The 72,089-nt window shown below is 40.5% G+C and overlaps 1 long non-coding RNA gene across 4 annotated transcripts; it reads left to right on the forward strand.

Annotated features, from left to right (window-relative positions):
• The first annotated feature begins 6,055 nt into the window (after nucleotides 1-6,055).
• LOC111930142 (uncharacterized) lies at nucleotides 6,056-57,015 on the forward strand. 4 transcript variants are annotated; one of them, XR_015285902.1, is made up of 9 exons: nucleotides 6,056-6,177; nucleotides 7,824-8,390; nucleotides 39,239-39,317; nucleotides 41,134-41,230; nucleotides 45,859-45,998; nucleotides 49,572-49,667; nucleotides 50,460-50,588; nucleotides 53,074-53,236; nucleotides 54,114-57,015. It is a non-coding gene; the product is annotated as an uncharacterized LOC111930142 (long non-coding RNA). The 4 variants fall into 4 exon arrangements; XR_002865050.2 differs by lacking the exons at nucleotides 6,056-6,177; nucleotides 7,824-8,390; nucleotides 39,239-39,317; nucleotides 41,134-41,230; nucleotides 45,859-45,998 and adding exons at nucleotides 48,487-48,700; nucleotides 48,913-48,986; nucleotides 49,160-49,270; XR_015285903.1 differs by lacking the exons at nucleotides 6,056-6,177; nucleotides 7,824-8,390; nucleotides 39,239-39,317; nucleotides 41,134-41,230; nucleotides 45,859-45,998 and adding exons at nucleotides 48,421-48,700; nucleotides 49,160-49,270.
• The last annotated feature ends 15,074 nt before the right edge of the window (nucleotides 57,016-72,089 follow it).

Here is a 72,089-nt window from a genome sequence, read left to right on the forward strand (position 1 = left end):
TCCCTTGCCTGCCTTCAGGAAAACAGGGAATGGGATGGCAGAAAGACACAGGGGTGACGGGGAGACGGCAGCAGCCCCGAGCAATCTTGGCTTTTCTCACACTTTTTCCTGCCCTTAAGAACAGAGGAAAGGGGAAGGTACAGGGAGGTATATACCAAAAAAAAAAAAACTTCACAGAAGACAAAAACAAGTCCACCGGAAGAGCCATACCGTCCATAATAGTCCATAATCATCCATAATGTAAATACAATCGTCTATAATGTTAATATCGTTCATAATAGGTCTCATTGGGTGATGTAAGGTGTTTGTCCCGGTGTCTGGTCTCGGCTCCCCAACCTCCGTAAGCCCTTTTCTTCCCCATGCCTCTGAGGCGCTCCCAACCCAGTCTCCCTGCCAAGTACTCTCGAGTCCTCCTTTCTTAGGTGGGGGTCTTGCTGGCTCTCAAGCCATCAGCCGAAGACTTACGAGGTGTCCATGGAGCCAAGTCCTGCTGTTCTGGTGCTTCACTGTATGCCATGCATTCACTCACCATATGTTGCAGTCAGCAACCTCAGGATCTTGTCCGGGAAGCTGCAGGATTCTGGGGACCAGCATGGAACACCAACCGAGACGCGCTCCCGTTCATGAAACCATTTATTCAGCATGGAAACAAACTCAGGTCCAGAACAGAGAGCCCCGAATAGAGGCACAGCAGGGGCTTTTGAGAGACAGAACTCCCGAGGGTCTCCATCTTTGAGGGTGGAGTTCAGGGTCAGGGACCAGTAGAAATACACCAAGGGAGAACCCCCCAGGGACTCAAACCCAATCAGAACACCTGGGCTGCCCTTCACAAGGGGTTTGGGGTGGGACAATGTAACCCTTTGTTGTCCCTGAGGCCACTGCCACAGATTATTGTCATCTTTCCAAACCGCCTCTTTAGTTCTAATGCACAGTTCCTATGTAAAGAGTCTCTCCTAAAGCTCTATTTTGGTCAATCTTTTCAGATACACTTGATATAAGCACCTACTTTTCATGGTATTCTGTTACAACTCCAGAACCAATAATAGTATCCTTTTTCTCCACTGCATCACTAATAATTTAAAGAAACCAAATCAAACAATGCTGGAACACTTAGTATAATTGAAGAAAGGAATCAAGTAACAGCTAAGGTTTGCTATACAAGAATTTATATTGCCTCTTATTATTTGAAGGTTCTCTGTGGCTCCTATCTGGTTACCTCTTCAGCAGTGAACCTATTTCATGCAGTAGTTTTGTCTTCCTTTAATGCAACATAAGCATAACAACAGATACTTCACGTTACATGGTAGCAATTTATTTAAGTCCATCTGCTTTTTTAATATCCGATACTGAAAATGCTTTGGCTTTATATAAAGCTGTACTATGATTTATAATTACAGAATTCTGCTGGCCTAGTGAAGAGCACTTAAACTGCACACCAAGATTTTCCAGGTGGAATAACATGAAAACAGTGGAATTTGTCTGCATTACTCTTAAAATGACTCTCATGGAATGTGAGTATAAATATTGTTTGATTTCCCATAGTGCCTCAAATGGGAAACAGGATGACGACCTAATGGAAAACCACTCAGACTATTCACTGAGTCCTCACAGAGGTATAGCAAAGGTCTTTTTTTTCTATCTTTAGCACACATTTATAGGGTCCTACAGGGTTCGTGTGACTTAACAAGTTACTATTGGTTAATAGATATTGTTTAACATTCTTTTCCTTATATACAATGCCATTGTTTTTCTTCATTCTTGCTGTTCCAGGAGAGTTTCAAGGACACTGCCCTTCGAATTGTTGCCTGGATTGAAAGCTGGGTTGTGCAGACAGGCTTTAGTAAAATATCATGCCTTTGTTCTGTTAAAATGTTTTCCTACAAGGACCCTGTGATGCTGGTATTTGTCTAAATTAAATTAGTGTTCTTGAAACTTTGCTGAACTATGGTGCAAAAGTAATGGAATCAAAACCTTTCCCAGTTCCAGCAGAGCAAAACACACTTCTTTGTCAGCTCTTTCACCTGGTTTTTCAGCTTGCATCTCCCTGCTCCTTGTACTGGGAGACAACATAAAATAGTGACAGGATACTGAGCGAAGAGACTGAGGCACAGAATATGCGTATTCTTCATGGAAAACTGAAATGTACCCTGAACGGCTTTGGAATAATAGTTAAGCCACACAAATGATTTGCTTATCTGAGATTTTTCACATAGTGAAAGATTTTTCACACAGGTGCTGCAGTGTATGGAGAATTATGGTATAACCCAGAGACCAATGCGCATGCACACAAACACACAAAGATAAACTGAATCCATTACATCCTTGCTGACATTAAAAACGCAGGGTTTTTTTTAGGAGATACGTGTTGGATGGCTGTGGACTCATCAGGACTCATGAAGTGAGAGAAAAACAGGACTTGGAGTCCCTCATTTACATAATGGTGGTGAGATGTGATTTTTGGGTGGGGGTCTGGGGCAGAGCAGGGGGTTGTTGAGCAGGGTATCTTTGCTCTCTCCAGGGTGCTGAATCTCATGGGTACCACTGAACATACTTTGGAAAGGGATACATCCTCAGGTATGGTTTCAGTACACAAGCTGTTGTGTTTTGTTGGTTTCATTTTGGGATGGTTGTGGATGTTGGTTATCAGTGGGGCTTATTTTAAAAGTGCTGCCCATTTTCCTCTGTCTGTGTGGTCAAAAGTGGCTGAATAGCTTTTTAACCAACCAGTCAAAAGCAGAACTAGAGATTTTAAGAATAAAATTTATGCCCAGGTGCTTACAATGTTGATGAATCTTCCAGAAATGAAAGGGACAGGTTTTGTAGGAACAGGCAGACAACCTGATCTGAAAGTTGCTACTAGTTCCCCCTCTAATAATCATGTGAATTAATTGATTTTTTTTTTCAAATTTCCATCAGGAAGATAGAGTTTATTAGACTCAGCATATCAACAATAATTTTGATCTTAAAGTACGATTCAGTATAAGTTTTATATATTTATGATAATTCTAATATCTATACATTCATTATATGCATCATACTATGAGATTTACACTTTCTTTACATCATAGCTGTTAAGAAGTTCAAGCATTTCTTGAAGAACTTAAGAACTTGCATCTTCTGTTCATTTTTTCAATAAAATATTTTAGTTTTAGTTTGAACAGAGAGAAAAAAAACCTTCGTAAGTGCAGGAGTGAAGTTAGTTTCTTATAGGCATTTTTACCATCATGAAGTGGAAATAAGAGATTTATGGAATTCTTAGACACTACTCTGGGTCAAGCAGTGAGCCTTGTAGACTATCTATTTTAATACAAAAATGATGAAGCACTACCAGCACTCATAAAAGGCAATTTATCACATCCTATCTTTCCTTGTGTGGTAAATAGCTACAAATACATTTCATTTGGCAAACTTTTGGAGAGAATGGAAGCCCAGTGTCTCAATCTGGACATGCACCATCTTTCCAATACCACAATGTACAAGTCATGATAATCTTAGTTTATACGCAGCATATTCTTGTGAAGGAGAATAATGGTGTTCATGGTGCACATCAAATTGACTACCAGGTGCTCCACAGACATCTGAACTGTGTAACAGATTGGCAAGACAAATATTGTCCCATTTTTCAGCCTACAGTTAAAAAACTGTAGTTTTTCAAGTATGGTTAAGTGAACTCAGAGCTGAAGCCCCATTTCATGATTCTTAATTACCTTTGTTTACAGTCTCTTGTAAGAGCCCACCAGGCTGGAAGTGGAGTCAGAGAGCAAGGGCTGGAATTTTGCCCCCATAAAGGAGTTCTGGTCATCACCAGCTGGAGCCACACAACTCACTGGATTGTGCCCCAATGCAATCACAGTTAAGATTCCACAGCTGACCCAGAGAGCTGTGTGGCACTCAGCAGTGTCCAACTCCTGGGTATCAGTGCTGGCAGTGCTGCAGCTCACAGATCCAGAGCAGATCTTCAAGAGCACTGATGCAGGGAGCTTATGTCTGGAGAATGGAATCTGGGAGGAACAGAGAGACACGGGAATGTTTTGCAAGTATCATCTATTATTTACCCTTCAAGATATTTTTTAGCTTTAAGGGTTCCATATTATCTGTCTTTTGCATGACTCATTAACACTTCCTTCTAAAACAGCCCCTGGAGGAGACAGAGATAGGTGGTGCCAGTGGTGCTGTGTTTAAGTTTTTCTGTAAGAAGTGCCTCCTCCTCAAGAAGGGGCTCAAAAATGCATCTCAGAGACAGACATTTCTCTGTGCCTTCCCACCCTGGCCTTTTGGTTATAAATTCCCAAGTCTAGTGCTAAATGCAGTGCTGTCAGGGTGAGGAAGATGTGCTCTCTGAGCACAGGGTTGGCACCAGGCCCACCAAAATTAAAGACATGAAGCGAGCTCAGCCACAGAAGTCATGCTTCTGTATACACACAGTTGCAGGATGCTGTGTGCATCTGTAGTTAACAGTGAGCACTTCAGCATTTAGACATTCCTCAGGTCATGCATTTGATGTAAGTCATAAATTAGTGAGGTGACCAATTGCCTTTTGGGATTTTGACTCAAAAATGTGATATACTGCTTTTGGGGGTGTGTGAAGGAATGAGTTTAAGTCTTCCACATCTCAGCATTTTAAAATTTTATCACTAAATCATCTTTTCCTCAATCAAGAAATAGGTGCTCTGGTTTCTCTTTCTGCTGTTGTTTCAAACCCACTGCTATTATGTTGAGTTTTTGCTTTTGCAGTAAAGCTGGGTATGACTATTCCCTCAAAGGAAACTTATTTTTAACTTTAAAATATCCACAAAAATTACTTCTTGATTGTTTGTTTGGTTGGGGTTTTTTAATGCTTTTTTCCCTCCATAGTTTGGCTATTTTGTAGAGCTTGAGTAATTACATTCAGGAGAGGTTAGAGGTGAGGACACACAACAATTTTTTCATTTAGCAAATTACTGTCTGGAAAAGTTAATAAAGCAGAGTATAGAAGTATTAATTGATGCAGCAAGCATTTCAGGAAGAAGCAAAAACCTGGATAAGGATTTTTGTGGCTCCAGTCAGGTATCCATTCTCAATGGCCTGCCAATAGTGTGTGGAATAATGTATTCAATTCTGTGCACAGGGTAAACTGAGCAACACAGCATCCAAGGAAAATGTTCTGGATGGGTTGGCTTTTAGATCAGACTACATGTATCATGTATCAGGGAAAAAGAAAGGAACTAAAATGGTTTGGGTTTGGGTTTTTGTTTTGTTTTGGAGTTTTTGCAGTGGTATGGAAATATAACTGGGAAACTAAGAAATAACTTTCTGGAATAATCTTTCCAAGGAAAGAGATGCCTTTGCCCATGAACAGTTATGATAAAAAGTGAAGACTATGTCCAATGGCAGCATTTTCCCTCTGACAATAACCATAGGATGAAAGGGGTACCTTTGTTCCATTCCCAAACTCCTGGCTCTGGAAAAGTGGGAAGCTTAAGTTTGGAATGCTGGTGTTGCAGTCCGCTTTCTGTTACAAGAGGGAGGAAATGAGAGAAAGAGCAGTATTCACTTTCTTCTTCCTGATTAGAGAGGTCAACAATAAAATGGGGAGTTTGATGCTGAAATGGTTATGTTTGGGATTCTCTTCCTCCCAAATTAATAAAAAAATGACCTGGACCTCAGAAAGGCAACAACATTAAAGAACCCTGATTTTCCATTACTTGATGGAACAATGAAGCACTGCTTTTGGCTTTGTCAAAACTGGTGGAAAACCCCCTGAGCGACTGAAGGTGCTGTTTAGACTTCCCCAGTATGAAAGGAGGATGCAGAGCCTCCATCTTGCCACAGGCATCACCTAATTCAGTGTTTAAAGATGTGCAGTAAGGAAAGGCTGCTTTTAACGCATTGCAATGAAGTGTCTGCAGATAAGAAAAAGACTGTGAGGGAAGTTAAGCTGTTGCTTGTGATTGCTGGTTTTGACAGCAGGAAGAGACAGGCATAACTTCTCTCTGAAATCATCCAAACTGTTTCTGATTCTTGCAGTGCCTTTTGCAAGGGCAGCCATATAAGGTAGCCCAAAGGGAGGGACCCTGCCTTGCTCAGGGTGGGACTTGGGGGGTTGTGGGCAGAGCCGGGCAGCAGCTCCTCTCCTGCATCTCTCCAGGGACTCTACGGTGTGCAGCAGCCGCCAGGAGAGGGATACGCCTGGAGAAAGTAGGTGCCGTTTGCCAGCTGTTTTCGGATTTTTCTGTGCTGTGTCTGTGGGATGCCGTGTGTGGATGGAGCAGCACAGGAAAGGTGTTCTAGGGAGCTGTGCTTGCAGCTCTGCATAGCCAGCTTTGTCCAGGCAGCCTCAGCACCCCAAAGTGAAAGAATGCTCTTAGAGGTGCTTCTCAGGGATCTGCTGCAGGCTGGCTTGGATGAAGGACTTTGTGCTTTAATGTTTGCACCCTCCGGCTGTTCATTAAGAGAACTGCGGAGGGAGGGGATGTATTTCTCTCTTTGCTCTAGGACTGATGTGGAAATGTGAACTGATGCTCACCTTTCCATGATGAGTGTTAAGAAATGAGTTCAGTGTGAAAAGTCATGTTAAAATGTATATATATAAATATTTTGTGAAATAACTTGGAGGACTCTGTTCAATGTACTGCAACAGAAGTTCATTCACTACACGAGGAGCTTTAAGCAACAGTAAAAATAAGCTTAATTTTAGAAAGCAGGGGATGAAGGCTGAAATGGTCTCTAAAATATTCTGCTGAGGCTAAAGTTACTGAATGTGGTATGTAAGAAATAAGGCAGTAGAAAAAAAGACATCCACTCTTAGTCTTACAAAACTCTTAATATTGCTGCTAAGAAATTGCTGCTCTATATTAGTAACAATTTAATTCTGCTCCATGAAATATGTATTGATCTAGAACAATCCTATTGTCTTTTCTGTTTCGTCTAGGTACTTGTTTGAGAGTAGCAAAATTAGCTGCAAACATAGAAGGGCTTGTAGAAAATTGAGGTTCAGGCCAGGAATTTTTGATCTTTTCCCTTGTAGCAATATTAACCTCCCAGTATCAGTTATCATTAATAGCATCCTCCTTTTTATACCTGAGAAAAATTGTTCCACAGTACTGTGGACTGCAAGATTGGGTCCCGTGAGGTAACTGAAGTAATTTATTTAAGTCTTAAAATCTTCCTGTAATGTTCTAGATAAGTTCTCCTGAAGTGTAGGTGTTGAAGTTCAAAGCCTCATTCAGGTGTGTTTTGGGAAACACTTCATCTCTAATCAGGGCATGTTAAGTCCAATCTTAAGGCAGGAATCAGACAGCACACCAATGTGATGTGGAACTGAGACTTTTATTTCTTGCTCTTGCATTACTTATATAGTTTTTGCCAAGCATCTAAAAATAAAATACAAACTTATAGCTCTAGTTCATAACACTGTTTTCGTTCTTCTCTAAACATGTTACTATCCTTATCTTAAAGCAAATTACTAGATGCTTGTAGACCTTTGTGTGATCCTTCTTCTTGCTCAACGAGCAGGAATACTTATCACCTTGTTTTCTTTGGCAGTCTACTGTTGGGGTCAGCATGCTCTGTAAAGAGGCTGTAAGCTAAGCACACCTGCAAAAGCCTCAACAAGGGCACTTCAAGAACTGCTCAGTTTAAAGTAATCTGGTAGGATTAGCTCTCAAGTCTCTGCTGCTGCACAAGTGTTGCACCATTTAAATAGTTCTAGGCTTCCTTCTTAACAATGTGATTTTGAAACTTAATTTTCTTTCCTTCCTCCAGAAGTCTCAACCTCTTTCTTTTCCCAGACTCCTGTTCCTTCTGGTGTCACTGTCTCATAGTTTTTTCTGATATAATTTCAGAGGCTGTGAGTGACAACAGGTGACAAGGCTGGCAGCTCACACTTGTGTCACAGAGAAGCTCCATGATAGTAGCACGAAGTCATCTTATCAGCTGCTGGAGAACCCTGTGCAGGGAAGACATCTAATCCCTCCTTCATTATTTTAATATTGATCTGAGGCAGCAATACCTGTGTGTTGTTGTGGGATGTCCTATGGTGGTGGAGAAACTGCTGCGTACCCAGTGTGTGACCACCATGGGGAGGATCAAGGCTCCACTCTCCAGCTGAGCACTCTGAGTGAAAACAGCAAATCTGCAGCATTGTTGGAAGTCAGGGAGAACCTCAGCACCATGCAGTATTCTCCTTTGGCACTGAATCCAGACCCCCCTGTGGATAAAGGATCCAGGATTCCCCAGAGCTCTGGGGAAGGCACAAAGCCTGCAGCCTGCTCAGACAGTGGAGCTGGCAGGGCCCGAACCACGAAGTGCTTCCAGAGCCAGTATCTGACCAAAACCAGCACACAGGGACAGGTCTGCAACTTCCTAGAGAGGCCCAGTGGGTCGAAGTGTTTTATCTATCATTTTGCTGTGTAAGTACCTACATTTTCGCATGATCTTTGGTGTAAGAAAAATCTGAAACTGACCATTGAATCAGCCTGGAATCAGTACCTGAGCTCCTGGGCTCAAAACCTGTTCCATAAGTTATCTCCTGAAGGCAATGGAAAGCCAGTTCCTCAAAGAATCCGCCACTATATCCACTATAGTTCCCAAAGAAGGCTTTTCGTTTTCCAAATGATCTTTGTTTTCAAGGATGTACATGTATATTTGGTATTTCTGAGGGCAAGTCCTCTATGCTCCTGGCATTTCTGATTGCTGATTGATCTGCTTTACAGTGTTCCAGCTTCAGACACTGCAATTTTTACCAGATGTCCAGCTGTGATCAGACGCAATTTGCTCGTGTAAAGAGCCAAAACAAGTAATTTGTTAGATTAACATACAACGTTGCTAATTTTAATTGATTTGTAGTCATTAATGTGAAATGAGTACAAACTTAGTAAAATGTTTTTCATTACATGCAAGGAGGCGATTAAGGCTTCCATTTACCCTGGTAAAGCAGTGGTTAATGTATTAATACAGCTGTTACTGTTTCCTTTGAGCTGCTTATGGTATCTGTCAAGCTTAGCAAGACCTCAATTACTGTTCTGAATGCTGCATAACAGAAAAATAATTTGTCATCTTAGCTGTAGAAAAGGTCCAGTTTTGCTCTCACTGAGACCAGAGCAAGTTTTACTGGCCAGCTGAGCCAAAAGTCCTTACTTTTATTATAAAATTAACATATTTCCTAAAGAAATTAGGAGTGTTGAAATTACTCTATTTGTTTGAGATAAACTATGACCTGACTGCATTTTAGGAATAAACCCATTATCAGTGGCTGAAGTAAGGAACTGCCCAGAGAAATACATGGTAATTCTAGGAATGAACCCTAATGCTTCTATTTGGCATAAAATAGATAGTCTCATTAATATTTGCTTCCTTCCCCCCTGACATCATATACTTATTATTGAAAGGATTTTTTGATTCATGAAATTTCTCCAAGCAAAAAGATAGGGCCTCTTTCAAGGACTATGCTTATAGCATGCTTTATTCCTAAGGACTAAACAGATGTGATTTGTGTAGATTTAAATATATGAATAGTCATGATTTAAGCGTATTGCAGACTAATCTTGCTAAAATGCATTTGTTTCATCATCTGTGTTGCTTTTATCCCCAACAAAGGACCTTTATGCACACTTTTTTATTCTGAAATGAGCATTAAGATAAAATTAAAAATCTGTACACTCCTTCAGTATTATAAAATTTGAGGAAATATTGGTAATACCAACAGCAACAGTTTTTTTAAGGATTCCTAACTTACATGAAAGAATACATAAATTGAGTGCTCTTAAAAGTTATTTGCCTTTGAGGCTGCTAGAAAGGAAACATTTGAACAGCTTGCAGCTCTTGGCAAGCGTTTTGTCTCAAGAATATTTTTGCTAATAATTATCCCAGTAACTACATGATGTATTCATTTAAATAACAAGTTTCTGTTTTGGAAAGAACATGCCTTAAAAGATTATATATCATTACAGTGAAACATTGTTAAAAAAATATGCTACTAATCTAAAATACACTTAATTTTATAATTAGAACAACCTGTAATTTATTTCTAAAAAGCTTTCCATGTTTTATCTGTGGGTTTGGAGGTAACTTAAGTGCAGCTGATCTGATGCTGATGATTATGATTATTTTCCTAATAAATCCAAACTTTCAAGGAAATGGCTGGTATTTGTGTAGCCTGGAGGAGCTGGATGTTCTCTGTCCCTTCTGTCCTTCCCCTGCCACAAAGATCACACAACTCATGTACAAACTTGGGGGAGCTTTCTGTCCAAGAGAGACTGGAGTCTCTTCTCCAGTCCTGACTCCTCCTGGAGTCAGTTCTGCTAGAAAGAACCTGACTTTCCAAAACCATACAAGGTGAGGGAATAGCAGGTACTCCAGGAGGTGACCTTGTCTCTTTCTAAAATTACCAAGATAATAACCAATAACACTTGTAGAAAGTTTCTTTTAAGGGAATAAGTTCAAGGTTCTTACGGAACTTTATAACTGTGTTTGAAAAGAGAATTATTTTTGCCTAATTAAATCTAGAATTTGTATTATTTTAGTGGAGTTATTGGAGTTTTAGTGGAGGTTGAAATTAGGGTTTCAAAACAAAGTGAGTGAAGGGGTGAGGGAGTTTACTTGAGAATCAATGCTGGTCTTGGAAACCTTCTCACTTGGATAGTTTTCCAGTTTAGGACTGTGAAATATTTTACTTCTAAAATGCCAAACAGAACAGAGAATCTCACTTAGCAAGAGCTGAGGGCTCGAGAAGCAGCTTCTCCATGAACTGACAACCTAACCAAGCAATTCCTGTGGCTATGTAAGAGCCTTGGGCTGTTGGAGATCATCTATGTTAGAGCCCAGCTATTTGCTGTGTGGTCCTCAGTCCAGAAAAAGCAGCATGTGCCTGGCTTGGGTTAATTTCTAAACTCAGCTATGCGCTTGCTTAAATCACATCCAAATGTCAGGTATTAGGGTATAACTCTCATGTTTTGCCTCTTGAAAGAAAGATACAACCTGTATTGCTGATGAGTTACTTATGGCAGTGATGTTACTCAGCAAACATACGCATTTAAATAATTTAATTGCAGGTGGAGTCTCACTTATGTGATTGATATATTTCTGAAGCCTGCATCCATATAGTGATTACTGGAATGGCTCCACTGTAGGCTGGAATGCTGTGTCCACCTGGCTGGCTATCATTTGTCACTATTATGTGAGCCACAGAGGCCACCTGGTGTCAGCCCGAGGTGATGTTGCAGCGTGGGTTGCAGGCAGGAAACCCCTGAGTGTGTCCTGGATCCATAGTATTTTCCCCCTTAGTTACACCCTGCTCACTGCAGTCCAACCCTCTTTTCCTATCTTTTCCATTTCTCATGCAGGGACTGCTAGTCTTTGTCTTTTCAGCTGCTGTTGCCTGGTTGGATGAATTTTTCAGCTAAAAAAGCAAGCAGCTTAGGGGGGACCTGAGTTCCCTTGGACTGAGAAATGAGGGAGCATGACAACTGGCTAACAGTGAATATGGTGAAAGAAGGAGAGAGGAGAACTTGGGATCGAGACACTGAAGTCCAGGTTGGTTTGTGGTGGAAGCTGAGACGGGTGCCAGTGATGCTGAAATGGAGAAAAGCAATGTAAAGAGAGCAGTGTATTTCAAGAACAAAGAGAATCTGATTTAAGCAGGAGGCATAAAGGAAAGAAGAAAAACAGGTTGTGGAGATCAGAAAGCTGGATACACAGCACAAAGGAGACACCTGAAAATGGTCAAGAAGCTCAGAGAGCCACTTGGAGGAAGAGGGTAGGACATGACAGCTGGGAACTAGAGAAAAGCAGGAGCGTGGAATACATGATGGGACAAGGAACCTTTCACCCATAGGCAACTAATTTGAATCTTGTCCAAGTCAGTAGTGAAGAAGAAGCAGTGATGGCTGTGGGGAGATACAAAAGGAGCTGTTGGTCCCAGTCTAGCTCTTAGCAAACGGATGTCACATCACCCCTGGAATCAGCGGAGCTGGAATGGCTGCTCTCAGACACTGGAGAGACCACAGGCTGGCTGGGAATGGAGGCAAGTCCAAGGCAAGAGGGAGGCCCAGGATAGGGACTCTTAATTATGTTCTTAGGCCTGTCATTTTCTTGCTGTGTAACACTGCAAAAGCTTAAGCGAGAACTTGAGCTGTTGCAGGTCACTTTGTGTTGGTTTGGCTACTTGATAAATGAGTTGCTCTTGTTCAAAAGTTAGACCAGTATTTGTATCCCATAATCTCCTATGGGATGATGTGAGCTGATCCACCAGCTAGCTCACTGCTAACAAGCCAGCACCAGTTCTGCTCCCCTTGTCCACCTCCAGCACTCAGCTTGCTCCTGCCAGCTGTAGGTGTCCTTGGATAGTTAAACTTGGAGTTACACTTGGATAACCAGTTCAATTTTTGACACCAGCAGAAACCTACCCCAGTGGAAAGTCTTCAGGTGGGTTAGTACTGCACATTAAGCACCTTGAAACACTGTCCCACTGTTGTTTTCTCAGTGGATCAAAATCACTTGTTAAATTTCATGTGAAATTATGCACAGTAATTGCAAAGTAACATTGCAAATCATCTGGCAAGTACTGCAGACCACCTGGTTTGACTGCAAAACATTTCATAAATGCAGAGTTTGGGTAGACATAAACTGCCTTGAGATTTCTGGGGAAACAACTCCTCCAAATGGTGATTCAGAGAGGGTAATGGTTGTGGTTCTGAATTATTCCTATGGGACGCTGCTTGTCTCTGGGAATTGTGTGGTACAGATAAGGAAAATGTCTTCCCTAGAGTATGGTTTCCCAAGAACTGGCATACTGGTTTACCAGTGCCAAAAGGTTTTGGGTCCCCTCTGTCACCTTCCCTTCTTCTCTTCTGGACACACATTTCTGCTGCACAATTCGTGTTGCTTCTGGCACTTGCTGGAGTCCTCCTATGTTTCATCAGCTCCCTGTAATGGCAGGAATCTAGATCAACAGGAAATGAGAAACTTTTGGGACCTTAAGGAGTTGCAGCATGTCAGCAAATGGTCTAATGGGGCTGCAATTAGTGCTAAGACAGTTGGCCAAGACTGGAATGGAATGAGGCAAAGTTTTCTTTTTTTTCTTTTTTTTTTTTTTTTTTTCCCACCAGAGATCTGCAATGTGGTCTCAGTTTCATATGAAAATATGCCCTAGATTTACTTTGTTACCCCTCTGCTTCTCCAGACTGACTCCCACAGCTCCCTCAAAGAGAAGCACATGTGCATGCACGTGCACACGTACCTGTTCCTGGCAGCTTGCTCAAAATAAATCAACTGAACAATTACTGCTGAATAATTAAAAGTGCATGATCCTTGCAAAAATATGAACAACATCAATAACATCACAGACTTAAAACTTTGGGAGGAAAGTACAAAAGATCAAAAATACGTTTATAAAAGGGGGGGGAGCTAGCCAGCAGAGGATTTTTTCCTTTAGAAAAGATTCTGTGCACCAATGTCTGTGTCACTGTGAGTAATACATAAACATGTGAATTCAAATTATTTGGACAAATTAAAAGTTGCAGTTTTTTCCTATTATTGTTCCTCCCCAAACTTTGCTTTCTCAGGTTTTTTGATTTTCTTCAACTCCGTGTAAGAAATGCTAATCGTGTTCCATTAATGAAATTGCAGAAAATCAGAGCCACCATTCTGGCTGATATTCCATTTTTATTTGGTGTACAACTGTTGCTGATGTAGAGAGCTGTAAAAGGCAAAAAATGTAAGGATCTAGTGGTTCTTTTTAATGGGGCACTTGCCTGCATATATTTTGATTCTTTGAGTGTAGCAGCTCTTCAGTGAACTGAAGTAAGTTAGCACAGTGTTCTCCAGCTCCTATTTTTATCTGGAAATGGAGCGTATAACCCATTATTTATAACTGTTTATCTCAAAGGGACTGTCAAATTCCTATTTCTGTCCTTTCCACAATTATCTCTAGAATGCAAGCAGATATTTTGCTTTTTCCAATGATGCGATTGTAACATGACCACCACAAGCAACAACTAAAGTTCAGAGTAATTATGTGCACATGTCTGCTTTTGAGATTCCGGCTTTGACCTTGATGTCACAGCTTAGTTCTGGACATGGTGTGCTTTGATAATAGTAAAGATTATTATTATTATTATTATTATTATTATTATTATTATTATTATTATTATTATTATTATTATTATTATTGTTGTTGTTGTTGTTGTTGTTGTTGTTGTTGCTGTTGCTGTTGCTGTTGTTGTTGTTGTTGTTGTTGTTGTTGTTGTTGTTGTTGTTGTTGTTGTTGTTTCTTGCCAGCATAACATTATTTGGAATTTTATGTAGAAATGTCACTGACAAAGTTTTCAGTTTAGAACTACAGTGGCTACTTTTCATCTGTGTACTACTGAGAGGTACTAAGTAGATGTCTCTGATGACAAATTTCAGGTACCAAAAAATGAGCAGTATTGAAGGGAAGAAACTCAAGAGCTCTTTGTTCATTGAAGTGGGATGTTCCTCTTGCTGCTTACGGTTGGACGTTCACCTGGATGAGATGGTGGGATGGCTGAAGTTGCTAATGAAGGCACACTGATATTAAAGAAAATTGTCATTAGGGTTCTGTAAAGTTCCAGGACTTGGCTGTTCTAAAATATATATAAATGGGGGTAGTTATTAAATTTTAATCTCTCTTCCTAAGAAAATGAGGTTTCTGCAACCACATTCTCTGAGCATGTCTGTGTGAAAGGGCCTTACCAGTTGGTGATTTCCAGCTAACATGGACAGGGGATGTGACATGTCAGAGATACTGTGCTTCTTCTCATTTGGTTAAAAAAGACATTTGTTGAGAGAAATTAATATCCCCAAGATGAAAAAATTTCACTTGGAGGTCCTTTAGATTGTTTAGCACCAAGGAGTCTTTTCAGGAGAGAGATGTTAGGAAAGCTTCTAAGGAAGAACTTGGACCTGGGAGTACTTTGTGTTAGGCACAGTCACCTAACCACAGGGCACAAAGCCACAGCATGAGTAAGTTTTATTTTCATTTGTTGAATTTTTGATAATTTTTTCCATTATTTCTGTAAGAAATTCAATACATCTTATTCTAGAAGCTCAATTTTGTAATAATCTGAGCAATTAATATACATTAACATCTGTCTCCACAGGCTAATATTGTTTCAATTTGAAAACAAATACTGTAGCCTGACATTGCTATAGTGCTATTGAGGGAATCTGGTTATGATTTTTTGGAAAAAACTCCTCTGTTCTTACAGAAACCAGCAAAATAAAAAGATATTCCCTAGTGTTAATGTTACAATTGCTCATTGACTTGTGGACTCCACATGGTAGTAAATTCAAGAAGAAAAGTGTTTCATGCATCTCTCTGATGATCAAGTTGGCATTAACTTAGTGGATGTATTCGCACAGCGTCATTATATGCATTTGTTCTTTCCTTTTTCTGTTACTGAGCCCAAGAAACATTATTTAATGAGGGAACTCATAGTACTCACATTAAATAATGTTTCTTTGCATTTTGAATGGTGGTTGGAATTTTCTGTTCCCTTGGAGGCATGTCCTAAATCACATGCCAAAACCTACTGACTTTTGTGTTACAGTCAAGGTTGGTGATAAAAGTATCAGAATCCTCAACATTGAAGTCATGATGATGGACAGTTTTTTTCACTGTTTAAAGAACTGATTATGTCTCTTCTAGAAATTCTTAGCTATAGAATCAGAATGGAAGATTGCAAGATATACCGAGATAAAAACAAGAGAAACACAGAAGCACAGATGTGAGTTGAAGATACAGGCACTCAATGGAATGAAAGAGCTTAAATCCCAGGAAAGGCAGGGCATTGAATAAAAGGTTTCAGTAAGATCAGTGCTGCAGGGGATTTTAAGGGATACATGAATGAAAATTGTCAGTTCTGAAGTACTGACAGATAAACTCCTAGAAAAAGCAAAATTCAGATCTTAGTGCTCTTTAAAGAATAGCAATTAAGTTGGGCTGTCAAATGTTTGGAAATGTGAAGTGCTCCTTACTAACGGGAGCTGTGAATGTTTTATAAATAACATACAACAGCTTGGGTCACTAGATCCAAAAAGTTGGTTTCAAGTGGGAGATTTTTTTGTAGGCTGTGTGGCTCATGCTGTGGTTTGAACAGCATTGGTTTTAGCTGTTGATCCAGTTCTGTTTGTGATGAATTCTGTATATGAAAGTGAGTCTATTTGTAACTGAAATTTTAAATTAAAATACAATTGGTGTTGTAGAAATATTGACTTGTTATTTCTGATAGGACCCAGGAGGACAACTTCATGTTATGTGCGATGGGGCTATTGGGCATTTCTGTGTGCAGCCCAGAAGAGACAGCTGAAAAAAGATATCCTCAGTATATCCATGGGATAGGTGGAATTTTTCTTTGGTTGAGGGCATCAAAGTTCTGAAAATATTTAATTCTGGGGTAGAAAAAAGAAAATCAGATATGGCCAAATTCTCTTCTAGGCATGCTCCCTGTTAGCAGAGTCCAAAGCTAGGCAGGTTTCCATTAAAACCTGTCTGGTCTCCTTCCCCACTTCTGCTGAAACCAACACATTCCAGGACTATTTCTAATTTTAACAGATTGGTGTTTTCAGCAGAAAAATTGTCCCTTTACCAAAATTTTCAACCAACTCTAATTTGTGTATGATCACATATAGATAAGCACAAGACCTTTCAAAGACACATCACACCTCAGGAGCCTGGAAATAGTTTTATGAGAGAACTGAGGGACATCAAAACTTGCCAACAAAGGCACATGGACAAACCTTCTCTTCCTGACTTAGAAACTCCTTTGGAAAACAAAATTATGTAAGGACCAGGAGTGAGGTTTTATTCAGACCAGCAGGAATGTTTTACAGAAGCACATGGCTAGTCAACATCAGACAGTAGAGTCCCATATAGAAGAAAGTGCTTCATTCACTCAGGAATGAGAACATGAACTTTTAGAGTATGAAAAAGAAAAATGCTTTCCTTAGTTTTCCTGCTACAAAATGACCACTTAAAATAGCAAGCAGCCCATGCTGCTGGAGTCCCTCAAAGAACTTTCTGCTAAACTCATTTATTGTCCCTAACAACAGGCTGACTTAAGGCTTTTGGTCTCCTTTAGACAACTTTCTAGTCTGTCATCCAGAAAAAAGCTGAAGCTCCAATGGGTGTAGTTGCATATAGATTTACTTGTACATATTAGCCTCAATTCAGTCCATTTTTATTTTAAGTCCGGCTGAAGCAACTGCATTTCTTCCCCCATTTTGATCATAGGCCAGAACATTTTGGCTTCTTACCTTACAGTCATGGAACAGTTTGGGTTGGAAGGGACCTTACAGATCATTGAGTTCCACCCCCTGCCATGGGCAGGGACACCTTCCAATAAACTAGGCTGCTCCAATTTTCTGGAGAAACTAGCAGATAGAATAAAGGATTATCTAAGGAATCTGAAAGACAGGGTTTCCATGTACTTTCAACAGGAGACATGCAGAAGCCATTTGTAGTTATCTACCTAGAGGGCTTTCACAGAGTGAAGAGAGGCACAGAAGCTCAGTTTTGAGGAAGGAACAGGACACAGCTGGCTGTGCTAAAATCATCAGCAGCCCTCGGCTCAGGCCTCTCAATACTACAGAGCATAGGTTCCACTAGCTTTTCCATAAAGAAAAAAATGTAGTTTTGCTTTCATTATAGAGCTCATATTTTTCTAAAAGTGTTTTTTCCTCTAAATGAAACTGCAGAGTCAACAAAGTTTGGTAAAGCCCAGAAGGCCACAAAGCTACTGTTTTGTACTTGGTTGACAAGGAGTATGTTTCTGTCGGTGAATTTACAAGTTTGTTCCTTCCCCACCCACCCCTTTTTTGTTGTCCAAGAGATAGCATTCCCACAAGCATCTCATATATCAGCACTTCAAGTACACTTAACTGCAAGAGAGAAACGCAAAGCCCCATATGCACAGTTTTTGCTAGAAATGGAATTATTTGCTGCAAAACTTAAAGGGAGGAATTATGACTACTTTTCCTTTAAGAACTTCCATTAGGCTTGTCTTCTATGGAAATTAAGTTTCTTACAGCATGATCTTGAAAAGTTTCACTCTGGAGAATATGCTTGAGATCATTTTGCTCTCAGTGTCAACCTCCTAGTTCCCAGTGTTCATAGGCTACAGTGAAGTGTGCTCATGCTAAATAAATCTATTAAACAGAACTTGTCCCTGGCTACAGCAGCAAGAGAAACATGTTTCTGGTCCCACCAGCTTCTCTCCAAAACGAAGTAATGTTTAAGAGGACCAGGACATAAAGAAGCATGAATTTGCCTTTAACAGGACTGCCTCTTTAATCTGGTTAACACATGGGATGAATTTAAGGATGATAGTCTAAAAGCATTGATGAGAAAATAATTGTATTTTTGTGTATACCTGAGGCTTGAGGAACTGAGGAGAAGTCAAGAAATACTAAAATTTAGCTTAGATTAACAACATGGTTCTTGAGAAAGCATGACACTTCTTCTGTGTGAATGGTGTTACATGAGAATCTGAAACCAAAGGGGACGTTCTCAGACACTCCTCTTTCCTCTGATAAGAAAAATATTTTTTTTCTGCTCAAAGAGAGAACGAGAAAGAGTCTGCAAATAGGTGATTTGGAATAAATTTCCATTTTCAGAAAAAAAAAAATGTTGAAGAGAAAGAATGCCAGGTGTTTTGAGAGGAAATACTTCACTATATTTAGTAGCTCTATGGAAGAAAAAGAAAAAAGTATTTGAAGAAGTAACAGCTCAAATTGTTGTTCAACACCCTCAAGAATCACAGAAAGAATGAAAGAGAACAAAGTACTAGGAAGGGGAACCTCAGTTCCTTTAGGATAGGAAAGAGAAGACCAACACTACTAGTTGGTACTAACAGGTAATTATATTTCTGCCATATTAATTTTCTCCCTTTAGGAACTGTTTTCTATGGATATAAATAACTCCTTGCAAGCAAGTAAACAATCGCGCCCTGTTTTCTCACCCTTACAGCACAGAGAAGTGTCCTTTGCAGGAGAGAGTATTGGTTACAGGGGCAACATTTAAGCATAACAGTAAAGGTAAGAAGACTTTCGGAAGCTGTGAAAATAAGCCTCAGAAAAGAAAAAGCAGAGAACTTAGAGCTAGCTGAAGCTTCAAGGCCTGAAAGTAAAGATACAATAGTACAATATGCAAGGACATGAAACAATAGTTGAGTTTTTAGGCTTGGCCAAGATAGACCCTAAGACTGCAGAAAAATATGCTTACCATGATAGCAGAAAGTTTTAAGCTTAATAATAGAGTATTGTCTATTGTTAATAGAAAGCAAACATTGTTTGAAGAAGGTGTTCATGTGTTTCTAGTGATTGGATAGAACAATTTTCTGTGAGCTTTAGCACTATGCTATTGGCTGAAAAAGTCATAAAATGTTCTGTAACAAAGAGATCTTGTGCTGCTTGTGGCAGATGTAGGTTTGTGCTATCTCCTGCATCTGTAGCTGAGACTGGTGCCTGAAATAAAAGCTTGTGACACGTCATCCGGCAGTCCCGTCCCATTTGTGAAAAAACCTCCAACAGTGGGGAAAGGGGAATTGCTATATGACAAGCTTTAAATAGCTTCACCCCAAATCAGCAATATGAAACACACATCCATCCACTTACCTCACCTGTAGGTATCCCAAAAATATAAACAGAAATATTTAGGGAGACCTAAATCTCCCAGGATTATGGATGCTAACTGTGAAGCAGGGAGCACAGTGCCTGTGGAATAGCAGGTCGCATAACTTTCTCAGTCTCGCCTGAGAAAGTGGCCTGGGAAATCATAAGGAAGAATTAAAACAATCCTCAGAGATAGAAGACAGCCTTGTAGGTGCTGTTTGTCAGTTCTTTGTTTTCTTGCAAGAGAAGGTTGAGGGGTGGTGTACCCCACTGACCAATGATGGTGATGTGTTAGTTCACTAACCAATAAAGTTTTACTTTTCTGTACTTTCACGTATTGTTCTATAAAAAAGATCGGAGGTAATAAATTGGGGAGAAACTCTCCTGTTCGACTCCCAAGAGAGTCTGTGTCGTTCTTCTCGCCATTCCCAATAGAGCGACACAGGATCTGTTTTGTACTTGCAGATGAGACTGGTAGACTTTGCCTTTAGCGGTCCCTCAGTGAGAGGGCCTGCAGTGAGACCTTGAGACAAACCCAGAGGTATTCAGTGAGGAACTTCGCTGAAGGCTTGCATGTGGCATCCAGCTGTTTACAGGGAATTTGGTGCTCAACCAAGTTTTTTTTCCTCCAGTGTGTTTAGAAAGGTCATTGGTTAGAGCTATGTTTGGCATTCCAGAGGCTGTTAGGAGCAGTCCATGAGGAGCTTTTCTGATTACCTGAGAGGCAAGAGAGCTGTAGCTTTTTGGATTCTGCAGATCAGCTGGCAATTAATTGAGCTGTTTATCTTTAAGGGTGGACTTGTCAAAGCTAACCTGCATTGTGGTGTGTGGCCCAGTGACAGTGACAGTAACAGATACTGCTCCATTGTGCTAGAGAAAAGGTGCAAAAGGATTGTTGGTTTCTCTGGGAGTGGATTTACTTGGGGTGCAGGGAGGGTGCAAACTTGATGTTTGTTTCCACTACTTGAGTGCAGCACTTTTGCCATGACTCAGATACCACCTACTCACCAAACCGCACTTGTGGCTTCTTTCCAACAGCCTATGGTGAGCACTCAGCATAAACTGTTACAAGTGCACACAGGGACATCAGCAGCTGTGGCTAAACCTTGGCTGTGGGGCTGCTGTGTAAACCAGGGCTTCTAAATGGCACCTCAAGGCTCTCGGCTCCATTCCTGTCCTGCCTCCCCTTCCAGACATACAAATCCAAGGGGAAAACAGTCCCAGCTTCTTTCACCCTGAGGGTGCATCCATCCATGAGCTGCTGCCTGGCATGGGTGATCATGTACTGTGAGATCACTGCCTGGATGAGAACCATTTTGGGCTTGTATTTGGTTTTGTATCTACCTTGACAAACTTTTGTTATTTTTACCTCCTCAAGTCTATGTGACTCAGGCTGAGAATACCAGAAACTTTCCCTCATCTGTCTCATTCATATTCAGTTTCTCAGCAATTCCAGTAAAGGATAGGCAAATCTACTTCCATGTTGGTTGTGCAGAGTAGTAATTATATTCTTCCACCCCCCGTCACTTCAGCAGCTTTCTGTGTCCCCATGGAAGTGACAACCTGCCCCCAGCAGGGTTTTAGTGTGTCTCACATCTGTTTGGGATTACATAGGAAAAGGAAGACTTGTTTGAAATGTAAAGCACCACTAGAGCAGGAGGTTTCCAGCATTTCTGGGAGTTGATATCGGAAAAGGAGCACTTGGTATTGGGAAGGTCTTGGTTCTAAGCACCTTGTGCACCATCTTCTATAACTCAAAACTGGATGGTAAAGACTGTCAGAGAGCCTGGGGGAAGCCAGCAGAAGATTATCACCTTAAGTGCATTTCTGAGCAGTAGAACTGAGAGTATTGGTTGTTTTGTAGTACTGAACAGATAGCTTTTTACTGTACTTGTACACAGTAGAGAAGCATGTTTGTTTCTGTGTTCTGGATCTTCTGAGTAATAGGTAATGCTGTATGTGCTAGCTGAACAATTTTCTTTTTACTTCCCTTTATTCATGGAGAGAATAAAATGGAGATAATCCTGTTTAAAATCTGTCAAGATTACATAGCTCTTGTACTAGAGATCTCCTCAGCTGTTCCCTGGTGATGTGTTGCTCCAAGACAAGGCAGCCTATAGGCACTCTCTTTAATCCGGCCAGATCAAACCCTGAGGGCCTGGGACATGCTGAGATCTGTGTCCACAGGGCCTTGATGCACAATTGTCTGGGAAACTATTAGCACTTTTAATGTCTTTTAACACTTCTTTTTATCTCCATATAAATTGCCTGGCTGGACAATAAGTATGGTCTTTTCATCACAAAAAAGGGGAAAATCACTGAGATTGGTTTAGGATTTACAACCAAGGGCATGTAAGGGCTGTATCTTTCAGCCATGGCGAACTCAAAAAGAGAATTTTTTTGTTTAATGAAACACATCTTTCTCTAGTGATAAACTCCTTGCAGCAATGCTGCCACCACAATTTGCTGCTGTGCTGTGCAGAACAGGATCTGCAGTATCTGTCTCTAATTCTATACAAATTGCAGTCCTCTTTTCTACACCTATTGTTTCTGTGCCTCTTTGCTGGGATTAGAGATTACTGGGACAATGTCTTCACTGTAAATTCATGGTTTACTGGTTGACTAGGTGAATGAGCTTGCTTTCTTTTTGTTTTGGGGGTTTGTCCCCCATTGGACCCTAATATTTAGGGTCTTTTTTTTTGGTTGGTTGATTGGGAGTTTTGTGTTGTTTGTTTTGTTTTGTTCTTTTGTGGCTGTTGTTGTTCTTGATGCCCTCGTTCACTCATTAATCTGGGCTGGTCTTTGACTTTGTCCACACTGCAATTGAATCTGTACACAGTCCATGTGAGCTGCCCTTACTATTCATTAGGAAGGAGTGACACTCGCTGGCCAGAGGATATACTGCCATAATTTAAGTGAATTTAAAGGGTCCTTTGAACAGTTCTAGTGTGTGTGATTTGGCAATGGAAAAAAAATAAAAATTAGTCTCAATACATAAAACCTGGAGAGAAGCAACAATTAGCTCAAAGTTACAAGACCCACAGGCTGTGTTTGGGGGTCCCTTAGTAGAAAAGAGAGACCAATTGTTCTCCTTTTTACATCCTTATGCACCTACAGCTTGTCTCTCTATAATTTTTTATTCAATTTTTCTTGTAAACATCTTTTTAATTGCTTTTTCTGAAGCCTAAAAGGAGATATGGTTGAAGATGTAGTGATAATATCTATGTAACAGTACTGGTTTTTCTCTCTGCTTCTCTTAGAGTGGAAAAGAGGTAAAGTACACTATCATCCCCAAGGTCTTGGTAGAAAGTATTTAGAATGTGAATTCTCTGTGTATTTTTATGTGTTACTAGTGAGTGCAGTAAAAGAAAACATAGTTTTTTTGAGGGGATATAATTGAAATGGCAGGGATCTGGAAGAAATTAAGAGTCTGTACTCAGAGGAAGTGACTGTTTCTTTGTACATCTCTGCTGGAGATGTTTGATATGCTGGTTTCAGGGACAAGCCAAGTTGAAATGTTCCCTTGACCATTGACTGAAGAATAGTCTGAACTGCAGGAGAATTCTGTGGGCCTTTAACATTGTCCTGATGTATGGATAAGTCTGTTCACCTTTTTGTGTCTTTCTTCATGTACCCATCACTGGGATTGCTGATTGGAAGTAAAAGTTGTCTGGATAAAGAAACTCCCTGGTGGAGCACAACATCCAACAGAGTGAGGTACTCAGTACAGATCTCAAATGTATAAGAAAAAGAGGTTCTTAGGACCCTACTTACCTTACTTTTACACCTGAAGAAAAGGCTAAAGTTCTGCAGTTTTCCAAGCCTAGACCCTTCTGCACCCTTCTTCTATTGCTAGTTGGAGACTAGCAATACCCTTATGCTTTGAACCCCTTATCAACCTGTTCTTTTCCATTTGCCAAAGGCTGGTTTGTGCTTCATTATCTGTCCTTGAGGCTTTGCTCTGATTTCATTTCGGAGCATCACTCTCCAGGAATGCTGGTTTCTGTTCCCTCTGCTGGTTTATCTTTTGGGCAGTCCACCAGCTCACTGAAGCAATAAATCCATTTTGCTATGCCTTGGACAGATCTTGGTACCCCCTATAACACAGCACTGTTTTTAGAGATAAACATCTGGGGATGGGAGTAAAACTGGAGAATAATACAACTTGTACATGTTGAAGCAAAATGAGTAGCAGGGCTGAGTGAAGTGTTGTGGGAACCCATAAACCATGAGAGCGTGACTAAGATCTATCCCAAGCTAAAGATACTCTTACCCTTGACTAAGATGCGTTATCTGGGTCCCTTTGCCCTTATACTGTGGAACAGGATAGGTAAATATTGAAGAAATTCAAACTTGATTCAGAGACAGTTGTACATGTAGAGCTCTAAATGCTACTTACAATTATCTGTTTATTAGTTGTGGCCCTGATTTACTCAAATCTCCACTTGTGGTTAAATAGTGTCAGCATCCTTCCAGAGCCAGATGAAAGGAAGCATCATTAGATCCTGGAGTTATTTTGAGATCTTGATTAAAATTAATCCTGTAACAAATGTTGCTTGGCCTTTAAGCCACAATTCAGTGCAAAGTGCAGTGTTTAGCCAATCATGTGTGGTCCTCTCCTGCTCCCTGAGATGTGGTGATTGCAGGTCAGCACAGGCACAGCACATGGGAACAGTGATCCTGGCTCGGCTGATTGTTTCTGTGCAGATGGAATGTGCATGTGCAGACACATTGTTGAACAAAGAGTAATGAGATGGAGACAGATGTGTGGCTCTCAGAGTGACCACATAGCCACTGCCAGTCGTATTTTTGGGTGATGTTATCATCTAAAAAATGAATCGTGCACAGTCAATGAAACAATTTCTTGGCCTCCTTGTGTCACAGCCTTACCCTGGAGGATGACTCTCTGGAGTTTTTCCTCTTGTTGTTTCCTTAGTTTCATTCCTAGAAATGGCCAGTACAGAGGGTCACTATTCTTCTAGCTACTGTAGAGTCACTTGCATAGAACACATTTGTCTTTCTTTGGTCTGAAATAAATTCAGTTCAATTATAAAAGATTGGTTTTAGATCAAATTAAATCAGATCTTTTTCATAGAGCTGGGAGACTTGTTACCAGGAGTTAAATGGTTGGACTCCAGCTTAGAGCACATCTTCCCACCTTTGCCTGAAGGAATTTCCAACTGGGTCTCCCATTTGAGCCAGGAAGGTGTTCACCCCACAGAAGTGTAGGGATTGCTGCTCTCTTTACTCCTAGGAGGATCATTACTCAGATCTACTTCATACCACAGCTAACTATTCATGAAACCAGAGTTTAATGTCTCCAAAATATGGAAACCTGTGTACTGTACTGTGTCTGTACATTCTGCCTGCTCTCTTCAAACTGGGAACAAAGGACATTGCCAGTGTGGTGAGAATCAAAACTGGGACAAAGCAACTACTGGATCAAGTTAAAAATTAAATTGGTTTGTTTCACTCCTGAGTGAAGGTCCCTGTAATTCTTTGTATAGCCCTCAGCAGCAAATAAATACTGGCATGTGATGCCTGTGGTATTTTCCCACTTGTGAGAAAACTGCTTCTCTTTATATTCAGGTATATTAACACTTGGGAAGGATCAATTTCAAAAATGTCCTCTTGAAAGTTGCTAAGGCCTGAAAAGAGGGATAGTATTTGGTACTAGCAGACATGGAAATGTTTTTGTATTTTCTTAGGGAGGGTGTGATAGTGTGCCAAGTACAATTCTGGATAATATGAGTCACTGGAGTAGAGATGAGACACTGGTAATAGATGTAGCTATGGATGTGTCCTAAGATACCAAAGCTTTGTGTTTCAAAGATGTCATTATGTTAATTATATTACATTCTTATGATATCTGGATGGTCTTACAGGAATTTCTTGTCAGATGTGAGACTGATTCAGACAAGCTCTGTGAATATAAAGGAGAGAATATCATAGTGTTTGTAGCTAGAATAGAAAAAGGGGTTGAAGAAGCAGTTGCTGGAACTAAGAGCAAAAAAAGCCCCAAAATGTTTACTCTCTTCCTCCCATTCCCTAAGCATATATTCTCAAGTCTCTTACAATTCAAGTGAATTCTGGAGGGAAGGAATGTGCCTTTTAGGCCTGTGTTTCAGTGTGAAGGTCAAGATGTTGTCTTTGAGATGACTGAAAATATTGCATAGCCGCTGGTTCAGGTACAGGCTGATGCTGGGTTTCCCCTCTGCCACAATTGTTTTATTTGATGGTTTTTCTTGGGCTCAAAGGAAAAGTCTGTTTTTTGCACTTACAACGTCTAAATCTCCATCGGATTCTCACTGTGGTAAAATCTGTCTGCTTCCATGATAACAGAACTGGTGAAATTGCTTTTCTTGAACTTGAAATGTGTTGTTTGAAGGACATTTTTGTTCTCAAGCTACCAGGCATTTTGTGTATTCCCTATCACTCCTAGGAGAGTTCTTCCCAGCTCTGCCTGACATACTCTAATTTAATTTTTTCATATATACACATTGTATGAGCTTTGTTAATTCCTGACTGGGTTTCTTTCCCTCCTCTGAGTGTTTAGTAGCCTGCATTTGAGGGGAGTGACAGTGGCATTGGCACAATGACTTGTATTGGTAAACAACAGCAGAATGGGTGATGAAGAACTTAGCTCTTTCTGAACCTTTTATACTTGCAGAGAGAAGCCTGGAGTTTCTAATACTGTTAAAAAAGAGTCACAATGACACTGTGCATGCTGTTTAACAATGTACAAATCTTAAATGCATGTACCATTGGGTTTGGTTTTTTTTTCAGATTGTGCCTGTAGCGTAGTATGAAAATGAATCTGTAGCTTCCCCAACCTTGCTTGGTCCTTTATCTGTACCGTGGAAGATTTCTCACTGGTCTATGCAGACATATTTAGGATCTGATGTATGAAAAAAATCTTATACAGTGTGTGGGGAAACAAGTGCAGTGGAGCAAGGCGCAGTTGTGAATAGTGTTTGCAACTATCAAGATGATACTGAGTTACAACTGAGTTTCATTCCCAGTTGCCCCAGGTTTAGGTAAAATTTTATCCTCCCATTTAGTCTCAAGTTCTAATTTTCTAATAATACAGTTATAATTTTATCTGGTTCTATGGTTATTCTGTTGAAAAAGTATTTTTAAAATTTGCAAAGCATCTTGATTAGGCTTTTGTCCCTACAACAAGAGGCTGTAATGTTTTCTTGATGATCTCTTAGTTTATGTGTCAGTTTTGATTTGGAAATGGCATCTAGATGTTTCAGGATATGGAATAAAAAAATAAACTATAAAGTGGGCCAGGTGTACTTCCTCCTTTGAGGATTAATCTGTTTTCATAGTTAGAGGTTGTACATTTCCCTGCCAGGAGAGGTCACCACAGTAGTTTGTAAATTTTTATTTTTATTTAATTGCAAAAGACCTTGCAAAAAGTTGTGGGACAACTTTAACTAACTGTGCCAGTCTAAAACAAGAACAAAATATTATTTTCATCATACACATGACGTTTTTGCACACTGTGAATAACTGCACAATAAACATACGATTTGTATAATGACAGTGTTACAGGAGTAAGGGAAACATTTAGTATCTTGATATTAATTACTTTTTAAATTTATGAATACCAAGGGTATTCTTGACTTGGAGAAAATAGATAGGTTTTTCTATAAATCATATTGATTCAACTCATGAGTTCAGGCCCTGTGGTACCTCTTCCTTTATGAGACTTTATGCATCTGCTTTCCTCTGATGGATTTCTTGCTGGAAAAAGCACCATCATCTCTCTCAAACAAAAGCACCTGTAGTTCACAGTGCTGCAGCACCAGAGCATACACAATTCCCTCAGAAACTGTATTTTCAGAGTCCTCACTTGTTGCTTCTGTTGTCAGTCCTTACTGCCCTCTTGGTTGCTGGAAATTCTCATATAGTGACTACATTTAGCATGGATTTAGCACTCCCATGTTTGCAAATTCTGTTGGAGAAAAAGCTGAGATGTGAAATGAGAAGTTCCCACACCAGATGGTGCTCAAGTTTTTCAGGCCAGACACTCACATTTTGGTATTTAGGAGGAGGATCCTATGGAAGAATTTTTGGCTGCAGATGGGTCCTTGTTGTTACATGGCTTTCCCAAAGTGACTGCTCAGTTTTGGTTTTATATGATTTCTTCTGCATCATGTGCCATGAACACACACATCCTTGTGCTCTAAATATAGGTAAGGCTGCCCAAAGTACTCAAACTTCAGAGTGCCAAGCGATAGTTAGCTTCCTTAAGCTAGCTAAGGCATGTGACTATTTAACAGCTCTGGTTCTGAACTCTGAATCCGGGTGGCCTTTATCTTTGGAATACCTCTATTTTCAAAGTGAGGGTTTTGAAAGGAGGCTACACTCTTCTGTCTGCAGTGGAGGAGCTCTCCTGTTGCTTTTTGTTTGTCTCTGCTTTTGCAGACAAATGTCTCCCATTTAAACTGTGTAGCCAGGTCATCAAATGCTGGGTCACCTCCAACCTGGCAGAGGAGAAACAAGCCTGCAAAAAGCTTAATTGAGTGATCTCTGATTTATGGTGAAGTGAATGTATTCTAATAGGCTTGAAAGCATTTTCTCCATCCCATCAAAAGTCAGTGTTAGAAGGTACAAAAAAGGCGTGATTTTTATCTATTTCCTGCCTTTGTGCCAGATTATAATTCTAAATCTGGTTTTTGCCATGTAGCATGAGCACTTGGGGCCTTCCCCAGGTCTGTTTGATGAAGTGATCATTTGATAGTGCAATACCTGAAGTTCACAGGTGCTCTTCCTGCTGGCCTCACCACACTATTTCTTACAACTGATAATGGATTTCTTACAGGGTATCCCATAATAATTTGTGGCATTTTGTGATACTTGTGCAGTGTATATTGCCTGGTGACAGCAGGTGTTCATGAGGTGTCCAGTCCCATACAGGCACTGAGACACAAACTGCCTCAGGAGAAAATACATTAATTCCTGTTTACTGTGTAAGACCCAGACCCTACGAGTGCAGAATACACATGAATAAAAATAAACTTATGGCTCATAAGCATTTGCTGTATTCTTTTACTCCTGTAAACTTCTGAGAGAGAAAGCAAAAAGGAGAATCCCTGTTTCTTTCTGAGCTTCTTGTTGGTCTGTGGGAAGATGAAAAGATAGATTGTGAATATTATATTATTACAATACAAGGCATTATTAAAATAGAGATGGAATATGGTTTCATAAATTAAACATATTAGGAAAAAAATTGAGTCTGCAAGTCTTTCAACACATTGCATAATCTCAAGTTGTTTGCTGAGTAATCTTGCTGATTTGTCATTGTTTTTCTGGAATCAAATGTGACTCTCAGGCTTCTCAATGTGAATTATAATTTAGTTATTCCTGTGGGTTATATTACCTTGTGCCTGATGCACCACAGAACATACGGAATGATGGTTGTGAGCTTTTCAAATGTCTGAAATAGAAGTACTTTTGCAGTAAGTAAGGCTGAGACTAAGAAAGAGCCAACTCATAATTCCCTTAGTCAGATTTGACTGACTGGGGCTCAGTGGAGTTCTCTGTGCAAAGGGGTTTCAGAATATAGCCAAGGGACTTGAGAAACATTTCTTGGTACTGAGGGGAAGGTAGAGAGACACATGCAGGATTTTTTCAGTTCCTCTCCTCAAAATATTGATACCCTCCCAAAGCAAAAAGTTAAGAAACATGGAAGTAATTATTTAAAATTCTGAAGTGTATATTCACATTGGATTGATTCCACTCTAGGAGCAAAGCTAAACCCTTCATCTCCTACCAGAGGTGGTCCCTTCAGGGACATGCTGGGGGGAGCTGGAAGGCTTCTGTGGATCTACAGAGAAATTAGAATTTCAGGCACTAACTTACTGAATCTTATTCATTCTCTATTTGATTATATTTACCTTAGTGGTATCTTCAAGAATGAAGCACTTGAGAAAAGAGTCCTGGCCAAAATAGTTGAGGCTATAGTTGATTTTCTTTGGAGAAAAATTGTTACCTACTTAAATAGAATTAAAAAATAACTCTTCCTCTGTGACTTACTCATCTCACTTGAATGTGGCTGTCACAGGGGGAGCACCAGGTACTTCTGTCATGACTCTACAGCTTCATTCCATGCAGGAAACAGCAAATAGCAATAAAATGAAAGACAAGCATACTTCTGGTAGGAAGTCAGAACATTCAGCATATTTATCAGGTGTGCATGGAAATGTATTTTTTATGAATTATTAAATCCTCTTGTATCCAAACAATAGAATTTGAGTGCATTGGTTTCACCTAAAAGTTGGAAGTGTAAGTAAGTAATGGTACTATAGGACACTTAGCAGCATTTGGCATTTTTTCTTCTGTATATTGGCTATTCTGTTTTCACACAGGACATCTGTCATCTTTGCGAAAGCCAGCATGATGGTAAAAAAGACACATTTTCAGTATCAGTAGGTTTTCATGGCATTTGAGTAGTTATTAAACTAAACAGGTCACTAAATGGACATTTTCAACTGTAAGGACTGGAAAACCTTGAAGACAGGTTATCAGATTAAATTTGGGACATCAGTACACGTGTGCAAACATTTGGACTATTAAACCTTTATGCCTCTTTCTGAGGCTTCATTGTCTGGAGCTGCCATTCCTTGATTGAATCTCCATGAGCACACACTATTCATTTAGCCAACCCACTTCCTCCTTTTACCCCAGCACCTAACTATTCCAATAAAAAAGTGAAGAGAGCCTTGTGTATGCTCTCCACCTAAAACACAGCTGCAGCTGAGAAAATACCCCTCTTTTTCATGTGTGCACTTTAATCTCTCCAGTGAACTTCCCTCTCCTGCTTCCCCAGTGCAGTTATCCATAACAAAACTGGGATAAATTATAAATTCCAGACTATATATTTAATTTACACACATACACACATGCCTGTGTAAAAGTGTTGGGTTTCTGTGTTAATGTGAGCATTTTTTTATATGGTCATCAATGACATTCTTGGATAAAAAGTTGATGGCTTTTTCACAAAGGTTTTTTATTTGACTGATTGAATTAGATACGGGTGGAAGTTATTTGTATACATATTTCCCTTTAAGCTTATTTTTGCTTATTTTTTATTACATTAATGAAATTACACTAAAAATAGCATAAATATGTATTATTTTATTATTAATTTGGTGGGGGGAGGGAAGATTTATGAAGTGCCTAGGCTTCAGAAAAGTAAAAAACAATTCACAGATGAAATTAATTTAAGGACAAGGACTATTACAGTCCTTATTTGCCTTGGGTCTTTTTCCCAGATGAGAGGAAGAAGCAAAGAGTAATGGAATGTTACTACTGACTTTAGCAGAGGTGTTAGACAGCACAGATCCAGTTTAAAATCTGTAATTAAATTATTTTGTTGGTATTTCTGTGGCAATTTGAGTTACCAGGATCATAACAGGAAGAGACTGTGACATGTGAGTGAGAAGAATCAAGTCTGATATGGTTCTTATTTTTATGAAGCAACAGTTTGTTTCCACTCATTATTTTTGGTTACAGTTTCATTAGAAGAGTTCATCCCTGGCTTTCTGTTGATGATAAACTGCTCTCCAGGTTTATTAAATCTGGTCAGAATCCTTCATCATCCATTTCTTCCTTGACCACTTCCAGGAGAAGGGGAAAAATACTGCTGGGAGTCTAAATCAAAAGGGTTTGTGGGTGTAATCCCATTTTGAAAGCAAGGGTTCTGGAAAATTGCAGAAGGCTGGAGAATGATCTCACACTGACAAATGGATGTAAATTTAATTTGCAGATTGTTTTTGCTGATTTTGTTCTGGTCCATATTTTGTCCACAAGTTCTCACCATCAGTTGTTACCATTTCAGTGATAATTATTACTTTTTTCTGGCTTCCCAGAAAATTGCTGGATTTTTTTTTTTTTCCTTTTACCAGAACGTAAATGAGAGGCAATGCATTTAAGGCTCTGAAAAGTATTTATGTGTAGAAGAGATAAAGGAGGGAGGTTAGGGCTTTTTTTTGAAGGTGAATTGAGTGAGGTGAAGCTTGATCAACCTTGGTAGCTCTGGATATGGGTGTCTCCTATCTTGCATTAAGGGTACACACAATAGTGTAAATGTCATAATCTTCCTTGGTTTTTCAAGGGACCACCTGCAGAGCTGTGATGTTTGTCCAGTTTCCATGCTTTTTTTGGTCTTTGGCCTCTCTGAGTCTGCCAACTAATGTGTTAATGGTTGTGGTTTTGGTAATGTGGACACCTGTCTAGGACAAAATGAACTGTGATTAATAATTTATGTCAAATTTGTCGAAGATGTAAGTTCCTTCTTTTCCTCCTTCCTGTCAACAATTTATCTTTCCTTTCCATAGACTGTGTAACCTTACTGACTTCATCAGGTTTTTCTGGACATAACCAAGATGGGTTCTGAGAATAAAATAACCTCAGACTAGATGCAGTTTTAATTTCAGCTTTTAAAAGTGCCCTCAGAGAATAATCAAGGAAAATCCAGGAAGTTTTTGCTTCCTTGGCACTTCTCTGCTTGTCTCCTTTCTACAGAGCTTTTCACCTAAAGCAATTGTAATATGCAGGTCCATTAAAATGATTTTTCCACTGCTATAAACAGTGCTCTGCTTCTTTTAGTGGAACTTAGAGATTCCTAAGAAGAGAAAGAAAATGCTAGAGTGATAATACCAGGAATCTTCTAAAAACATAGACAATTTAATAAGTGATAGAATATTTTGCAAGATTCCAAAATGCAGGAATTCTTTAACTTTGCACATTGTTCTTAGGATTTGATTTGACTATTATACTTGGATAAATATTTCTATGTAGACTGTAGACAGAATGCAAACTTAGAATTGGTTGTAGGTGCTTTATATAATAAATATACTAAAAAAGGAAACTTGGGGAGTTAATTTGCTATGTATTTTCTTGTGCTTCTGCCTTGAGGACGCCTGTAAACTTTCTTAGTTTTATATTAATCCTTGGTTAATTCAGGCAGAAAGTGCCATGCAAAAAAGAGGAGGACTGTGCATATTTTCTTGGTTCTCATTCCAGGCAAAACAAGAGGCAGAAGTGAACACAGAAATGTTAACCTAACATTGTTAAAAATCAGAATTAACATGAATCTTTGCAAATTATTGTAGAGTTTTTTCTTTTTTTATTTTTCGCCTTTGGAATATTTTGGTCTCTCTTGAGCCATTCAGAATGTCAGTTTTAAAACTGAGTTGGTATTGTCATTCAGTGAATATTTTGATTTAAGTGTGTTTTGCTTTTTGGGTGCTTTAGAATTCCCCAGGTGAAGATTGCAAGCATGTTCAAGTTAAAATGCAAACATTTTCCAAAGCTGTAACTCATGTAGTAAGTGTTTGGTGACTGAATTACTGGATACAGTTTGGGTTGGAACAAAGCCTAGAAGCCGTGTTTGGGTTCTGCTACCACACTGCAACAGAGAAAAAAACAAGGAAGAGGGGAACAGAGATCTCAATGCATCTGTCCATGTTGTGATCTTTACTAATCTGCTTTCTTTAGAAGTATTTAAAGTACACCTATCCTTGGTCATGCACAAGTGCTTCACAATGCAGCTCTGAAGAGGGGAGCAATATTAAAATATTGATAATTAATTTATTTACATGCTGGATATACAGCTCACCTCTGTCATCAATCCTTATGATGATTTTATCTTCCCAGATATCAAGTAGGAATGTCATACAGAGGACTCAAACAGGTCCAGGAGAATTCCCAACATGTTGAAAATAACTCCTTGGCACAGGTGGTCGACCAGGAAAGTTGTCCTCCTAGATTTGTTGCTTATGAGGGAATTGTGGGAAAAGTGATGGCTGGTGGTTGTGTCTTGGTCACGGTGAACTTGAAGGAGCTGAGTTTCAAAAACTGGTGATAGAAGATGAACTGTCATCAAAATTTTGATCCTAGATATGTGGAGAGCAGTAGAGGCTGGTTAGTAGTCTCTTGGGAATCTGCTTCTGGATGTATTGGGAGCTCTGAATGCTGATCACCTTCTCAGGGCCATCCTCTAAGAGCACAGGAGCAGGCAATTCCAAAGGGTTGGAAGTCAAGCAAGGCTGGCCAGAAGAGCAGCTTGGCTGAGCAGGGATCTTCTAGAACTTGAGGAGGAAAGGGGAGTATGTGAGAGGCCAGGTGACATGGGAGGAGATTCTGTCCCCATGGTAGGGAGAAAATCAGTGCAGTCAAAGCTCAATTTGAGTTCAAGCAGGCCGGGTCTGGGAAGGACAATAAAAGGGACTTTTACAAATATGTTCATAGCAAAAGGTTTATCAGAAATAGCATTGGGCCTTGGCCTGATGAGGTTGATCATATCAAAAATAGCCATGTAGACAAAACAGAGACATTAGATGTCCTCTTCACCTCTGCCTTCAACAAATATTGGCCCTTGGAAGTCTGGACTTCTGTTGGGAAACCATGACTGTAGGGGGGATGATAAAATCTCAGTCCACCCTGAGTTTGTTTGAGACTTGTTGCTACAGCTGGATGTGCATAAATCATGGGGCTTGGTGGGATACTGAAAGACCTGGCAGATGTCATTGTGGGACCTCACTACATTTAATTTTCAGTAGTCTTGGGAGTCTGGAGAGGTTCCACTAAATTGAAAGCTGGCAAATATTTCCCCAGTTTTCCAGGACAAGAAGGAAATCCCTGGTGATTTCAGACCTGTCTGTCTCATTGCAGTGCCTGGTAAAATTATTGAGAAATTTGTTTTGGGACTTACTGAAAAACACTCAAGAGAAAACACAATCATTGGTTACAGCCAGCACAAGTTCATGAGGGAAAGTGCTGATTAAACAACTCAAATTTATCCATAGTTGACTAAAGAAAGTCAGAAAATGTGGGGTTTTTTGGGTTTCATCAAAGCTTTTGGTCCTGTCTGTCACTGAATCCTTCTGGATAAATGCTCCACCACACAGCTCAACAAGCCCATGGTACTGGATGAGCAATTGGCTCAAAGAGTTGCAGTAATCAGGGTTATGCCAGCCTGGCATTCAGTCACTGAGGGGGACTCTAGGGCTCAACTTTACAGCCAGTGCTCTCCAATATGTTTTTTAAGTGAGCTACTCAGAAATCAAATGCACATCAAGTTAGTTTGATAGCTACACTAGGCTGGGGAGAGCTGTGAACTCCTCCAGGGTAAAGAGGACTCACTGAGAGATCTGGATAGACCAGAGAGCTGGCAATCACCAACTATATAAAAATGTGCAAAAGCAAGAACTTTACTCTCCCCCTAAGATGAGCCTGTCCTGGTTATACATACAAACTGTGGAACAAGAGGCTGGAGAGCAGCCTTGCACAGAGAGATATGAGAGTTTTGATGCAAGTTCAGCGTCAGTCACCAGAGTGCCCTGGCAGTCAGAGGGGTCACCTGTGTCCTGGGGTGCACAGGGACGGAGGGAGGGCATTGCCCCACCCTGCTCTGCACCGGTGCAGCCCCACCTCGAGTCCTGGGGGTAGTTTTGGGTGTCTCAATAGAGGAAGGACATCAGAATGTGAGAATGTGTCCAGAGGAGGGCAACTAAGGTGGGGAAAGGCCTGGAGAGCAAGAAGTGTCAAAATAAAAGAAGAATAATGTTGTGTTTTTCCCTATGATATACTGATGGAATGGAGCTTAAACCATCTGTTTATTCATTCAAATCACATTCAGGAACTGATTATCTCTCCCTTTTATTTTCTGCCTGGCATATTCATACAAAAAGTGGACAGATTAGGCAAAATCGTTTTAATGCATCTCTACTCATTTGTATTAGTCCTATGAATAAATTAGATGTACAAACTGTGCTTTTAATGAAAAAACTCAACTCTGATCTCTTCTTCTTTTCACTCGGCTAGGAAATAGTTCTGGTGGTGTTTTTTGGTGCTGAGTATCTGGTCCGGCTGTGGTCTGCAGGCTGCAGGAGTAAATACGTTGACTTCCAGGGAAGGATCTGGTTTGCCAGGAAGCCAATATCCACCATTGCTAAGTTTTAAATTCTTTTGCAACCCTCCTGCTTGTTGTAAATAAAAATGTCAACTTCTGCAGGGGCCTTATTGCAGTTCTGAGCTATGTCTATCCCTCAAGCATTTATCAGCTTTGTTATTTCTCTTCTTTTACATTGCTAGAACTGACAAAATATTAAAATATTAAATCATTAAAGACATTAAAATATGGCTAAGGCAGACATCAGGCTTAGAAAGGCAGGACTGTAAAGTGAAGAAATGACTAAATCTTGGGTAACTGCAGGAAATTGACAAGATTTTGAACACAAAATCCTTCCTTGGGTACAAACAAATTCTTTGTCTGCTTCTAGAGCTGGTCTAGTTTTGTGATGTGACTATGAGGCCTGTAAGGGATCATTATTACTCCTCATTTTGTTCTTGATTTTTTTCTCAATTAATAAGTGCTTCTTAGGTGGGTATATTAGATTGATAGGTTCATTGAAATGTGGTTTCAAGGGGTTCACTATGCTGGTATGGTACTTTGCCACTGCAAATATTCATGTTTGTATTGGAGCCCTTGAGGAAGATACTGTGGCTTTTGTTAAGAAAAGCTAAGAATGGCTACAGCTGGTTGTGCAATCACAGGTATCTGTACTTTTTTTTAACCTTTGAAATTCCCCTAGGAAAACAATACATTGGAATTCAAGTTTTGCTTTTCCCCATCAAATGCAGATGGAACAGTGTCTGCACTGAAAACAATACATTGGAAGTCAAGGTTTGCTTTTCCCCATCAAATGCAGATGGAACAGTGTCTGCACTGACAGAACAAGCTAAACTTGGAAAATACCTTTGCTGTGAATGATCAAGTCCTGCTGACTCATCCTGTCATTTTCAAATCAACATGAATAAAAAACACTGGAAAAAGAAATTAAAGGATTAGAACAGAAAGTAAAACATGTATTCATTTTATTTCTTCATTAATACAAAGGTCTATTTTAAAATCAGAAAAAAATCCCCTAAAATTTCTTTGACAGCAGTGAGATTTGTTCTATGGGTTTTCATTCCCTCTATAATTTGAATTAGTTCTTAGAAAGTTCAACATGGAAAATTCCAGGCTGAGGTGTAAGAAATGTTTCATTCCCTCTATAATTTGAATTAGTTCTTAGAAAGTTCAACATGGAAAATTCCAGGCTGAGGTGTAAGAAATGTTCTGGGACACACAGGCTCAGTAAAAAGACAGGAGCTGGATTCTGATACAAAGGTCTGGGAGAGGAACGCTTAAAAAGACTGACAAGCTTCAGGAGCTTGAAGGGAAATCAGCAGGGGCTGGAAATATATGGGATTGAAAGGTGGCAGTGAAAGGGCAGGACATGCTGGAGACCTAGGCTGTAAAATAAGGCTGTTTGGATCAGTAAATTGGGATTAATAAAGGAAGTCTATGGACTGGAAACAGATGAAAACTAGGAACAGAAGAGAAGCAGAGATAGAAAAACAGGTTTGGAGAGAAAAAAAGAAAGAGAAATATCTCTACCATGAAGAACACTTTCAGAAAAGTAGAAAGTACAAATGAAGAAATCTCTTTCACTACTTGGTTGAACTAATTTTCTAAGCATCAGTTTTTTCCACCTTTAGTGCCTGTCATCAGATGGATATGTGTATGTCTGATAATTAAGTAAAGACATGATGCATCATTTGCTAAGGGCAAAGATTTGTGTTGTGATGGGAAGAAAACCCACCCTAAATTCCAAAGTTTACAGATATATGTTCACACACATACATGATAAAGGAACAGCATAAAAACTTTGTAGTCAGGCATTCAAATGGAATTTCAAATGGAAGCTCTTTCTGTAGCCTCATCCCTCCCTTTATTCATTTTCATTTTCATTTTCATTTTCATTTTCATTTTCATTTTCATTTTCATTTTCATTTTCATTGTCATTGTCATTGTCATTGTCATTTCCATTCACGAACAGTTACTGTAGTAAAATCTTTAAACTGACTGTGTGCTTTCCCTTGAGGAGTAATCCAGCTTTTACAGCAAAAATCAGATTGATACCAGAAATTAATTTAACTCGGAGAGTGAAGGATGCTATTGCTTGTAGAACTTTTGCAATATTTGTTGCAGCAACTACATGGTTGTGAGTGAGGCAGGAGAACATTAAAAGGGAGAGGTAAAAACAAGTTAACTTTGCTGAAGGAAACTGTCGTTGCTGCTCAGGTTGGATCCCATCCTGCCTCTTGCCCAGGCATCCCATGGAAAGTTGGTTAAATCAGTTTTCGTAAGTGGGCCTCATTTTCTGAATGTCCAAGGGAAGACTTTGAAGTTGGGTTGCAGAGGTTCTGAGCCCTCACAGCTGGAAGTGAAGCCATCAGGGCTGGTATTTTGAAGTGCTATATAATGTTAAATGTCTGAAGAATAAAGTACTGCCTGTTTCAAAATGGAAAAGGAAAGTTTACCAAAACTTTTCCTGATTCTGTCTCCATTTGCTACTCATTTATAATACTACCCTTTATTTTTTTGCTAGAATTTGAAAGGGAAGCATTTAGATGCTCTAAAGAGGTTTTTCAGAGAAATGCCTGTGAGGAAATTAAAATAATGTCTTCTCAGGATAATGTTACAGCAAGGTTCAATAATAAAAAGAAATGAACTGGGATGAGGGGCAGTAAGGGATGCTGGCACTGTGAACTCAGTCTATCATTTGCATTGTATAAAGCTGGAACTCTGTAAATGGCAGAGTTGTGGAAGCAAACAAAAAAAAAGGAACTCTGGAAACAATTATATTTTCATACAAATAAAGACAGTATCACAAAGTAAACTAACAATTCAGATTTTTTTTTAGCCAGCCTTTGTTTTGACAGTTCCCTTAGCTTTGAAAGCTTGGCTTTACAGCTTTGATACAACTTTCAAAGGAAGTGTATGTGTGTATGATGCATGATACTTAATGGATTTCATTATTGCATGATGCAAACCCTTGCATTTCCTCTTGGATTAGAAGCCTTGAGCCAAAATACGGATTCATTTCTAGGGTGCACAAATGCCTTTGTGTTGTAGTCCACAACCTCAGGGTCGCGTCCAGTGAAGTCGCAGGGTTCTGGGGACCAGCGTGTAATACAACGAGACGGCCTCCTGTTCACAAAACCATTTATTCAGCATGGGAACAAACTCAGATCCAGAACAGAGAGCCCCAAAAAGAGGCCGAGCAGTGGTTTTTAAGGGATAGAACTCTTGAGGGTCTCCACCTTTGAGGGTGGAGTTCAGGGTCAGGGACCAGTAGAAACACAACAAGGGAGAACCCCCCCAGGGACTCAAACCCAATCAGAAGCCCTGGGCCGCCTTTCACAAGGGGTTTGGGGTGGGACAATGGTTATCTGAAAGTTACTCTTTGCCTTCCCGAGGCACGTCACAACACCTTTGCATTTTTTTGTGGCAAACTGCCTGATCCATCGGGCTCTTTGAAACTTCTGTCATTGAATTAATCCTGGAAGAAACTGTAGCCACTGGGGTTTTGATGTGAAACTATTACATAGACTTAACATGCCCACCAAATTCAGCTAACAATTTATTTTTTTTGAAGTGTTTTCCTTAGTCTGTATTTGTTGTGTTTTTCAGTGCTGAGATTAAAAAAGGAAACAAAAAAACCCCAATACATTCTTTCTTCTTTTGATTGTTTGTATATTTATTTATTTGTTTGTTTTTTAACAGATCTGATTGTGGTTATAGCCTCAATTATTGTTCTGAGCATAGGATCTAATGGACAGGTGTTTGCCACCTCTGCAATAAGGTATGTTCTCCTGTCACTGCAGCTCTTCACTACCACAGACGTTATTAGACGTGTATCTGATTGCCTAATTCCCAGTTTAGCTGCATGTCTGATTTTCCTACCACAGGGAAAGTTACTCTATTGAAGCACTGGGCAGTAAAGGATGGATGCTGCTCTGCCTGGTGACTGGTTGGGAAATGAAATGCAGGAACAGAGCAAATGAAAAATGGTGGGAATGCCGAAGCCAAGTAGAAAAAACAAAATGTGTCCTACTTAATACATCAAACAACTGTCTCTGAGACAAGAGGGAATTACAGAATATGGGTTTATTTAAGAAGTAATCCAGACATCACTTAACTCAGTGCTTTTTGAGTATGAGTAATTATTTTGTTTAAAGAGTAATTATGCTTTGGTGGATTTGCTTGGCACAAGTAACTCACACTGTACATCAACCAGAAACATTTGATGTCCACAGTGTTTGTTCAGCTTGCATCCAGTACTGCAGGCTTGTTTTGGGAGGTGAAGTGGGTAAACAGAAGAAAAGAATGATAAGCAGTAGGTGTACTTCCCACTCCTAGCCCATTCCAAGATGTGCTGCATGTTCTGTCACAAGCCTCTGCTTCCCAGTGGGGTGGAATCACTGGGAAGTGGGAATGTCCAGGCTGTCTAAACTGTCTAGCTCTGTAGGTGAGCACTGGGGGGACTAAATGTACAGAATGTTTTAAGGTAACTCTTAATGTGTAACATTCATCCTTACCTGGTAAAGACTCCATCCAGGCAGAAGGAATATTGGCTCCCATAGGAAAAGAGGAAGGTGCATGTGAAAATTCCAAGGGTTGTGCTTTTTTTAAATTTAACTAGAAGCATAGGAAGGACTTCAATGAAAAGGCCTTTATATGTGAGCCCAATGGGTTTTGGGCTCAGTGCAGCCTTTCCCAGTAGTAAGTCCAGAGTCACTGTCTTACACCTCAGAATGCTGTCTGACACAGAACCTTAACCCACATCCCTGCAGTGTTATCATTGCTCCACTGAAACGCCAGCAGGATCAGGCAAGTTTGAATTAAAAATCAAAACCTACACCCACAAAAAAATCTTGAAGATTGCTAACAAGAGCCAAAAACACCTCTAGTGACAAATTTTTCAGGTTGATGAATTCAGCGTTCATCTTTTCTTGCTCTTCTCTGGTTTGTTTCAGGGATAAGACAGTAAGATGACTATAGGCAAACAAAATCCATTGTCAAAAGAGTGACTCAATTAAATATTTTTATGGAATAAAATGATGCTGAAGAATTATGTTGATAATTATTTTTATTTAGTTGAAAATGTTTGGAGCTTATGATTGATTTAGTTATTCTCCTAAAAACACATAGGACTCTATCTTTTTCCAGTTATTTCAGATAGATTTCAATAACTCACAGAACAAGGATTTCAGTAATGCTATGTTTGATTCATATTCTGCATTTGCAAATAGAGAAAAAAGTTTGCTCATATTTATGTTAGCATAGCCTGAAGCATTGGTTTTCCTTGGAAAGGAGGCATTTAAAGATTGGAATCATATAAACTATACAGGTTTCCTCTGATATTGCTTTTTTTCCCATTAAATAATTGTTTTCATAGTCAGTATTTCTGAATAAACTTGACTATAATGAAATGTGATCTAAATACAGAGATGCCTCAAGCCTGAGATACCACCCCAGGCAGGGGCAGTGATATCACAGTTCTTGAACATGGCAGTGTGTTAGTGGACATAATCAGTTGTATGTGGATAAGGCAGTATTGTCCTCAAGCATTTTTATGTATTTATTGTATTTGTTTTGATACTTTGCTTTCTTTACAGGGGGATCCGTTTCCTCCAGATCCTTTGGATGCTTCATGTTGACCGCCAGGGAGGCACCTGGAGACTCCTGGGGTCAGTGGTTTTCATCTGTTGACAGGTACCCAGCCTTTAGACATGCCCTTCATCTTTTTATTTCAGTAAATTCTCCTGTGGGCTTCAAATCATGGTCTGGTTTAAATGAACTGTTACATTGCAAGAAAAAAAATACTTTAAAAGTCTATCATGTGTTTCTTTCACCTTTTAAAAGGGGAAGCTATTCTTTTCTATTCAGGGCAGTGGCTAATAGGGTATAAACACCAGTGTTTGGGTTTATTAGTTAACTGTTGTACTCTTTGATGTTATCCCTCAATGCAATTTCTTAAATGCAGTTTTGTGGACTGCCTTTCATATTGCAAGTTCTCCCCACTATCTCTGCAGAGGAAGCGCTCCTAGCTTGGTTTTCCTGTAGAAAACCAAACAAGAGTGGAAAAATCATGCTAGAAGTCAATTATTTAAATATTTCTGTTTTGTTCTTCTTGAATACAGAGCTTTCAAATTAATTCTCTAAATAAAAAAATATAAACTATGTTACGATGCTGTGTAAGAAAAATTACATTAAGGGTGTAGTCATAGGGGCACACCTGGCTATAAATAGGTACATGTCTGCTAAAACTTTGAAACAATTTTCAGTATGAAAGCTCTTTAAGCAGGAAGAGTTTAAAAGTTTTTTTGCAGACTTTAATATATTTCTAATTGAAGGCTTCTTTTTGAGCCTTCATGGAATCTCTTTATTACTAGTGTTATCAATATAATAGAAACTTAATAGCCTTTAAGTTTTGCATTTCATGCCACATTGTGGAGGGCTGATACTCTGCTATTAATCTCCACATCCCACTTGTGGTGGTTAACCTGTTCTTATGAGTGTAGATTTGTTCTTCACATATTGACAAATATGTGGAGATTTTTTATTTTATTTTATTTTTCCCCTAGTGAGAACAGTGAGAACTTCTATGTCATGATGGCTGTGCAGAAGTGATGCACACCAAAGTGCTGTGGGATAAAGCCTCCTTTCATACTGTACAACAGGATAGCTTTTAATGCTCCAAGTCTGTGTGGTCTTCATTTATTATGCTTACATTTCCTGGGTATCTTGCTAGGACAGAGCTGATATCCAAATAACTTTTTCAACATTTGCTACCCTTACTGGCAGAGCTGTTTGAGAACATTTTTCCTGTGTTCAGAGTTTTTTAGTCAAGAATCAGGAAATATTATCTCCAAAATACAACACTTCAATCTTATGTATCACAAACATAAGAAAGTTCAATGGCTTAAAAGGAAAAAAAAATCCTTGGAGAAGTGAATTTATTAGTAGATGCACCCGAAGTTGTGTTTATCCAAAGAAGTGATTATGGTGATAAATAAAACTCCACACATCTGTAGTACTTACCCCAGTAGATCACCCACTCACACATTTAGAAAAAAATACCAAGCACACAGTCCTGTATTGACATTGGACAAGTGTAGCTGAAACCCTAACAAGGTACCAAACAGAAGGAAAAATGGAACCTTTATTCTTGTCCAGCCTCTGAAAGAAATTTTTGTTTAAAAATAAAAATCAAAACAAAAACACCTCAGCTGCTTTTTCTTCACAGGCAGAGTACAAAGTCTTCATCTATTTTTGGTTTTCTTTGTGTTTGATACTCTTACATAAAAAATGGGTCCCTAATCCTTTTAGCAATGTGAGAAAATAAATTCACATCTTTGTGCCCTGTGAAAATAGCAAGCACATGTACCTCCCTGGACCCAGAAGAGCTTAGTAAAGTTGTCACCAACAATTTCCATATGTTTTAAAATTTTACATATAGCTCAATTAGCTTACTCAGGCCCTGTTTGGCTGGGATGCTCTTCTATTTTCATCAGGTTGAGCTTATATACCAGCATTTCTTACCAAAGGCAACAAAACATGAGTCAATCTCATATGTGGTGGTGGAAAGCCATGGAGAAATCCTGCAGCTTGCTGAAAAACCAAGTTAGCCACTCAAACTCCAGCTTGTGAGCCTCTAGGTTGGTTTTACTCCTTCCTCACCTTGCTCTTCCACTGCTCCTAGGAGAGGAGGGATTCTCATATTTTTTCCAAGTTGTGAACTTTGTATTGTGTGGTCTTTATTTTAACTGAAAATGGAGATACAGCTGAGTCTAAAAAATGTACTGACTCAACTCTCTCAATATTCAAATTTACTTTGGTGTGTTTCTTGTTCTTGCTGTTTCCCCTGTGTGTATTTGAAAGTCCCTGCTGCAAAGAGCCATTTGTTTTAGGCAGCACTCTCTATTCTTAAGCTCTTATCTAATAAAACAAACATAAATATGTAGTTTAAGGCCTTATGCCTCCAGAATACTCCTTGTGTTGTGATCAAGTCTCATGAAGTATGTGTTATTTAAAAAGCTTCTGACTCTCCCTTAAAGTGTGCATGAGATTGCTGCCATTGTTCTTAATAATTAAATATAGTCTCTCTATACATGTGTGTTGCACTATATTAGGAACAGCGAAAGTAACGACACAGACTCTCTGGCTTGGTTGCACAAGAGAGCCAGTTTTATTCTTCCAGATATTCTTTTATAGACAGTTCCGAGAAGGTGATAGAAGGTGAAACTTTCATTGGTTATTAAACTAACACATCATCATCATTGGACATTTAGGAACACCACCCCTTGACCATTTCTTTCAAGAAAACAACAAGGTGACAAACAACACCTGCAAAGGTTGCTTTCCTTCTCTAAGGACTGTTTGGATTCCTCCTTATGATTTCCTAGGCCAGAGTGAGAACCTTGTGTGACTTAGTTTCACACAGCCTCAAGCTAATGCCTGAAGCCTAAAAATCTCTTATTTGACTATTGGCAGTTCCTATACGCATGAAACATGGGTTGGTGACATTTAGAGTAAGTCCAAAGCAGTTTCATTTTCACCTGGCCTTTACTTAAAAATAATTCTGTCTTTACATGAATAGTGCTGGAGCTGAGAGGTATCAGTGGTGAAAAAAAACTCGTTAGTTCTGTTGATATTTCAGCCACTTTAAAAGGATTTCATAAGACTGCTATTTTCCTGCCTGCTTCCCAAAAAGCCAGCACTTAAACCAGAATTATTCCAATTAACATCCAGTCAATTCTGTATATTAACATAAGAAGCTTTTCAAAGCAAGTCGTATCTATAAGTACACAGTGCTCCACTAAGATGAGATAAATGTGAGAAAATAAAAGTGACCAGCAGAGAAACTACTGAAACCCCAGGGTTTATTTCCTTTTTCATCTGCCTTGTTTAGCAAACAGGCCTGCAAAAAGTTAAGGCTTAAATTAAAAGATTTGACCATGGGCAAGATGAAATACTACCAGAATTCATTTTTTATGTCATCATTAATGATTTGAGGAAAAACACACATTTTTCTTTGTGCCAAGAATACTTACAGGTTTCCTGAGTCCAGATTTTAATTAGTGCTTTAGGAGAAGGAAGAATATTTATATTTCCTGCTGCTGAATGTCAGTACTTGATACGAGGTCTACCTTTCCCCAGAAAGCCCTTACAAGGAATGAGGGACATTTGATAATAAAATTGAATCTTCCCTTACAAACAGTTCAAGAAACATGGGTAGAGCATTACAGAAAATCTGTGAAAACCTGACATACTTTAAAAGTAGGGGCAATCCTTCCTAATCAGGTTTTAATTTTAAATGTATCATATGGCAGTGTTTTAATTCCCTTATTGTCTGGGATCCAAGGAGAGAGAAATGACTATCAAGAACTTAAGGAAGACATCACTGAAGATGTAACACAACACTGTTTCATGATAAAGATGGCCACATTTGTGCAAAGAAAATAAAGGAATAATGCATGTAAGCTTTAAGTAATTAGAATGAGCAGTTTTTCCTCATAACTAGGTACTGGATTTCCCTGAGGGGTAGCTGGATATCTCATTTGCACTGCTTTTAAAAGCTTTACATGGTTTTGCATCCATGACACCACACATTTTGGCTTGTTTAAATGCACAAGCACTTTGTTCTTTTCCTCCAGACTGTGAGAATTATGTACCTTAAGTCACAACATGTCTGACACAACTTTCCTGCCCAAAAATATTTAGAGAAAATAGTATATTCACAAGGACTGTATCATGCCCTGACAGAAGTGTGTCCTAGTCTTGTTCTTTAGAATTGAAAACCTGACATCTATCTAGCATATTTTATCTTAAGATTTTATCTTAACATGAAACTGTTGAGGTATCACTCTTCAGTCTTAAGCAGTCTAAACATCAGATACTCAGGTTCACTGTTCAGACATGGCCATAATCACAAGACATGGATGTTGTTTCTCAGTGTACTGTTCGGAAAGGGTATTTTTAAAGCTACTTTCCTACTTTAAAAATGTTTAGACAGTTAGTATTTTGAGTAGACAGTCAAGTGGAATGATTCCTATTCCATAATTAGGAGAGATGTCCCATTCTACATTCAGCTACCCCAAGGACCAAGCCCAAAATTATGGCTTCTTGAACAATTTAGTCTGGTATGAATAAAATTCAAGCTAATGTTTTAGCTGTTTTACTGGAGGCAAATTTTATACTTGAAATATAACATATTAATTTTTCTACTGTGATGCAAAAAACCCCACAGATATTTGGAATGTTTTACAATGGTAGAATATATATAATACATATATATAGGATGAAAACTTCATATGCTTATTTGCTTTCTCTTTTAACAGGAACTCATAACCACATTGTACATTGGATTCTTGGATTAATTTTTTCATCCTAATTTGTTTATCTTGCTGAGAAGGATGCAGTTGATGAAGATGGAAAGACAAGTTTCTCCAGCTATGCTGATGCCCTTTGGTGGGGTGTGGTAAGTCCTCACCAACAAAATGTGTGTGCAAACAGGGCCCAAGGTTTTCTGCTCAAGTTATGATCTTTTCAGAAAAATCTGGCATTTCTTTCTTTGCAGAATGTATTTCTATAGGGAAGCTGACAACCTCTTCAGATGGATACAAGAAAGATTATAAGAAATACAATTAAGTTATTGGGTTATTAAATTTTATTGCGAAAGCAAGTTAGAAAGTTCTTAGCAAAGAACACTGAATGCTTACATATATGAAAAGTCCGCATCTCAAAAAGATTAAAAATCCCCTTCAAAACCTATATCACTTCCTTCAAACTCTACATAGTTGTCTGTGAAAAGTGCCTAACTCAAAAACATGTTCCATATGTGAAAGTTGGGTTAATGACTTTATATTTTTTTTATCTTTTTTGAGTAAAACTCACTTTTTCAGTAATAATTCAGATCTTGATCAGGTCAGATCAGGTTATAGGTTCCTGTTTATTGGTTTTTATCTTTAACTTAGATGCTGCATAAGTCTCTACTTCAATGAAGTATACAGAATTATAGACTATATTACATGTAGCCTGAGTCACCACTGTGTAAGTAGTTCACTATAAAAATATTTTAAACATTAAATTCCTGTCACTAGGTTGTCAAGTATTCATTTAATCTGCAGAGTATCACCTATGACTGTGCTAAACAGTACAAACCCAGAAGAATCTAGTGAAAAAAGAAAAATCCACTCAATGGCCAGGTGGACCTGATGATCTAAGGTGCTGGGAAGCAATGAAACCAACCCATAGAGCTACAACTTATTAAAGTCCTCATTGGGCATGGGATAAAATTTTAGGAATATGAAACCTCATGGTTATAGATGTGAAGTAACCTGTAGCTAGTGGAAGAATATAATGAGTGTCTTGGAAGTACAGATTGTGCTGCATTTTAAAAGAAAATCAGGGTATAATTGAAAGATAAAACTAACATTTTCCAACATTCTCTGCTCAGAAATACTGATAACTTTGGGAAATACAAGTAGAAAAAAAAAATTCTGCTGTGATCAAGAACACCAGAGAATTACTTTATTTATAATACCTTTCCATATATTCAATGTGCTAATTAGATCAGCAACAAGGAACCCTCTTAAAGTAGACAGCAAAAAACTTTTGAGACATGTTCAGGCACCTGCAGAAGTCTACCAAAGTGCCTGCTGTGGAGATGGAAAATTCATCTCTTCTGTGATAACAGCTCTCATGCTGTCTTCCATAGTAACACTAAGGCAGCTCAGCATTACTGCAGTTTGGTTTTAAGTCCTGGGTGCTAGAGAACTTAGGGAAAAAACCAAACCACCCCCAAAAAACCAAGAAGCATTTCATAAGAAAAAAGAGAGGAAAAAGAAGGAAAAATCAGACTTTGAAGGGTCATCTGGGTACACTGAGGAGCTGAAGTGCTGTTAAAGAAACAGAGCTTTATCTTCCTCCACTGCCCAGAAACACATACTGCATTTCAAGATGAATAAATACAACAAATATAACTATATTTTTGGAACTTGGAAAAACTAAGTTTGGTAGTAGTTGGTAATTTTTCCCTGCAAATCTTTCTTCCAGCTCTGACAGTAGCAGGAAACATATTCTTCCCATGCCTTTATTGCTTGATAGTTTCTTCTGAGAAGACTATTTTTGCATAACATCTAAGCATTTGTCAACAAATTTTTCCATAGAAGGCAGCCTCTTTGTAGTCAGTGTAAATTTACATATTCTTTTAAGTCTGTTTTGACTGTGTTTCTGCTACCATTCAAGGCAAAGGGAAGGGAGGGGGACTAGGTTTGGGGCTAGTACATCCAAATAAAAGCACATTTTTTCTATTTACAGTTCTCCCAAGTGGTTAGTATTGATGACAGAGCTCTTCTGTTCCTCACCAGAACCTTTTCACTTCTCAGTGCTCCAAGCCATGTTTCTCACACCATTTCATGGCAGCATCAGAGCTCTGAGGATGCCGAAAACCCAACATCCCCATGGCCCAGGGTCTCTGTTTTAGCCCATGATCTGAGTCTTATACTGCTGTGACCATGGTGCTGAGGCCCCTGTCAGGTGTGATTCCTGTGGCTTGCTGTGGTTTCCTGCTTTGGGATCAGCTAATTATCCCCTTCCATTGAGCAGCAGGGGCTCCTTATTATATCACAAAGCTTTCTGATGGACCAGCCTTCACCTGGACCCTCTTTTCCCCTGCACCAGGTCCATCCTGACCTCTGGGTCATAATGATTTCTCTTTCATCCTGCTGGGACTCTTAAGGAATAGCACTAAACCTCTGTCCCACTCAGGTCCTCCTGCCTCTGGGCTTTTCAGGGCTGGCCTGCCACCTCCACAGCAAGTCTGTGTAGAGCCAAGTCCCTACAGATCCCAGACCTGAGGATGGTAATTGGCCTAATGACTCCAACCAGCATGACCCCACTGGTGATGCTCCAGACACACCCAGGGCCAATATTACAGCACAGGAGAGTTTGTCTGTAGCTCAGCTGCAGCTGTGTTTAGTTATTGACTCCCTTAATCCTGATTTCTAGGCATGGGATGATGCCCTGCTATTGTCTCCTCCGTGTGGACTTGCATGCTAACTATTTGATCCTGATCCTGCCCTGTGCTTGCTGTCAGACCTGCCTTAGTGTGCTGCTGTATTGTAATCCAGACTCTCGGGTGTACCTGTCTGCACTTTCTGCTTCTGTTTCGCTTGAAAGGTATTGAGTCCTGACTGAAGAGATACTGCCCTGCTGGCTCTGTTGTCTCCCTTAACTGTGGGCCCCTTCTCCCTTAGGGAGTACCTGGCCCTGATAAGCAATTATCAGATCCAAGTTTAAGCAACTTATGGCTTAAACACAATTCTGAGTGGCCAGGTCCTGTGTTTGGAGGGGAGGAAGAAAGCTAAGCACAGGTCTACCTCTACTGGCAGGTTGACTCTGGGAGATAACACATCCTGGAATGGTTCTGTGTTCCTTTCTTGCCATGAGGATTCATCTGGCATGGGTTAGTTCTGTCCCTTTTTACTCCTGTCAGCACAGGTTTCCTTATCCCTAAATCCATACTGTTGATTCACGCCTGTCTCCTGATACTTCACTAATTACTTTTCCCTTTCATTCTTTTTTCTCATGCTTTTTTGGAGAAAAAAGCACTAAATTAGGTATTTGTTCCTGGTGTAGGTAACAGTCACAACAATTGGCTATGGAGACAAAGTTCCCCAGACATGAATTGGGAAGACAATAGCTTCCTGGTTCTCAGTATTTGCCATCTCCTTCTTTGCCCTGCCAGCTGTAAGTAGAACTTGAATATCTTCATTAAAGGCGTGTCCACCTCTGTGAATGCCTCTGGCTCCTGTAACCTGTGGATCACAGCAAGAAACACATGTTGTTTATTGAAGTTACACAATTCCACTGCTGATCTGCTCAATTTCAGATTTATCTGTTGGAATAAATAGAACTCTGACAGTTTAGACATTTAAAAATTTATTTTATAAAGTCTTTTATTAAATGTCTGTTTATTCCAGGTGTAAAGTATTTCATTTAGGTATGTGATGCTACATACACATCTGACTAGTAATTTTGCTATGTTTAGGGCATTCTGGGGTCTGGTTTTGCCCTGAAAGTACAGCAGAAACAATGTCAGAAGCATTTCAATAGACAAATCCCAGCTGCAGTTTCCCTAATTCAGGTAAGGCCATAACAGTAGAATACTAAAATACCTCAGAGTTTATTAGAGAGGGAGTGTGGCCAGGAAGTTCAAGTATTGAGAATCACTATTCTTAAATTTATTATAGATCTTGTGTTTAACCACTTTGTCATTTTGATCCACATCAGCAAGTAGAGAAAATGAGATAATTGCCTTTCCCTTTCTGGAAGCTGCACTATACCTGATAGTCACAGGCATAATGACACTAACTGGATGCAGTGAGTATATGTAGTGAAATACCCAATAAAATAAAAATCTTCCTTATAATATTTAATTAATAACTTCCTTTTCATATTCTATAGGTCCTGCACATCTGCCAAATCCTGAGATGGATGTGTGTACAAATACATAAAAACACACACCTGTTTTTAGAAAAATCTCCTAGCATAACATTCCATGTGATGATATAAAGAATTAAATAGCACAGTGCACAAACATTCAGTGTGCCACAGTGCAGAAAAAAGAAAACACAGCATTCAGTGGGGGATTCACTTTTATGATGGTTGAGTTTGATTTACTTGGGGCTTTTTTTCTTTTGCTGTGGGCAGAGTGTGATTCCAGTTCATGGAGGGAGCACTCCAAGAGCACACTGAATATCTCTGTGTGATGCATGTGCATCTCCTGATGCAAATTGCATCCACCATGGCTGTATTTTACTAGGAATGGTGTTCACCTGGACTGAGGGGTTTGTTGTCAGTTGGATTTGCTGCAAAATTTGCCGTGCAGGAACCCAGTGACGGCTCCTGCACTGAGGCTCTTTGGGTTTCTTTACAGATCCTGTGGCGCTGCTATGTAGCAGAGAAATCCTGCACCTCCACAGCCACCTGGAAGATCTATGTGACAGCTCCCATGCAAAATCCCAAAAAGTCTCCAGCGCCATCTAGTCCTGGTCTGAGAAAACAGGTGACAGAACTGGCAGGGCTGGCTCTCTGCTTGCTTTTCACTTTAAATTATAATTAACTTGCCAAAAGCCTCGTGAAGTGCCTGAGAAGTTTGGGCACCTGAAATGAAATATGTTCATTTTCCTCCTGCCACAGCCCAATTAGTTTTGTTTTCCTTAAAATAGTCTTAGGGAAAAACATCTTCTAGATAAATTTGCCTTGTTGGTCAGACAGGTACCAACTCTTCATTGTTTTACCCCCTTTGGAGTCTCCTACTTTCTCAAAGCACAAGGCAATGGTGCCACTTTCTCATTCTGCATTCATTTTTTAGCGTAGTTGTTACAGGAAGAAGGAAAAAGCCAGTTTAAAAATTTATGTTCACATTTAACATGTGGTTGACAGCAGATACTTTTATCTGAAGTACTCCATGCTGCTTCCATCTCTTCAGAAATTACGGCAAATTCCTGGGCCATGGGTGCAGGAAACTGCAACAGTGTTTGTCTACAAAGGTGGAATTGCCCAAACACTGTTCTGTGGTGCCATTGCCAAGCTTGCCAGAAGGGCAGAGGTCTGCAGCAAGTCGAGCTCAGGCACCCTGCTTTCCCAAATGATGGTCAAGGCCTGCCTTTAGGCAGTGACATCCCACTGGAGCCTGTTTCCTAGGGGAAAAGGGCTGTAAAATTCCCCATGCCACATGAAACAGCCTGTGGTTTGGTGCTAGTGTGACCCTGATTTGTCACAGCTGGAGACAGAAAACAGGAGAGAAAAGGGGTAAAGCTGAAGTAAGACTTCTGTATGCATGTTGCTGAACAGCAAGCAATCCATGGTTGGAGAGATGGGGAAAAAACGTATTTTCACTCTGTCTTCTTTAGTGAGGGGGACTTCCATAATGTATTATTTGTCTGAACCTCCTTGTGCCCTGGGAACCCTCATTTAAGAATATTAGTATGTAGTAATGTTAGAATAGTAATGGTTCTTTCACATCTTACCAAAGGATCCTCTTCTCTTGTTCTTTCTTTGTCTGTAACTTCTTATTTTAAGGTCTCAGATATATATTGATAATTCTGTGCATGTTGTAGCATTCTTTTCTCCAGAGGACTCCTATTTTCTTTTCCTGCTATAAGAGCCTGTAGTCTTTGATGTTAGAAGTATTTTGATGCATGTCAGTGCATCCACTGTCCACAATAAATATCTATTTCTACCATTTCACCCCCATTTAATTCTGAACATGCATTTGTTTAACTGCTGCTGAGCTGAACAGAAGGAATTTCAAAATCTGAATGTAGACCATAATAAAGTATATCGCATCTCGCCGGAGCTTATCTGGCTCTATCACTTCGGCCTGTGACAGGAGTGGGTCACACCCCAGGAGCAGGATGACCTGAGGTGCAACTAGAGCACTTGCTCTACAGCTTTTTGGCTGTCAGTCTGCGCTCTGAGGAGACAAGGATGAGAGGGAGGTCTTTTGCATGGGATAATAGAGGATTTGTTGCTCTGGGGAATCTTGGGGGCAAAAGACAGAAAATGTGAGTGTGCAACAGCTGAAATAGGGAGGCAGTTCAAAGGGAGGGTAGAAAGCATCAGCTAATCAGAGATATCTTGGGGAGGGTAAAAGGCAGGGTTCACAAAATCATCATCCAATGAGGGAGGTAGGGGGGGAAAGTTGGGTCACATGGACTAATCAAGGTTGAAGTTTAGGGGAATTTCCAAAGTGGAATTCCAAGCATGCGATGGGCTTAAGACAGATGGACAGGAGACTCAGGGTAGATTGACAACGTGGGTTGAGAGGGTCTAATTTGGACCAAACCATCAACTTAGATAATAACCGAACATACCTTAGAAACACACTGCAACATCAGTAAGAATGGGCTTAACTTTAAATCAAATAGCCTTGTTCCATATGTGAATATATTGGCCCTGCAGCTCTTTGTGTGACTCCAAACCTTCATTTTTAATTTTTAAGTACCAATTGTATTGTGTTTATTGGACTGTCTTTAGGCTTCTAAAATCAGGAGAACTGTTTGGAAGCAGGAGGAAGGATTTCTCTTCTCCTGTTGTGCCTAATTTAGCCTTTTTTGGCAAAAGGTGAAATTTTCTTCAGTTGATGAAGTCGCACTAGGGCCTAGTTCATAGCTGAAAGTCTATGGTTATGTTTAATTAAAGCTTTAGAAAAATATTCCAGACAAGGTAATATATGCTGAAGTCATTAGAATTTTGAGTGCCTAGAGTCTTGGTCCCAATTTGAGAAATTTTACTAACAACCTGATTTTTCAGAATGTCCTAGTTGCCTTCTGAGAATCAAATTCTTAACAGATTTTAGTTGATAATTCAGAATCAGACACTTTAAAACCATAAACAAAGGTTGCAGCCCTTTCACTGAATTTCAGTTTCATTCTTTAAATAAAAACATATGACCTCAAGTGAATTCCCTGTACAGTGAAGCTCACATGTGCACTTGTCTATGTTTGACAACATCTTCTGAGATCATTCTGTTCCTACTCTCACAGGCCAGATGATACAGACGAAAAGGGAAGCTGGGCTGTGGGAATGGTTCTGCACCTGTAATAAACCCAGGAGAAAATTCCTTGTCTGTTCCCCAGATCACTTATGATCACGCTGATGAACAAGAGGACAAAAAAGATGTGTCTTTCTACATAGATGAACCCAAAGGTAATTTACTTCTGCTCAGTTTATCATTTTTCAAGAGACAAACTTACAAAGAGCTTATGTGATGAAAAGTTCTATGAAGAAACAATTCTAAGCTAATCAGTAAATCAAGATGTCTCCAACCAAGGATGGTTAGATAACAAAAATAAGGGGACACAAATTAAAGGAAGACTTTAATTCATATGGTGTGATTATCAAAAGAGCTTTCTTTGTTCACCATAAAGTAAGATGTTGGATATATTGTTCATTCTTCTTTTTTTAATTTTGGAAATGGAAAGCTTTCTCAGGTCTACCCCACTTTTTAACTTTACCTCCTTTTACCTCTGAAGGAAGGAAAAATAAACCAGGAAAAATATTTCTACTTTTTTACAGCACCCTCTTAAACATCGTGCAATTAAATTGTGATACGAAAAACCAACTGTTTTTATGCCAACTGTTTTTATATCAACTAAGAGGTTTTGATGAGTGGGGTTTTTTCTCTTGCTTCATTTAAAATATTGTGTATTTATATAAGTGATAGTTCTATTTCAACATGGAAACTGTCTAAATTTCACTGCTGTGTTAACATACTTGCTTTCTTTGTAAAGTCCTTTTTTTTAAATTAAGTTTGTAATAGAAATGTCCATATAAAATGGTATTGTTTAATAATGGTTTTCTGAAATGCTTATTTTTCCCCTTTTGCATAGAGTTTCTTTGTCTGATAGGATTAGGGCTTTGTTCTGAATCTGCTATATCCTGAGCTCATAGTTTGAGTTCTGTTCCATACTCAGAGGCATTTCCAGTGCTTTTGGGGTTGTGGGAGAGGGCAAGAAGGCAATCTATAACCAAAGTTTCTGCTTTAACTACACATCTCATAACAAAATATTGTCTTCATTCTCAGCATATTTATTGGGCTGGAGCAGCTTCCCTTGCTGACCATGTGACAGCAGATTTTGCTGAGTGTATTTTGGTATTGTGATGTGATGGATAGAAGAAGCAATGTGTTGAGCAACTGGTACCAATCCTGGAGGCCACTATGATGTTGGGGACTCTGCTGCCTGTACTCAGGACTCTGCCAGTGTATGCTGGCTCACTAAAGCTGTGTTCTTTCAATGGTCATAGTTACACTGAGCAACTCTTTCCTCTGTCATAGGAGAGTGATGAAGAAAGCATGTATCTTTTTCTGCCTGACAGTAAAATGAAAGAATTTTCCCCACTTTTTCTGAAAATGTTTTCTTCTTGTACTTTCATTATAGCTGGTCAAATTTATTCTTCTTCTGAAGGACAGCCATGCATATTATTCCCTTACCAATTAAATTTGATTTATTTTTCATTTTCTTTCATGTTTTGCCTTAGCCACTGTCAGGGTTAAACCACACTCAGTTTGATTTTCCTGATTCATTCCTTCTGTTGCAAAGCTTCCAGGAATGTAGCTGGCAAACTCAATTGCTCAATTGACTGAACATACTTGACACCTCTCAAAAGTTTAAACCTGATTTCTCTCAGTGAAATTCTCCTTGCCAGAATTAATAGCCTTTTATTCCTGGGAATTGGAAGTACTAGGCTTCAAGCCTGTAAATGGAAGCATTTTTTTCCTGTCAAAAAAGCTGAAAGTAGAAAAGGCAGAGAGGATCATAATTCAAAAAAGGTAATTGAAAGGAGCCATGCCAGCTTCTATTTGAGTGTTGCTGTAGTGGAATATTTTATTCATTGCTGGTGGGGGCTGGAGGTTTTGCAGGTGATGGCAAACTGCAAGGTTGAATCACATCACTTTTCTAGGCCTGACTTAGGTGAGCAGAGCTGCTGCTTTAAACCAGCTCTTTGCTGCTCTGGTCTGGTGTAACAGAGGGACTGTAGCAAGTCCTGAAATAAATGCTTGTCAAGAACAGGCAACACAGTAACATTCCCACTGATAAAATTCCTTGTTCTGGGCAAAAATAGATAGAAATGTAGTTCAAGTATCCTTGGAAAAGGAGACATTTGCCTTAATTCAGCAATGGCATTATGTGAACACACCTTTCCTCATGCAAATAGCATTTTTCTAATGACATCTTATTCATGTATCTACATGCACCCATCTTATTCTTGCTCAAGCCTTGCTTAGGAAGCAGATCTTCCCAAGCTGGGCAAAAGTGCTTTCCTTTATTTCTATGAGGAAGGTTGGAGAAAAGGGAAACCTTACAAAACAGTGATGATCAACATTAAGGTTTCTGAGAGGTTTCTTTGTATGTGGAATGAAAACCCCATGTATTGGATAGTGCATAATATAGGAACAAGACTTTTATTCACAAAAAATGGTAGAGTTTTGAAACAAAGACTTGATAACCTAAAAGAAAAATTACTTTTCTGCACTGTGTATGGATTCTGGGTGTGACTGAGGAAAAGTGATCTGTAGCACTCAGAACCTGTCCATCCTTACAGAAAGGGAAAGGCCAAGTCTTCCACAATAATAATTTCCTTCGTGGAAATCAAACCTCCCAAAATGAAGCTATTTAGAAAGAAATGAATAAGAAAAAACTAAAACAATCATTGATTAATTTAGAAGATTTAGAATTGTTTTGAAGATTGTTTTAGAGATTTAGACATTTCTAGAAAATAACTGTGGTGCCAAGTCACAGAATGGCTTTGCATAGAATAGGTTGGGCTGGAAGTACCTTAAGAATCAAAGAATCCTGGAATTATTTGGGTTGGAAAGAATCTTGAAGATCATCCAGTGCTACCCCCTGGCATGGGCAGGGACACTTTCCACTATTACAGGTTGGCTTGAACCCTATCCAACCTGGCCTTGGACACTTCCAGGGATGGGGCAGCCACAGCTTCCCTGGACACTCTGTGCCAGGGCCTCACCACCCTCACAGGGAAGAATTTATTCTGGATATCTAATCTAGATACCTCCTCTTTTAGTTTAAAGCCATTCCCTTTGTCCTATCACTGTTTGCCCATGTAAAAGTCCCTCTGCAGTGTTTTTACAAAGTCCATTTAGATGATGGAAGGCTGTAATGAGATCTCTTCACAACCTTCTCTTCTCCAGGCTGAACAACCCCATCTCTCTCAGCCTGTCTGTACATGAGAGGTGCTCCAGCCTTTGGAGCATCTTTGTGACCTTCCAAGTGGTTTTTTTTTCTTCATGGGTGTCTGTTGCTTCAACTAAGGAACTATTTCATCTGATTTAATATTTGCATGTAGTGATTTAAAGCCCTCAGTCACTTCATCCTTACCTGAGATTATATCCATAAATATTCTCTGTATTCCTGAAATTAATCTTTACCTGTACTTTTGCTTGTCCTTGTACCTACTCCTCTGCAGCCAGGACTGTTTTCAGGATGACACATATGTGCAAGCCTTCTGACATCTTTAATGTTCCTGTCAGGTTTAAAGAAGGCACTTAAGTATGAAGATTGTAGTTCATTAGAAGAACTCACAATCTCCGTGAGTGGCAGGTCACAGAGAGTGATCTATGCAGATAGGAAACAGCATTTTGGCGTAACTGGAATTTTCTAGATGGATTTTGAGTTTTCTCTTCAAATATCAGCTATTCAGCACAGTGCATCCTTCACAAAATAAGCCAAATAGCTGTTTCATAGTGTTTTTTTATTAGAGAGGAGAAAAAACCATAGAAATTTGAAAGTTTTTAGACCTTGAAGGTCAATCTCCTGGGACAGCTCCAGCAGATAGAATATATTACTCTCTGTCAGCTGTTGTACGTCGTATACACAACTCATTATTGTTAAATTTGTCAAAGTCACAAGACTCTCATAGTGATAAATCTCTGCTGAGCAAAAAATAAAATTCCCTGCTTATCACTGTGCTTTACTGTTTGATTTTTGGAGTTTCTTGTATGCTGATGTGGGCACAATTTAAAGCAAAACTGCACAAGAGCAACTTTTTACCAGGAGAGGGAAGAGTACTGCAGTTTTCTCTGACATCCTTACCTTTGTCATCCATCTCATATAAAATGTACAGTAGTGCTAATGTTGATTTATTCTGTCTGTAATGCCAGTTTGGATGCTGACATTCCAGCATTCACCTGTCTGGAAATGCTCTGGTTTTTACCAGAGACTGGTTGCATTTCCCATTGGGAAAAGGGGCTGCTTTCCCTTACTGGTGTAGATGGATGACAGTCTGCAGTACATATAAAGAAGCAGACATTTTAAGTGGAGTGGATTCAGAGATTCCAGTGCTGACAAGCTGAGAGAAAGGTGAGAACAAACATGTGGCCAAAATTAACCGAATAAAGCAAACACCAAAGCTTTTGAGGGTCTGCATAACTGTCATTTAAGTCTGATAATCATAAATATAAAGCTATGTACCAAATTAGCATGCAAAAGTGTCCAGATATCTGGCTTCTGACAAATGTCATGCTCTTAAGAATGTGGGTTTAGCAGATGGTGGTGGCTTTGCAGTGAGAATTTGTGGTCAGTGTGAAGCTGTTTAACATCTCCATTTGTCTGTCAGTTCAGGACTTGTACTGATGGGATTTGCCCATGTGTAAGAATTGTGGTAATACCTCTTTACCAGAAAGTTTTCAGTCTTTACTGGTTCAGCCCTGGCTGCCCTGAGGGAGAACTTCAAGTGAATTCTGTGGTTTATCTCTCATGGTGAAAGTGGATGACAGGGCTGGGGATGGGGATGGGGCAAGGGGAGGTGCAGGAAAATTACAACTAACTCTACCAAAGCCACTCCTGATTAAATCTGGCAGCTTTGGAGGTTTAAAAATTTTTGTTCTGTATTTATTCAACTCCCTGTTGTGCCTGATTTAAGACCAGGGTTTGGATCACTGGTCATGCCAGACTTGAGCAGGGACTTTATACCAGATGTTCCCAGAGACCACAGCAGTGCAGAGTAAGGGAAGGTACTTGTAGCTCACTCAGGCTTTTTCTGCCTATCAGCACAGCAGTGGGGGAGAAAAAAATCATAATTATGAGTTGAAAAGGAGGGCATACCTCAGCGTAGATGTTTTGTTGCCAAAATGAGTATTTTAGATAACAGCTAAAATATCAAAAATGTAGAAAATTAGATGAGCAAATAAATTGTATTTGAGTCAGTATATTGACTAATAATGACACAGAGGCAGCTTTTTGAAGTGAGATTATAAATTGACCTGATAAATGGTAAAGTTTATGGTAAAAAAATTATGCAGCCCTGATAACTTTTGCTCTGGGATCCAGAATATACAAAGTCTTGCTGTGTGAGGCTCAGGGCAAGAGGAGGAAGAAAATCTGAGACCCTGTCATATAAATCTACTTTTGATGACGAAGTCAGTAATTGGGTTTCTCTTCTGATATGTTTGAAGAATCAGCAGAATCTTCTCACTGAATATAGACCCTTGCGGGGTTTTCCTGACATCTGTATTGGAAGAACCTATTGTCAGCCATCCTTGGGAAAAAGGGAGAAATGAAATAAGGTCTTTCAAGAATGGAAAGTCAGAGTTAATAGATAAGGTATGGTAGAAAGTAGATTAAGAAGTATTATACTTAATGTTCTGTATCAAAAAGGGTTAGCACCTTACTTTAATTATAAAAGTAAGAAGTAGAATTTTGTGCTAGAATAACTGAAATCTTGACCTAATTAGTCCAGATCTAATTGTTACAAAAGAGACTCAAATGCAATGTGGGTTTGATTTTTTTTTGGTTTTGGTTTTTTTTTTAATAATTAAAAAGCTGCAAATATAGTAAAAATTAAATTAAAACTGTAAAACTGGCTTTCAAAATTCTGCCTGTTCAGCTGGTATTTATGCCCATTCAGTTCCTGGGTATTTGCTGCAGGAGGAAGAGGGGAGGAACACAATGACTTGTTGAAATGTCATGTCCTTAACAGGGATGTTATAAATGCAAAGGCAATTTCGGGTTATATAAAAGAGAAAATTTATTATCAAACAATAATAAATTCGAACAACGAGAAAAAACCACAATAAAATAAGCAGCGCAGCGCTGGGTGGACAGGGTCTATACACAAAGTATAGGTGCTCCCAAATCCACACCTGAGAGTCCCTTGGCCTGGGTTTTTATAGGAAGTTTGTGTCCCGAGGCCAAATTCCAAGCAGGCACCCCTCACTAAGAGGTTCTTGATTGTTCGAAGAATAGATTTCCTGGCACTGGAGAATAGGGTCAATAGACGTTGGGCAGAGGCTCCTCATATGTAAAGAGGTCCAGGATGTCTTTTTGATATCATTTTGGTCTGGGCCATTAGGGTGGAGTGGTGGGACCCATCCTGGAGCCGATGGCTATCTCGGCTGGCTCCTCTTCCTTTGTCTAGTTTTTCCATTTCTCCAACACAGGTGGGCAGGGCGGAGGTGCTCAGGTTCGGTGATATCTCGTCTGGGCCCGTTCCTTTGTTTGTTCGATGTCCCGTGTCCTGTCTATTCTTTCGGGGCTGATGTGCCTGCTTGCGATTGTTATCTGGGTACTTGGCTGCAATCTGTTGCCTCTCGGAGGAGAATCACGACCAAACCTGGAGAAGGACTTATTCCCATTACATGTTATATTTTTTATGACATCGCAATCACATATATATTTTAATTATACCTTTACGAATTTTTACTCATAGATTAATTTATTACAGGGAGAAATATGATGTTTGTGGTGACAGTTTCTCCTTTTTCTTCTCGGATCTACTCGGGGTCACTTAAAAATGTTTCCTAACACCCTTTGACGTATTTACTCATTGCTGTGCAGCTCCAGGTTTCATCAGAATTGACCAGAATTATGTTCCCTTTTATGTGTGTGAAATAGAATTTCTTTGTTCTCTCTTACCCTTACAACCAGTTTTTTCCTGCTTCAGGACTGCTTTTTATTTTAATTGACCATTAGTGAATTGTTTATAGCTGTGGGGTCTCCAGTGCTGAGCCTGTGGCTCATCTCTTATCTCCTGCCTGTACTCACACACTGCATCCTTTGTTTCCACTTCTCAAGGTCTCTAATATTCTGCCCAGCCTGTATTTCTGTAAACTCTGTCATTATTTGGTTGTAAATATCTCATCCTACTAAAATAACTGCTGCAGATATGAGGGCATGGTTGTGCAACACAAAGATAAACAGAAGTAAAATGAGATATGGACACCTGCTCAATTAGAGAAATTGCTGTCACAGTTAAATCAGGGTCAGGTCAGGGAAGGTCTGGACAGAGCAGGCAGAGAAGCTTCATCCTGTTATAAATGCAAAGGCAATTTCGGGTTATATAAAAGAGAAAATTTATTATCAAACAATAATAAATTCGAACAACGAGAAACAAAAACCACAATAAAATAAGCAGCGAAACGCTGGGTGGACAGGGTCTATATGCAAGGTATAGATGCTCCCAAATCCACACCTGAGAGTCCCTTGGCCTGGGTTTTTATAGGAAATTTGTGTCCCGAGGCCAAATTCCAAGCAGGCACCCTTTGTTAAGAGTGTAATAAAGAATTGGGTAAATAAAAATTCGGAAGAAAAGGTTTAAATAAAGTATGTGTAATTATAACTAATGAAAATATGGAAAAAGGAATTCTCCTCCAGGTCGAGGTAGAATTCCTTTTCCAAAGTCACGGATTGCAAAAGAACCCCCCCAGATAACAAACCTCAGCAGGCTCATCAACTCGGAGGAAAGGACAGGACACAGGCCATCATAGAAACAAAAGAACTAGCCTGAAAGTCTACCTCCAGATAAAGGCAACGCCCGGCCGATTTCGGCCCGGAGACCATCAAGCGAGACAAAAGGGACGAGCCTCAGGAAAATGGTCGTTGCCAGAATTGAACACCACACCCGCCAAACCTATGCTAAAGAAACTCAATCAAGAAAGACAAAGAAGAGACTACTCCTCCGAGATATCCATCGGCACTAGCCCGGATCCCTCGACTCTGCTGTGATGAAATATGTTAAAATACATACAGACTCACTTTGCATTTGAGGAGACTCTGCCCGGACACTTACTGACTCAATGTTCTAGGCCAGGAAATCCATTCACCCAACAATCAGGGACACTTGGTGAATGGGAACTGGTTGGAATTCTAGCCTGGGGACATAAAATCCCTATAAAAACCCAGGCCAAAGAACCCTCAGACGTGGATTTGGGAACACCTATACCTTGCGTATAGACCCTGTCCACCCAGCGCTGCGCTGTCCATTTATTGTGGTTTTCCTCGCTGTTTTGTTGCTTTATTAATTTATAATAAATTTACCTTTTTAATCTTTAATCTGCCATTGCATTTATAACAGATTGGTGCCGTGACTCGGATCGGAAGAAACTGTGGGAGAATCTCGCTGTCCAGGGGGGTACCCCCGCTGATTTCAGCGGCCTGGGGAGCAGAGACCCTCCGCAGTTCGCTCCGATTGCCGAACCAAATTTAGGCTGAGGAAAAAACCATAATAAAGAGGAAACGGATCCAGAGAGCTCGGGAAGACGAGGAGCCTTCGGGAAAGCCGCGGCTTGGTAGCTCATAAAAAGTCATACGTGCACGAAGACGCCCTCGCAGGAAAATTGCTGTAAGTACTGTGAGGTTGAGCGGGTGATCGGGCGAGTTTGTGAGAGACGTGACCTGGTCACGAAGCGAGTGTGGACTTCAAGGCCGCGTTTCCATCCTCCCGCGAGGGAATTGGCCGGCCGCGAAGGAAGCGATTCTGTGTGAAAGGGTCTCTCTTTCTTTACTTGTAAAGCCTACTTGTAAAGCCTAAAGGCTAAAGGGAGTCTCAGGGGACCGATCAAAGGGGGGCTGAGAGAGGAAGGAACGTCCAGTCGAGCTCTGGAACTGGTAAACTCTCTCAGCCAAAAGATTTAGAAAGTCGGAACACTGAGAAGAAACCCCGGTACAGCTAACCGAGAGGTGAGTATTGGTGCGATCTAGGACTTTCGGAAGCGAAAAAGAAAAACGAACACAACGCAGAGCAGGTAAGAATCGTAAGAAAATGGGGCAGAGAAAAAGTAGAGTGCAAAAACTAGGTAACGAGAAAAGCCCATCAGAGGAACCAAAACAAATGCTAGACATCCCACCGGAGAGTCCTTTAGGGTGGATGTTGAGAAATTGGGAAAGTTGTCCCGAAAAACGAGGGAAATCCAAAGCAAAAATGATTTATTACTGTGCCGAGATTTGGGGAGGACAGGAATTAAGAAACTGTCTCACTTGGCCAGTATTGGGGACATTTGATAGATGGACGTGCAGAGAATTACTCGCACACATAGAGAAAAAGGTCTCGTCAGACGCTGAGGAGAAAGAATATGCCAAACTCTGGTTAAATACCAAAGTACGGCTGTTTCCAGTGAAACAAAAAAACGAACATAAAACAGAGACCTGGGAACCCCTGGATCACTTACCCCCTCCGTACCGCGGGCCAGTAGAGCCTCCGGTGATGGACCAAGTAGTACCATCAGCACCCGAGGGTTCCATGGGGCAACTGGCAGAAGCACGCTCCCCTCAACCACCGGGAGTAGTGCCGGAAACCCTCACTACCCCCCCACCTGCAGAAAACCCAGCCACCGCACCCTCTCCAGAGTCGGTGTTGGCGCAAGGATGGGGCTTACCCCCTCCACAAATCCCGGTCCGGCCATCACAGCTGGGACCACCGAAAGTATCAGAAGGAAACCCTCTGAGTCACTTAGCTGCGGCAGACATTCCGCCAGCAATGAGGGGAAAACCTCCCGCAAACTCCTGTTCCCCTCCTGCAAGCAGGACTCGGTGGAAATCAAAAATAGGGAATGGAGAATGGGGAGAGACAGAAAATGGGCATCGAATGTTCCCTCTCAGGGAAGTGCCAACCGCCCCCGGAATAATTGGGTTTGTAAACGTGCCCCTTAACTCAGGGGATGTACGAGCATTCAAGAAGGAAATGGGGCGACTGCTAGATGACCCATTTGGGGTGGCCGAAAAGTTGGATGATTTTCTAGGGAGTAGTATTTACACCTACGAAGATCTCATGGCCATCCTGAGATCCCTGTTTAGCCAGGAGGAGAGAGAAATGATTAAGCAGGCGGGCATCAGAGATTGGGAAAGGCGTCACCCGCAGGGAACACCCGGTGACCAAAAGTGGCCGAGTGTGAGCCCGAGTTGGAGCGCCCAGACCGAGGAAGGAAGAAGAAGCATGATAGATCTAAGGAATATCATCATGCAGGGAATAAGAGAGGCGGTCCCCAGGGGACAGAACATTAGCAAAGTATTTGGGGAATGTCAAGGAAAGGAAGAATCCCCTACCGAATGGTTAGAAAGGTTGCGGAGAAGTCTGCAGATTTACTCCGGGACTGATCCCAGTTCCCCGGTGGGGGAGGTTCTGCTTAAAACGCAGTTTGTGGCTAAATCATGGGAGGACATTAGGAAGAAACTTGAGAAAATTGATGGACGGCAGGAGAAGAGTCTCCAAGAGCTTCTAAGGGAAGCTCAAAAGGTTTATATGAGGAGAGAAGACGAAAAACAGAAGCTTCAAGCCAAAATCTTAGTGGCTGCAGTAAAAGAAGTTCAAAAACACGAACAGAAACAGGGAAAACCGATACCTAAGAAACAAAAGGGATCTCAGAAGGAGGAAACTCCTCCTCGAAAGGATCCTCCAGAGTGTTTCTACTGTAAGAAAGTAGGACACATAAAAAGGGATTGCAGGAAACGAATAAAAGATGAACAAATATTTAAAGAAGATTAGGGAAGTCTTGGGCTCTTTCAAATGGGGACAGTAACAGCAAAAGAGCCCTTGATAAAATTGAAGGTGGGTCCCCACCGCCAGGAAGTGAGCTTCCTGGTTGATACCAGGGCTGAGAGAAGCACCCTGCAGAAGTTACCTACAGGGTGTGAAACGAGTAAAGAAAAAGTAATTGTAATTGGCGCAAAGGGAGATCCATTTAAAGTCTCGGTAATCAAGGAAGTAGAAATCGAGTCAGAAAATAAGATATGTTTAGGGAATTTGTTGCTTGTGGAAGAAGCAGACTACAATCTATTAGGAAGAGATATGATCATAGCTTTAGGAATAAATATCGTTGTGAAAGATTCAGAGTGAGTAGTAAAGGTGTTACATTTGACTTCAAAAGATGAAAAAGAAATTGACCCCCGAGTATGGCACGCAAAAGGGGAAGTGGGAAAATTGGATATTGCTCCCATCAAAATTGAAATTGAAAATCCAGAAAATCCGATAAGGATCCGACAATACCCCATCCCAGCCGAAGGGAGGAAGGGTTTGAAATTAATAATTGACGAGCTGCTTAAAGGAGGCACGCTCGAGCCCTGCATGTCCCCACATAACACCCCCATCCTGGCAGTAAAGAAAGCCGATGGGAACTTCCAATTGGTTCAGGACTTGAGAGCTGTAAATGCTAGAACCCGAACCAGGTTTCCGGTGGTAGCAAATCCTTACACTCTACTAAACAGACTCTTACCAGAGGATGTATGGTATAGTGTAATTGATTTAAAAGATGCATTCTGGACATGTCCTTTGGATGAAGGGAGTAGGAATTTTTTCGCTTTCCAGTGGGAGGACCCAGATACCAATCGAAATCAGCAATTGCGGTGGACAGTCCTTCCACAAGGATTCGTCGAATCTCCGAACTTGTTCGGACAAGCCTTAGAGCAACTACTCACTCAATTCACTCCAGAGGAGGGGACAAAACTATTACAATATGTAGACGATTTGCTAATCGCCAGAATCACGGAGGAGCAGGTGAAGAAATGTACCATTTCCCTGCTGAATTTTCTGGGACAAAAAGGGTTGAAAGTATCTAAATCCAAGCTGCAATTCACAGAGCCCGAAGTAAAATATCTTGGACATTGGATATCGCAAGGGAAAAAGAAATTAGATCCCAAGAGGGTGGTGGGAATCCTTGAACTTCCTGCCCCACAAACCAAGAGACAAATTAGGCAATTTTTAGGGCTCATGGGATACTGCAGACAGTGGATTGAAGGATACAGCGAAAAGGTGAAATTTCTGTATGAAAGGCTAAATACAGATCGATTAAAATGGACAGGGCAAGACGAAATTAAATTTCAGGAACTAAAGAATGCCCTCGTCACTGCTCCAGTTCTAGCATTACCAGACATAAGTAAAGAGTTTCAACTGTTTGTTGATATAAGTGGACAAACAGCACAGGGAGTTTTGACCCAGGAATGGGCAGAAAAGAAGAAACCCATAGGGTTTTTGTCCAAAATCCTAGATCCAGTCAGTCGGGGCTGGCCTACGTGTCTACAAGCAATTGTGGCAGTAGCACTGTTGGTTGGGGAAGCCAAAAAGGTAACGTTTGGAGCTCCCCTGATAGTTTATACCCCCCATGACGTAAGAAACATCTTACAACAAAAAGCAGAGAAATGGTTGACCGATTCAAGGCTTCTGAAATATGAAGCCATGTTAATCAGCTCGCCAGGACTGGAATTAAGGACGACCTCTGCACAAAACCCTGCGCAATTTTTGTACGGGGAACCAACGGGAAAGCTACTACACAATTGTATTGAGGCAGTAGAATTACAGACTAAAGTAAGACCCGATCTGGAGGATCAGGAATTGGAAGGAGGAGAAAAATGGTTTATTGATGGTTCCTCGAGAATGATAGAGGGAAAACGTAAATCAGGATATGCCATCGTAAACGGCATAACAGGACAGACTGTAGAATCGGGTCCCCTAAAGGCAAATTGGTCAGCACAGGCATGTGAACTCTTTGCTCTCCTAAAAGCCCTCAAAGGCTTGAAGGGAAAAAGGGGAACCATCTATACCGATTCAAGGTATGCATTTGGGATAGTGCATACCTTCGGGAAAATTTGGGAAGAAAGGGGTCTGATCAACACTAAAGGAAAAGGATTGATACATGAGGAAATAATTAAACAAATTTTAGAAGCGGTCAGAGAGCCACTGGAGATATCTGTGGTTCATGTAAAAGGACACCAGACCGGACGACAATTCCATACAAGGGGAAACAATTTAGCGGATAAAGAGGCGAAAAGAGCGGCATTGTTAACCGTAAGTATTTCTGAGCTAGTCCCAAGGGAACCTCCAGAGGTTTTAGTGCTTCCTTCGGAAAAGGAGCAGGAAGACTTCAAAAAGGTAGGTGGACATTTCAAAGAGGGTAAATGGTGGTTACCTGATGGGAGGGAGTTGGTCCCGAAGGGGATAGCAAAAGGAATACTCAAAAGACTACATGCACAAACCCATTGGGGAACCAGGGCATTGGCTGAACAATTTTTAAAATTCTTCGGGTGTAAAGGAATCTTCGAGCTCGCAAAACAAGAGGTACAGGGATGCGTGATATGCCAAAAGGTAAACAGAGCGAATTTTCGGCAAACCAATTGGGGAGGTCGGCCACTCTCATACCGACCATTTGAAAGAATCCAAGTGGATTTCACAGAATTACCAAAGATTGGTAGAAACAAATATTTGTTAGTTATAGTAGATAAATTGACACATTGGGTAGAGGCCTTTCCCAGAGCTAAGGCTACGGCCCAAACAGTGTCTAAAATTCTACTGGAAGAAATAATTCCTAGATATGGTATTGTAGACCATATTGATTCGGACCAGGGCACACATTTCACCTCAAAAATTATCAAACAATTGTCAGATACATTAGGGATCAGATGGCAATATCATACTCCTTGGCACCCTCAGAGCTCGGGGCAAGTGGAAAGGATGAATCAGACGTTAAAATCACAAATATCCAAATTGACAATTGAAACAAAAATGTCCTGGGTCAAATGTCTCCCCTTGGCATTGCTGAATATAAGAACCATGCCGAACTCAGAAACAGGACTGTCCCCCTTTGAAATGTTGTATGGAATGCCGTACAAGCATGGTATGCCGGTTGAACATCCTCAAACAGAGGATGTGCAACTCCAACCTTATCTCATTTCTATAAATAAAAACTTACAGGAGTTAAGGAGAAGAGGATTGATTCCTCAGAGCAGCACGTTGGGATTTCCGATCCACCAAATTCAACCAGGGGACAAAGTACTGATCAAAGTGTGGAAAGAGCAACCCCTCAGTCCTCACTGGAAGGACCATTCCTCGTCCTCCTGACTACAGACACCGCGGTTCGTACGGCTGAAAAGGGCTGGACACACTCTTCCCGAGTGAAGAAAGTTTCGGTTCGCGATTCCCCCGAGTGGAAAATTGTAACCCCTCCGGGAGAATTGAAAATCAGGCTTCAGCGGAACAGCAAATGAGCAACGAAGACAGGATAAGTTGCACCAATTTTGAATGTTATTGTTTTCCTTTTGTACATTTTAAGTGTGCATATTGTAAACAAACGTGGGTGACTCATTGTTTGGGAGGGCAAAAACCAAGAGGGTTGTGTGCCGTGTGTTACAAAGAGGAATTAGAACAGACCAACCTTTTTCTAGCACTTGCTACCCGGGTGGGTATCTTGGAACTCGACTCTCCGGAGTGGTTCCGATTTTTTCAAAAGGGACTACGAGGCCATTTGGACTGTAAAGCGGAACCTCTAATAATTGAGTGCCGCCGAAACGTAAAAGTACCGTGCAGGAGCGGCACGATCAAGGCATCTCGGTGGGCAACCTTTAAAAGGAGGTTTGCCATCAGGACGTCAAGGGCCCCTGAAGACAGTCCTTGCTGCCGAGAAGATGGTTATCCCCGCCGTATGTTCTTGTACGGGCGGAGGGAATGGCAGAGGGATGCGATTGTGGGGAATCCTGACGATCCTGAACCTAGCCATGTGCTGGACCGAGAGAATGGGCCCCGAGGCGCCTCCAGGGACGACCTCCCTGGGGAAGTGTGAGCAGTGCCAAACTGCCAAACGAACCGAGCCGTTGATCACTTGCCCTCCGGAATTGCACGCAGGAGAATGCTGGGCAAATGATACCCAAATGGACCTGTGTAAGCTGGAAAAGAAAATTTGGTGCTCCACCCCGGGGATAAGTACTGGAAAAAGGCAATTCCATATCACAGGGGGAAAAGAGGTCCAAGCGACCCATCTACGAAGTAAGAGAGAAATAGGAGGGGTTTCCCCAATCTCGGTCTGCGGGCAGTGTAATAAAACTGTCTGGATTGGAGGAAAGAAACAGTCTACATTCATTGCGTATCACAGAGTCAACCCCTTGTGTTACAATAAAGCAAACTTAAAATATTGTACCATGGGAGGGAAATTGTACTGGGAGGGGAGGAACCTGAAACACGAAACAGAAGTGTCATTCAGTAATGAACCGATAGTTTTGGATTTACTGAAAAATGACGATGACAGAGTGTGTCTACAGTTTGATCAGGTGATCTGTTTTGCAAAAGACGAGGATGGTTCAGACCCTGAAAATAAAATAAAACAATTGACTCTTGAACTAAAAAGGCAGGAAATGGAAAATAAGAGAAAAAGACTCGAACAAGAGAGGTTAAACTCTCTCAGTGAGCAGTATGAGCAATTAGAAAAACAATACGATAATTGGAAGCTACCTAGCCCTAATCAGAATCTATTTATAGATCTGATGCAGGAAATAGCTACCGAATTAGGATTAACTAATTGTTGGATATGTGGCGGCCTGAAATCAGCCGAAAGATGGCCATGGAAGGGAGAAGGATTAACCCCGGAACAATTACTTAAGTGGACAGGATTGAAATTATCCAAAACAACCCGGTGACCAGAGGGGTGGGTGATTGACAAAAGAATCATTGGAACTTTTTGTGTCAGTCGGGAAGGAAGGGAATTCACTGAGCTAGTTGGTTACACCCCGTGTGTAAAAACTCTCTCGGTAAATTCAGATAAAAAGACAAAAATCTGGCAGCCGGAATCACCCGAGGGCTATTGGAGCCAATCTCGGGAAAATAATTGCGAATGGGTAGATTTAATTGGTTTATGTTGGAACAAACAGGACGGGGCGAATCCCTTCCATGCCTTTCTCGGCCTGAGGGAATATTGGGAGGACCCGGCAAAACTTAACAGAGATTGGAAGGCACCGGATGGGATTTACTGGATATGCGGAAAGAAAGCATACAGTGAATTACCCAGAAATTGGAAGGGATCATGCACACTCGGAATAATTCGGCCTTTCTTCTTTACATTACCTAAAGATGAAAGTAGGTCTTTAGGTGCTCCCCTCTTTGAAACTCTAGCCCGACAAAAGAGGGAATTGAAACGAGAGCTACCAATAGCCGGAGGTAACCACAAATGGAAGGGGGAGGAATGGCCCGCCGAAAGGATCATACAATATTATGGACCAGCAACATGGGCAAATGATGGCAGTTGGGGATACAGGACCCCAATCTACCTCCTGAATCGGCTCATTAGGTTACAGGCTGTGGTAGAAGTTGTTTCAAACCACACTTCAGAAGCCCTGGAACTCCTAGCAAAACAACATTCCCAGATGAGAGCCTTTGTATACCAAAACAGACTCGCTCTCGACTATTTGCTAGCTGAGGAGGGAGGAGTGTGTGGCAGATATAACGAGTCAGAGTGTTGCATGGAAATAGATGACTTCGGAGAAACTATAAAGGGTCTAGCTGCTGAAATAAAGAAAGTAGCCCATGTACCCGTCCAGAAATGGAATTCGATTTTACAAGCCTCTTGGTGGGATCAAATTTTTGGGCAAGGGGCATGGTGGAAAAAGCTAGTATTCTTTATAGGATGTTCAATTGCCGGAGTCATCTTCCTACCCTGCCTAATTCCTTGTCTGATCAGACTGATACATTCTGTCGTTCAAGGAATGCAGATTGCCTCTCTCCCAATAGACCCAGAAAAGGCACAAGGAAACGCTACCCTCCTTTCAAAAATCATGAAGTTAGAAGAAGAGAAAGAGAGTAGAAATGCGGTTAAAGCATTGAGAGAATTTGAAAACAAACATATGTTGTCCCCAGAAAATGTAGAAGAGTCAGACAAAGAGGAAAACGACATTATCTAACCCGATATTCCTCTGAAAAAGTATGTAAACACGAATTTTTAATATGGTCAAATTATTAGGTGGGGGACTGTAATAAAGAATTGGGTAAATAAAAATTCGGAATAAAAGGTTTAAATAAAGTATGTGTAATTATAACTAATGAAAATATGGAATAAGGAATTCTCCTCCAGGTGGAGGCAGAATTCCTTTTCCAAAGTCACGGATTGCAAAAGAACCCCCCCAGATAACAAACCTCAGCAGGCTCATCAACTCAGAGGAAAGGACAGGACACAGGCCATCATAGAAACAAAAGAACCAGCCTGAAAGTCTACCTCCGGACAAAGGCAACGCCCGGCCGATTTTGGCCCGGAGACCATCAAGCAAGACAAAAGGGACGAGCCTCAGGAAGATGGTCGTTGCCAGAATCGAACACCACACCCGCCAAACCCAAACTACAGAAACTCAATCAAGAAAGACAAAGAAGAGACTACTCCTCCGAGATATCCATCGGCACTAGCCCGGATCCCTCGACTCTGCTGTGATGAAATATGTTAAAATACATACAGACTCACTTTGCATTTGAGGAGACTCTGCCCGGACACTTACTGACTCAATGTTCTAGGCCAGGAAATCCATTCACCCAACAATCAGGGACACTTGGTGAATGGGAACTGGTTGGAATTCTAGCCTGGGGACATAAAATCCCTATAAAAACCCAGGCCAAAGAACCCTCAGACGTGGATTTGGGAACACCTATACCTTGCGTATAGACCCTGTCCACCCAGCGCTGCGCTGTCCATTTATTGTGGTTTTCCTCGCTGTTTTGTTGCTTTATTAATTTATAATAAATTTACCTTTTTAATCTTTAATCTGCTGTTGCATTTATAACAAGAGGTTCTTGATTGTTCGAAGGATAGATTTCCTGGCACTGGAGAATAGGGTCAATAGACGTTGGGCAGAGGCTCCTCATATGTAAAGAGGTCCAGGATGTCTTTTTGATATCATTTTGGTCTGGGCCATTAGGGTGGAGTGGTGGGACCCATCCTGGAGCCGATGGATATCTCGGCTGTCTCCTCTTCCTTTGTCTAGTTTTTCCATTTCTCCAACACAGGTGGGCAGGGCGAAGATGCTCGGGCTCCGCGATATCTCGTCCGGCCCGTTCCTTTGTTTGTTCGATGGCCCATGTCCTGTCTATTCTTTCGGGGCTGATGTGCCTGCTTGTGATTGTTATCTGGGTACTTGGCTGCAATCTGTTGCCTCTCGGAGGAGAATCACGACCAGATCCGGAGAAGGACTTATTCCCATTATATGTTATATTTTTATGACATCGCAATCACATATATATTTTAATTATACCTTTACGAATTTTTACTCATAGATTAATTTATTACAATCCCTCCTGAAAATTTACCAACAGTGCTAATCTAGCACAGAATAACTGAGGAGACATAGGAGATCTTTAGTGAATTCACACATGAATATCCCATGGTTCTCCAAAACTAGGAAGGACAAGAATGATCTGAGTAAATTGTGAGCTTCTCCTTAACAGCCTAAACATGAGATGAAAACCTTTTCAGAATGGAAGTTTGGCCCAGTTACCAACCGTGAAGAGTAAACACTTAGAGTAATGGTGTCAGGAAGCAGTTAATAATTTTTTCTGTCCCCTTGTTGAGGGTTAGGTGTCTGGTTTTTTTTTTTCTGATTTTTTTGTTGTTCTGGCCTGCTCGTGGAATTTTTACCCATTAGTTGCTGGGACAACATAACTGTGGGTACTTAGTGGGTGCTCGACAAAGGACAAAGAGTGGCCGGGCCCAGGGAGGCGGGGAGGAAGGGGGCAGGAAAGGAGTGTGGGGACAGTTTTTGGCTGGTTTTCTTTGGCTTCGGGGAAAGACATTCGTTTTCTGGGTCACAGCGGCTGCGGGAAAGAGAAGGGAATTTCGCCATCACCCAGACGGAGCTGCTGCTTCTTCTCCTTCTTCCCTCTTTGTTGGTGGCCTCGCACCCCCTGTCCTGCCGGGACGTGTGGCAGTGCCAGCCACCGCCGTGGAGCTGCTGATCCACCTCAGCCACCAGCCCAGGATCTCAGCTCATCCCTGCTGTTCCAGCTGAGTGTTCCTCAGAGCCCTGCAGGA

The sequence above is a fragment of the Cyanistes caeruleus genome, chromosome 4 (assembly GCF_971803275.1).
Source record: "Cyanistes caeruleus chromosome 4, bCyaCae1.hap1.1, whole genome shotgun sequence".
NCBI classification, from domain to species: domain Eukaryota; kingdom Metazoa; phylum Chordata; class Aves; order Passeriformes; family Paridae; genus Cyanistes; species Cyanistes caeruleus.